Here is a 72,089-nt window from a genome sequence, read left to right on the forward strand (position 1 = left end):
CCATTCTTTTGATAGAGCAGTTTGGAAACACTCTTTTTGTAGAATCTGTAAGTGGATATTTGGATACCTCTAAAGATTTCGTGGGAAACGGGAATATCTTCATATAAAATCTAGACAAAAGCATTCTCAGAAACTTCTTTGTGGTGTGCGTCCTCAACTAACAGAGTTCAACCTTTCTTTAAATAGAGCAGTTTGGAAACTCTCTTTTTGTAGAATCTGTCAGTGGATATTTGGATAGCTCTAACGATTTCGTTGGAAACGGGAATATCTTCATCTAAAATCTACACAGAAGCACTGTCAGAAACTGCTTTGTGATATCTGCATTCAAGTCACAGAGCTGAACATTCCCTTTCATAGCCCAGGTTTGAAACACTCTTTCTGTAGTATCTGGAAGTGGATATTTTGAGCGAATTCAGGCCTACGGTGAAAACAGAAATATCTTCCCATAAAAAAGAGACAGAAAGATTCTCAGAAACTTAATCGGGATGTGTGTACTCAGTTACCAGAGTTGAACCTTTCTGTTGATACAGTAGTTTGGAAACACTCTTTTTGTAGAATCTGCAAGTGGATATTTGGATAACATTGAAGATTTCGTTGGAAACGGGAATATCTTCATATAAAATCTAGACAGAAGCATTCTCAGAAACTTCTTTGTGATATGTTTTCTCTCCTTACAGTGTTCAACCTTTCTTTTGATACAGCAGTTTGGAAACAATCTTTTTGTAGAATCGGCAAGTGGATATTTGGATAACTGTGAAGATTTCGTTGGAAACGGGAATATCTTCATATAAAATCTAGACAGAAGCATTCTCAAAAGCTTGTTTGTGATGAGTGTCCTCAACTAACGGAGCTCAACCATTCTTTTGATACAGCAGTTTGGAAACACTCTTATGGTAGGATCTGCATGTGGATATTTGGATAACTGTGAAAATTTCGTTGGAATCGGGAATATCTTCTTATAAAATCTAGACGGAAGCATTCTCAGAAACTTCTTTGACATGAGTTTCCTCAACTAAAGGAGTTCAACCTTTCTTTTCATACAGCAGTTTGGAAACCCTCTATTAGAAGAATCTGCAAGTGGATATTTGGATAACAGTGAAGATTTCGTTGGAAACGGGAATATCTTCATATAAAATCTAAACAGAAGCATTCTCAGAAACTTCATTGTGATGTGTTTTCTCTACTTACAGAGTTCAACCTTTCTTTTGATACAGCAGTTTGGAAACACTCTTTTTGTAGAATCGGCAAGTGGATATTTGGATAACTGTGAAGAGTTCGTTGGAAACGGGAATATCTTCATATAAAATCTAGACAGAAGCATTCTCAAAAGCTTGTTTGTGATGAGTGTCCTCAACTAACGGAGCTCAACCATTCTTTTGATACAGCAGTTTGGAAACACTCTTTTGGTAGAATCTGCAAGTGGATATTTGGGTAACTGTGAAAATTTCGTTGGAAACAGAAATATCTTCATATAAAATCTAGACGGAAGCATTCTCAGAAACTTCTTTGACATGAGTTCCTCAACTAAAGGAGTTCAACCTTTCTTTTCATACAGCAGTTTGGAAACCCTCTTTTAGAAGAATCTGCATGTGGATATTTGGATAACAGTGAAGTTTTCGTTGGAAACGGGAATATCTTCATATAAAATCTAAACAGAAGCATTCTCAGAAACTTCATTGTGATGTGTGTCCTCCACTAACAGAGTTCAAACTTTCTTTTGACACTGTAGTTTGGAAACACTCTTTTTGTAGAATCTGCAAGTGGATATTTCGATAACTGTGAAGATTTCGTTGGAAATGGGGATATCTTCAAATAAAATCTAGACAGAAGCATTCTCCGAAACTTCTTTGTGATGTGTGTCCTCAACTAACAGAGTTCAACCTTTCTTTTGATACAGAAGTTTGAAAACCCCCTTTTGGTAGAATCTGCAAGTGGATATTTGGATAACTGTGAAGATTTCATTGGAAACGGGAATATCTTCATATAAAATCTAGACAGAAGCATTCTCAGAAGCTTGTGATGAGTGTCCTCAACTAACAGGGTTCAACCATTCTTTTGATACAGCAGTTTGGATACTCTCTTTTTGTAGAATCTGTAAGTGGATATTTGGATAGCTCTAACGATTTCGTTGGAAACGGGAATATCTTCATCTAAAATCTACTTAGAAGCACTGTCAGAAACTGCTTTGTGATATCTGCATTCAAGTCACAGAGCTGAACATTCCCTTTCATAGCCCAGGTTTGAAACACTCTTTCTGTAGTATCTGGAAGTGGATATTTTGAGCGAATTCAGGCCTACGGTGAAAACAGAAATATCTTCCCATAAAAAAGAGACAGAAAGATTCTCAGAAACTTAATGGGGATGTGTGTACTCAGTTACCAGAGTTGAACCTTTCTGTTGATACAGTAGTTTGGAAACACACTTTTTGTAGAATCTGCAAGTGGATATTTGGATAACATTGAAGATTTCGTTGGAAACGGGAATATCTTCATATAAAATCTAGACAGAAGCATTCTCAGAAACTTCTTTGTGATATGTTTTCTCTCCTTACAGTGTTCAACCTTTCTTTTGATACAGCAGTTTGGAAACAATCTTTTTGTAGAATCGGCAAGTGGATATTTGGATAACTGTGAAGAGTTCGTTGGAAACGGGAATATCTTCATATAAAATCTAGACAGAAGCATTCTCAAAAGCTTGTTTGTGATGAGTGTCCTCAACTAACGGAGCTCAACCATTCTTTTGATACAGCAGTTTGGAAACACTCTTTTGGTAGGATCTGCATGTGGATATTTGGATAACTGTGAAAATTTCGTTGGAATCGGGAATATCTTCTTATAAAATCTAGCCGGAAGCATTCTCAGAAACTTCTTTGACTTGAGTTTCCTCAACTAAAGGAGTTCAACCTTTCTTTTCATACAGCAGTTTGGAAACCCTCTATTAGAAGAATATGCAAGTGGATATTTGGATAACAGTGAAGATTTCGTTGGAAACGGGAATATCTTCATATAAAATCTAAACAGAAGCATTCTCAGAAACTTCATTGTGATGTGTTTTCTCTACTTACAGAGTTCAACCTTTCTTTTGATACAGCAGTTTGGAAACACTCTTTTTGTAGAATCGGCAAGTGGATATTTGGATAACTGTGAAGAGTTCGTTGGAAACGGGAATATCTTCATATAAAATCTAGACAGAAGCATTCTCAAAAGCTTGTTTGTGATGAGTGTCCTCAACTAACGGAGCTCAACCATTCTTTTGATACAGCAGTTTGGAAACACTCTTTTGGTAGAATCTGCAAGTGGATATTTGGATAACTGTGAAAATTTCGTTGGAAACGGGAATATCTTCATATAAAATCTAGACGGAAGCATTCTCAGAAACTTCTTTGGCATGAGTTTCCTCAACTAAAGGAGTTCAACCTTTCTTTTCATACAGCAGTTTGGAAACCCTCTTTTAGAAGAATCTGCATGTGGATATTTGGATAACAGTGAAGATTTCGTTGGAAACGGGAATATCTTCATATAAAATCTAAACAGAAGCATTCTCAGAAACTTCATTGTGATGTGTGTCCTCCATTAACAGAGTTCAAACTTTCTTTTGACACTGTAGTTTGGAAACACTCTTTTTGTAGAATCTGCAAGTGGATATTTCGATAACTGTGAAGATTTCATTGGAAATGGGGATATCTTCAAATAAAATCTACACAGAAGCATTCTCCGAAACTTCTTTGTGATGTGTGTCCTCAACTAACAGAGTTCAAACTTTCTTTTGATACAGAAGTTTGAAAACCCCCTTTTGGTAGAATCTGCAAGTGGATATTTGGATAACTGTGAGGATTTCGTTGGAAACGGGAATATCTTCATATAAAATCTAGACAGAAGCATTCTCAGAAGCTTGTGATGAGTGTCCTCAACTAACAGAGTTGAACCATTCTTTTGATACAGCAGTTTGGATACTCTCTTTTTGTAGAATCTGTAAGTGGATATTTGGATACCTCTAAAGATTTCGTTGGAAACGGGAATATCTTCATATAAAATCTAGACGGAAGCATTCTCAGAAACTTCTTTGACATGAGTTTCCTCAACTAAAGGAGTTCAACCTTTCTTTTCATACAGCAGTTTGGAAACCCTCTTTTAGAAGAATCTGCAAGTGGATTTTTGGATAACAGTGAAGATTTCATTGGAAACGGGAATATCTTCATATAAAATCTGAACAGAAGCATTCTCAGAAACTTCATTGTGATGTGTGTCCTCCACTAACAGAGTTCAAACTTTCTTTTGACACTGTAGTTTGGAAACACTCTTTTTGTAGAATCTGCAAGTGGATATTTCGATAACTGTGAAGATTTCGTTGGAAATGGGAATATCTTCAAATAAAATATAGACAGAAGCATTCTCAGAAACATCTTTTTGATGTGTGTCTTCAACTAACCGAGTTCCACCATTCTTTTGATAGAGCAGTTTGGAAACACTCTTTTTGTAGAATCTGTAAGTGGATATTTGGATACCTCTAAAGATTTCGTGGGAAACGGGAATATCTTCATATAAAATCTAGACAAAAGCATTCTCAGAAACTTCTTTGTGGTGTGCGTCCTCAACTAACAGAGTTCAACCTTTCTTTAAATAGAGCAGTTTGGAAACTCTCTTTTTGTAGAATCTGTCAGTGGATATTTGGATAGCTCTAACGATTTCGTTGGAAACGGGAATATCTTCATCTAAAATCTACACAGAAGCACTGTCAGAAACTGCTTTGTGATATCTGCATTCAAGTCACAGAGCTGAACATTCCCTTTCATAGCCCAGGTTTGAAACACTCTTTCTGTAGTATCTGGAAGTGGATATTTTGAGCGAATTCAGGCCTACGGTGAAAACAGAAATATCTTCCCATAAAAAAGAGACAGAAAGATTCTCAGAAACTTAATCGGGATGTGTGTACTCAGTTACCAGAGTTGAACCTTTCTGTTGATACAGTAGTTTGGAAACACTCTTTTTGTAGAATCTGCAAGTGGATATTTGGATAACATTGAAGATTTCGTTGGAAACGGGAATATCTTCATATAAAATCTAGACAGAAGCATTCTCAGAAACTTCTTTGTGATATGTTTTCTCTCCTTACAGTGTTCAACCTTTCTTTTGATACAGCAGTTTGGAAACAATCTTTTTGTAGAATCGGCAAGTGGATATTTGGATAACTGTGAAGAGTTCGTTGGAAACGGGAATATCTTCATATAAAATCTAGACAGAAGCATTCTCAAAAGCTTGTTTGTGATGAGTGTCCTCAACTAACGGAGCTCAACCATTCTTTTGATACAGCAGTTTGGAAACACTCTTATGGTAGGATCTGCATGTGGATATTTGGATAACTGTGAAAATTTCGTTGGAATCGGGAATATCTTCTTATAAAATCTAGACGGAAGCATTCTCAGAAACTTCTTTGACATGAGTTTCCTCAACTAAAGGAGTTCAACCTTTCTTTTCATACAGCAGTTTGGAAACCCTCTATTAGAAGAATCTGCAAGTGGATATTTGGATAACAGTGAAGATTTCGTTGGAAACGGGAATATCTTCATATAAAATCTAAACAGAAGCATTCTCAGAAACTTCATTGTGATGTGTTTTCTCTACTTACAGAGTTCAACCTTTCTTTTGATACAGCAGTTTGGAAACACTCTTTTTGTAGAATCGGCAAGTGGATATTTGGATAACTGTGAAGAGTTCGTTGGAAACGGGAATATCTTCATATAAAATCTAGACAGAAGCATTCTCAAAAGCTTGTTTGTGATGAGTGTCCTCAACTAACGGAGCTCAACCATTCTTTTGATACAGCAGTTTGGAAACACTCTTTTGGTAGAATCTGCAAGTGGATATTTGGGTAACTGTGAAAATTTCGTTGGAAACAGAAATATCTTCATATAAAATCTAGACGGAAGCATTCTCAGAAACTTCTTTGACATGAGTTTCCTCAACTAAAGGAGTTCAACCTTTCTTTTCATACAGCAGTTTGGAAACCCTCTTTTAGGAGAATCTGCATGTGGATATTTGGATAACAGTGAAGTTTTCGTTGGAAACGGGAATATCTTCATATAAAATGTAAACAGAAGCATTCTCAGAAACTTCATTGTGATGTGTGTCCTCCACTAACAGAGTTCAAACTTTCTTTTGACACTGTAGTTTGGAAACACTCTTTTTGTAGAATCTGCAAGTGGATATTTCGATAACTGTGAAGATTTCGTTGGAAATGGGGATATCTTCAAATAAAATCTAGACAGAAGCATTCTCCGAAACTTCTTTGTGATGTGTGTCCTCAACTAACAGAGTTCAACCTTTCTTTTGATACAGAAGTTTGAAAACCCCCTTTTGGTAGAATCTGCAAGTGGATATTTGGATAACTGTGAAGATTTCGTTGGAAACGGGAATATCTTCATATAAAATCTAGACAGAAGCATTCTCAGAAGCTTCTGATGAGTGTCCTCAACTAACAGGGTTCAACCATTCTTTTGATACAGCAGTTTGGATACTCTCTTTTTGTAGAATCTGTAAGTGGATATTTGGATAGCTCTAACGATTTCGTTGGAAACGGGAATATCTTCATCTAAAATCTACACAGAAGCACTGTCAGAAACTGCTTTGTGATATCTGCATTCAAGTCACAGAGCTGAACATTCCCTTTCATAGCCCAGGTTTGAAACACTCTTTCTGTAGTATCTGGAAGTGGATATTTTGAGCGAATTCAGGCCTACGGTGAAAACAGAAATATCTTCCCATAAAAAAGAGACAGAAAGATTCTCAGAAACTTAATCGGGATGTGTGTACTCAGTTACCAGAGTTGAACCTTTCTGTTGATACAGTAGTTTGGAAACACTCTTTTTGTAGAATCTGCAAGTGGATATTTGGATAACATTGAAGATTTCGTTGGAAACGGGAATATCTTCATATAAAATCTAGACAGAAGCATTCTCAGAAACTTCTTTGTGATATGTTTTCTCTCCTTACAGAGTTCAACCTTTCTTTTGATACAGCAGTTTGGAAACAATCTTTTTGTAGAATCGGCAAGTGGATATTTGGATAACTGTGAAGAGTTCGTTGGAAACGGGAATATCTTCATATAAAATCTAGACAGAAGCATTCTCAAAAGCTTGTTTGTGATGAGTGTCCTCAACTAACGGAGCTCAACCATTCTTTTGATACAGCAGTTTGGAAACACTCTTTTGGTAGGATCTGCAAGTGGATATTTGGATAACTGTCAAAATTTCGTTGGAAACAGAAATATCTTCATATAAAATCTAGACGGAAGCATTCTCAGAAACTTCTTTGACATGAGTTTCCTAAACTAAAGGAGTTCAACCTTTCTTTTCATACAGCAGTTTGGAAACCCTCTTTTAGAAGCATCTGCATGTGGATATTTGGATAACAGTGAAGATTTCGTTGGAAACGGGAATATCTTCATATAAAATCTAAACAGAAGCATTCTCAGAAACTTCATTGTGATGTGTGTCCTCCACTAACAGAGTTCAAACTTTCTTTTGACACTGTAGTTTGGAAACACTCTTTTTGTAGAATCTGCAAGTGGATATTTCGATAACTGTGAAGATTTCGTTGGAAATGGGGATATCTTCAAATAAAATCTAGACAGAAGCATTCTCCGAAACTTCTTTGTGATGTGTGTCCTCAACTAACAGAGTTCAACCTTTCTTTTGATACAGAAGTTTGAAAACCCCCTTTTGGTAGAATCTGCAAGTGGATATTTGGATAACTGTGAAGATTTCGTTGGAAACGGGAATATCTTCATATAAAATCTAGACAGAAGCATTCTCAGAAGCTTGTGATGAGTGTCCTCAACTAACAGAGTTGAACCATTCTTTTGATACAGCAGTTTGGATACTCTCTTTTTGTAGAATCTGTAAGTGGATATTTGGATACCTCTAAAGATTTCGTTGGAAACGGGAATATCTTCATATAAAATCTAGACAAAAGCATTCGCAGAAACTTCTTTGTGGTGTGCGTCCTCAACTAACAGAGTTCAACCTTTCTTTAAATAGAGCAGTTTGGAAACTCTCTTTTTGTAGAATCTGTAAGTGGATATTTGGGTAGCTCAAAGGATTTCGTTGGAAACGGGAATATCCTCATCTAAAATCTACACAGAAGCACTGTCAGAAACTGCTTTGTGATATCTGCATTCAAGTCACAGAGCTGAACATTCCCTTTCATAGCCCAGGTTTGAAACACTCTTTCTGTAGTATCTGGAAGTGGACATTTTGAGCGAATTCAGGCCTACGGTGAAAACGGAAATACCTTCCCATAAAAAAGAGACAGAAAGATTCTCAGAAACTTAATCGGGATGTGTGTACTCAGTTACCAGGGTTGAACCTTTCTGTTGATACAGTAGTTTGGAAACACTCTTTTTGTAGAATCTGCAAGTGGATATTTGGATAACTTTGAAGATTTCGTTGGAAACGGGAATATCTTCATATAAAATCTAGACAGAAGCATTCTCAGAAACTTCTTTGTGATGTGTTTTCTCTCCTTACATAGCTCAACCTTTCTTTTGATACAGCAGTTTGGAAACACTCTTTTTGTAGAATCGGCAAGTGGATATTTGGATAACTGTGAAGAGTTCGTTGGAAACGGGAATATCTTCATATAAAATCTAGACAGAAGCATTCTCAGAAGCTTCTTTGTGATGAGTGTCCTCAACTAACAGAGTTCAACCATTCTTTTGATACAGCAGTTTGGATACTCTCTTTTTGTAGAATCTGCAAGTGGATATTTGGATAACTGCGAAAATTTCGTTGGAAACAGAAATATCTTCATATAAAATCTAGACGGAAGCATTCTCAGAAACTTTTTTGACATGAGTTTCCTCAACTAAAGGAGTTCAACCTTTCTTTTCATACAGCAGTTTGGAAACCATCTTTTAGAAGAATCTGCATGTGGATATTTGGATAACAGTGAAGATTTCGTTGGAAACGGGAATATCTTCATATAAAATCTAAACAGAAGCATTCTCAGAAACTTCATTGTGATGTGTGTCCTCCACTAACAGAGTTCAAACTTTCTTTTGACACTGTAGTTTGGAAACACTCTTTTTGTAGAATCTGCAAGTGGATATTTCGATAACTGTGAAGATTTCGTTGGAAATGGGAATATCTTCAAATAAAATCTAGACAGAAGCATTCTCCGAAACTTCTTTGTGATGTGTGTCCTCAACTAACAGAGTTCAACCTTTCTTTTGATACAGAAGTTTGAAAACCCCCTTTTGGTAGAATCTGCAAGTGGATATTTGGATAACTGTGAAGATTTCGTTGGAAACGGGAATATCTTCATATAAAATCTAGACAGAAGCATTCTCAGAAGCTTGTGATGAGTGTCCTCAACTAACAGAGTTCAACCATTCTTTTGATACAGCAGTTTGGATACTCTCTTTTTGTAGAATCTGTAAGTGGATATTTGGATAGCTCTAACGATTTCATTGGAAACGGGAATATCTTCATCTAAAATCTACACAGGAGCACTGTCAGAAACTGCTTTGTGATATCTGCATTCAAGTCACAGAGCTGAACATTCCCTTTCTTAGCCCAGGTTTGAAACACTCTTTCTGTAGTATCTGGAAGTGGATATTTTGAGCGAATTCAGGCCTACGGTGAAAACAGAAATATCTTCCCATAAAAAAGAGACAGAAAGATTCTCAGAAACTTAATCGGGATGTGTGTACTCAGTTACCAGAGTTGAACCTTTCTGTTGATACAGTAGTTTGGAAACACTCTTTTTGTAGAATCTGCAAGTGGATATTTGGATAACTTTGAAGATTTCGTTGGAAACGGGAATATCTTCATATAAAATCTAGACAGAAGCATTCTCAGAAACTTCTTTGTGATATGTTTTCTCTCCTTACAGAGTTCAACCTTTCTTTTGATACAGCAGTTTGGAAACAATCTTTTTGTAGAATCGGCAAGTGGATATTTGGAAAACTGTGAAGAGTTCGTTGGAAACGGGAATATCTTCATATAAAATCTAGACAGAAGCATTCTCAAAAGCTTGTTTGTGATGAGTGTCCTCAACTAACGGAGCTCAACCATTCTTTTGATACAGCAGTTTGGAAACACTCTTTTGGTAGGATCTGCATGTGGATATTTGGATAACTGTGAAAATTTCGTTGGAATCGGGAATATCTTCTTATAAAATCTAGACGGAAGCATTCTCAGAAACTTCTTTGACATGAGTTTCCTCAACAAAAGGAGTTCAACCTTTCTTTTCATACAGCAGTTTGGAAACCCTCTATTAGAAGAATCTGCAAGTGGATATTTGGATAACAGTGAAGATTTCGTTGGAAACGGGAATATCTTCATATAAAATCTAAACAGAAGCATTCTCAGAAACTTCATTGTGATGTGTTTTCTCTACTTACAGAGTTCAACCTTTCTTTTGATACAGCAGTTTGGATACTCTCTTTTTGTAGAATCTGTAAGTGGATATTTGGATAGCTCTAACGATTTCATTGGAAACGGGAATATCTTCATCTAAAATCTACACAGGAGCACTGTCAGAAACTGCTTTGTGATATCTGCATTCAAGTCACAGAGCTGAACATTCCCTTTCTTAGCCCAGGTTTGAAACACTCTTTCTGTAGTATCTGGAAGTGGATATTTTGAGCGAATTCAGGCCTACGGTGAAAACAGAAATATCTTCCCATAAAAAAGAGACAGAAAGATTCTCAGAAACTTAATCGGGATGTGTGTACTCAGTTACCAGAGTTGAACCTTTCTGTTGATACAGTAGTTTGGAAACACTCTTTTTGTAGAATCTGCAAGTGGATATTTGGATAACTTTGAAGATTTCGTTGGAAACGGGAATATCTTCATATAAAATCTAGACAGAAGCATTCTCAGAAACTTCTTTGTGATATGTTTTCTCTCCTTACAGAGTTCAACCTTTCTTTTCATACAGCAGTTTGGAAACAATCTTTTTGTAGAATCGGCAAGTGGATATTTGGAAAACTGTGAAGAGTTCGTTGGAAACGGGAATATCTTCATATAAAATCTAGACAGAAGCATTCTCAAAAGCTTGTTTGTGATGAGTGTCCTCAACTAACGGAGCTCAACCATTCTTTTGATACAGCAGTTTGGAAACACTCTTTTGGTAGGATCTGCATGTGGATATTTGGATAACTGTGAAAATTTCGTTGGAATCGGGAATATCTTCTTATAAAATCTAGACGGAAGCATTCTCAGAAACTTCTTTGACATGAGTTTCCTCAACAAAAGGAGTTCAACCTTTCTTTTCATACAGCAGTTTGGAAACCCTCTATTAGAAGAATCTGCAAGTGGATATTTGGATAACAGTGAAGATTTCATTGGAAACGGGAATATCTTCATATAAAATCTAAACAGAAGCATTCTCAGAAACTTCATTGTGATGTGTTTTCTCTACTTACAGAGTTCAACCTTTCTTTTGATACAGCTGTTTGGAAACCCTCTTTTAGAAGAATCTGCATTTGGATATTTGGATAACAGTGAAGATTTCGTTGGAAACGGGAATATCTTCATGTAAAATCTAAACAGAAGCATTCTCAGAAACTTCATTGTGATGTGTGTCCTCCACTAACAGAGTTCAAACTTTCTTTTGACACTGTAGTTTCGAAACACTCTTTTTGTAGAATCTGCAAGTGGATATTTGGATAACTGTGAAGATTTCGTTGGAAATGGGGATATCTTCAAATAAAATCTAGACAGAAGCATTCTCCGAAACTTCTTTGTGATGTGTGTCCTCAACTAACAGAATTCAACCTTTCTTTTGATACAGAAGTTTGAAAACCTCCTTTTGGTAGAATCTGCAAGTGGATATTTGGATAACTGTGAAGATTTCATTGGAAACGGGAATATCTTCATATAAAATCTAGACAGAAACATTCTCAGAAGCTTGTGATGAGTGTCCTCAACTAACAGACTTGAACCATTCTTTTGATACAGCAGTTTGGATACTCTCTTTTTGTAGAATCTGTAAGTGGATATTTGGATACCTCTAAAGATTTCGTTGGAAACGGGAATATCTTCATATAAAATCTAGACAAAAGCATTCGCAGAAACTTCTTTGTGGTGTGCGTCCTCAACTAACAGAGTTCAACCTTTCTTTAAATAGAGCAGTTTGGAAACTCTCTTTTTGTAGAATCTGTAAGTGGATATTTGGATAGCTCTAACGATTTCGTTGGAAACGGGAATATCTTCATCTAAAATCTACACAGAAGCACTGTCAGAAACTGCTTTGTGATATCTGCATTCAAGTCACAGAGCTGAACATTCCCTTTCATAGCCCAGGTTTGAAACACTCTTTCTGTAGTATCTGGAAGTGGACATTTTGAGCGAATTCAGGCCTACGGTGAAAACAGAAATACCTTCCCATAAAAAAGAGACAGAAAGATTCTCAGAAACTTAATCGGGATGTGTGTACTCAGTTACCAGGGTTGAACTTTCTGTTGATACAGTAGTTTGGAAACACTCTTTTTGTAGAATCTGCAAGTGGATATTTGGATAACTTTGAAGATTTCGTTGGAAACGGGAATATCTTCATATAAAATCTAGACAGAAGCATTCTCAGAAACTTCTTTGTGATGTGTTTTCTCTACTTACAGAGTTCAACCTTTCTTTTGATACAGCAGTTTGGAAACACTCTTTTTGTAGAATCGGCAAGTGGATATTTGGATAACTGTGAAGAGTTCGTTGGAAACGGGAATATCTTCATATAAAATCTAGACAGAAGCATTCTCAGAAGCTTCTTTGTGATGAGTGTCCTCAACTAACGGAGTTCAACCATTCTTTTGATACAGCAGTTTGGATACTCTCTTTTGGTAGAATCTGTAAGTGGATATTTGGATACCTCTAAAGATTTCGTTGGAAACGGGAATATCTTCATATAAAATCTAGACGGAAGCATTCTCAGAAACTTCTTTGACATGAGTTTCCTCAACTAAAGGAGTTCAACCTTTCTTTTCATACAGCAGTTTGGAAACCCTCTTTTAGAAGAATCTGCAAGTGGATATTTGGATAACAGTGAAGATTTCGTTGGAAACGGGAATATCTGCATATAAAATCTAAACAGAAGCATTCTCAGAAACTTCATTGTGATGTGTGTCCTCCACTAACAGAGTTCAAACTTTCTTTTGACACTGTAGTTTGGAAACACTCTTTTTGTAGAATCTGCAAGTGGATATTTCGATAACTGTGAAGATTTCGTTGGAAATGGTAATATCTTCAAATAAAATATAGACAGAAGCATTCTCAGAAACATCTTTTTGATGTGTGTCTTCAACTAGCCGAGTACCACCTTTCTTTTGATAGAGCAGTTTGGAAACACTCTTTTTGTAGAATCTGTAAGTGGATATTTGGATACCTCTAAAGATTTCGTGGGAAACGGGAATATCTTCATATAAAATCTAGACAAAAGCATTCTCAGAAACTTCTTTGTGGTGTGCGTCCTCAACTAACAGAGTTCAACCTTTCTTTAAATAGAGCAGTTTGGAAACTCTCTTTTTGTAGAATCTGTCAGTGGATATTTGGATAACTCTAACGATTTCGTTGGAAACGGGAATATCTTCATCTAAAATCTACACAGAAGCACTGTCAGAAACTGCTTTGTGATATCTGCATTCAAGTCACAGAGCTGAACATTCCCTTTCATAGCCCAGGTTTGAAACACTCTTTCTGTAGTATCTGGAAGTGGATATTTTGAGCGATTTCAGGCCTACGGTGAAAACAGAAATATCTTCCCATAAAAAAGAGACAGAAAGATTCTCAGAAACTTAATCGGGATGTGTGTACTCAGTTACCAGAGTTGAACCTTTCTGTTGATACAGTAGTTGGGAAACACTCTTTTTGTAGAATCTGCAAGTGGATATTTCGATAACTGTGAAGATTTCGTTGGAAATGGGAATATCTTCAAATAAAATCTAGACAGAAGCATTCTCAGAAACATTTTTTTGATGTGTGTATTCAACTAACCGAGTTCCACCTTTCTTTTGATAGAGCAGTCTGGAAACACTCTTTTTGTAGACTCTGTAAGTGGATATTTGGATACCTCTAACAATTTCATTGGAAACGGGAATATCTTCATGTAAAATCTAGACAGAAGCATTCTCCGAAACTTCTATGTGATTTGTGTCCTCAACTAAGAGAGTTCAACCTTTCTTTTGATACAGAAGTTTGAAAACCCCCTTTTGGTAGATTCTGCAAGTGGATATTTGGATAACTGTGAAGATTTCATTAGAAACGGGAATATCTTCATATAAAATCTAGACAGAAGCATTCTCAGAAGCTTGTGATGAGTGTCCTCAACTAACAGAGTTGAAGCATTCTTTTGATACAGCAGTTTGGATACTGTCTTTTTGTAGAATCTGTAAGTGGATATTTGGATACCTCTAAAGATTTTGTTGGAAACGGGAATATCTTCATATAAAATCTAGACAAAAGCATTCGCAGAAACTTCTTTGTGGTGTGCGTCCTCAACTAACAGAGTTCAACCTTTCTTTAAATAGAGCAGTTTGGAAACTCTCTTTTTGTAGAATCTGTAAGTGGATATTTGGATAGCTCTAACGATTTCGTTGGAAACGGGAATATCTTCATCTAAAATCTACACAGAAGCACTGTCAGAAACTGCTTTGTGATATCTGCATTCAAGTCACAGAGCTGAACATTCCCTTTCATAGCCCAGGTTTGAAACACTCTTTCTGTAGTATCTGGAAGTGGACATTTTGAGCGAATTCAGGCCTACGGTGAAAACAGAAATACCTTCCCATAAAAAAGAGACAGAAAGATTCTCAGAAACTTAATCGGGATGTGTGTACTCAGTTACCAGGGTTGAACCTTTCTGTTGATACAGTAGTTTGGAAACACTCTTTTTGTAGAATCTGCAAGTGGATATTTGGATAACTTTGAAGATTTCGTTGGAAACGGGAATATCTTCATATAAAATCTAGACAGAAGCATTCTCAGAAACTTCTTTGTGATGTGTTTTCTCTACTTACAGAGTTCAACCTTTCTTTTGATACAGCAGTTTGGAAACACTCTTTTTGTAGAATCGGCAAGTGGATATTTGGATAACTGTGAAGAGTTCGTTGGAAACGGGAATATCTTCATATAAAATCTAGACAGAAGCATTCTCAGAAGCTTCTTTGTGATGTGTTTTCTCTACTTACAGAGTTCAACCTTTCTTTTGATACAGCAGTTTGGAAACACTCTTTTTGTAGAATCTGCAAGTGGATATTTGGATAACAGTGAAGATTTCATTGGAAACGGGAATATCTTCATATAAAATCTAAACAGAAGCATTCTCAGAAACTTCATTGTGATGTGTTTTCTCTACTTACAGAGTTCAACCTTTCTTTTGATACAGCAGTTTGGAAACACTCTTTTTGTAGAATCGGCAAGTGGATATTTGGATAACTGTGAAGAGTTCGTTGGAAACGGGAATATCTTCATATAAAATCTAGACAGAAGCATTCTCAAAAGCTTGTTTGTGATGAGTGTCCTCAACTAACGGAGCTCAACCATTCTTTTGATACAGCAGTTTGGAAACACTCTTTTGGTAGAATCTGCAAGTGGATATTTGGATAACTGTGAAAATTTCGTTGGAAACAGAAATATCTTCATATAAAATCTAGACGGAAGCATTCTCAGAACCTTCTTTGATATGAGTTTCCTCAACTAAAGGAGTTCAACCTTTCTTTTCATACAGCTGTTTGGAAACCCTCTTTTAGAAGAATCTGCATGTGGATATTTGGATAACAGTGAAGATTTCGTTGGAAACGGGAATATCTTCATGTAAAATCTAAACAGAAGCATTCTCAGAAACTTCATTGTGATGTGTGTCCTCCACTAACAGAGTTCAAACTTTCTTTTGACACTGTAGTTTGGAAACACTCTTTTTGTAGAATCTGCAAGTGGATATTTGGATAACTGTGAAGATTTCGTTGGAAATGGGGATATCTTCAAATAAAATCTAGACAGAAGCATTCTCCGAAACTTCTTTGTGATGTGTGTCCTCAACTAACAGAATTCAACCTTTCTTTTGATACAGAAGTTTGAAAACCTCCTTTTGGTAGAATCTGCAAGTGGATATTTGGATAACTGTGAAGATTTCATTGGAAACGGGAATATCTTCATATAAAATCTAGACAGAAACATTCTCAGAAGCTTGTGATGAGTGTCCTCAACTAACAGACTTGAACCATTCTTTTGATACAGCAGTTTGGATACTCTCTTTTTGTAGAATCTGTAAGTGGATATTTGGATACCTCTAAAGATTTCGTTGGAAACGGGAATATCTTCATATAAAATCTAGACAAAAGCATTCGCAGAAACTTCTTTGTGGTGTGCGTCCTCAACTAACAGAGTTCAACCTTTCTTTAAATAGAGCAGTTTGGAAACTCTCTTTTTGTAGAATCTGTAAGTGGATATTTGGATAGCTCTAACGATTTCGTTGGAAACGGGAATATCTTCATCTAAAATCTACACAGAAGCACTGTCAGAAACTGCTTTGTGATATCTGCATTCAAGTCACAGAGCTGAACATTCCCTTTCATAGCCCAGGTTTGAAACACTCTTTCTGTAGTATCTGGAAGTGGACATTTTGAGCGAATTCAGGCCTACGGTGAAAACAGAAATACCTTCCCATAAAAAAGAGACAGAAAGATTCTCAGAAACTTAATCGGGATGTGTGTACTCAGTTACCAGGGTTGAACTTTCTGTTGATACAGTAGTTTGGAAACACTCTTTTTGTAGAATCTGCAAGTGGATATTTGGATAACTTTGAAGATTTCGTTGGAAACGGGAATATCTTCATATAAAATCTAGACAGAAGCATTCTCAGAAACTTCTTTGTGATGTGTTTTCTCTACTTACAGAGTTCAACCTTTCTTTTGATACAGCAGTTTGGAAACACTCTTTTTGTAGAATCGGCAAGTGGATATTTGGATAACTGTGAAGAGTTCGTTGGAAACGGGAATATCTTCATATAAAATCTAGACAGAAGCATTCTCAGAAGCTTCTTTGTGATGAGTGTCCTCAACTAACGGAGTTCAACCATTCTTTTGATACAGCAGTTTGGATACTCTCTTTTGGTAGAATCTGTAAGTGGATATTTGGATACCTCTAAAGATTTCGTTGGAAACGGGAATATCTTCATATAAAATCTAGACGGAAGCATTCTCAGAAACTTCTTTGACATGAGTTTCCTCAACTAAAGGAGTTCAACCTTTCTTTTCATACAGCAGTTTGGAAACCCTCTTTTAGAAGAATCTGCAAGTGGATATTTGGATAACAGTGAAGATTTCGTTGGAAACGGGAATATCTGCATATAAAATCTAAACAGAAGCATTCTCAGAAACTTCATTGTGATGTGTGTCCTCCACTAACAGAGTTCAAACTTTCTTTTGACACTGTAGTTTGGAAACACTCTTTTTGTAGAATCTGCAAGTGGATATTTCGATAACTGTGAAGATTTCGTTGGAAATGGGAATATCTTCAAATAAAATATAGACAGAAGCATTCTCAGAAACATCTTTTTGATGTGTGTCTTCAACTAGCCGAGTACCACCTTTCTTTTGATAGAGCAGTTTGGAAACACTCTTTTTGTAGAATCTGTAAGTGGATATTTGGATACCTCTAAAGATTTCGTGGGAAACGGGAATATCTTCATATAAAATCTAGACAAAAGCATTCTCAGAAACTTCTTTGTGGTGTGCGTCCTCAACTAACAGAGTTCAACCTTTCTTTAAATAGAGCAGTTTGGAAACTCTCTTTTTGTAGAATCTGTCAGTGGATATTTGGATAACTCTAACGATTTCGTTGGAAACGGGAATATCTTCATCTAAAATCTACACAGAAGCACTGTCAGAAACTGCTTTGTGATATCTGCATTCAAGTCACAGAGCTGAACATTCCCTTTCATAGCCCAGGTTTGAAACACTCTTTCTGTAGTATCTGGAAGTGGATATTTTGAGCGAATTCAGGCCTACGGTGAAAACAGAAATATCTTCCCATAAAAAAGAGACAGAAAGATTCTCAGAAACTTAATCGGGATGTGTGTACTCAGTTACCAGAGTTGAACCTTTCTGTTGATACAGTAGTTTGGAAACACTCTTTTTGTAGAATCTGCAAGTGGATATTTGGATAACTTTGAAGATTTCGTTGGAAACGGGAATATCTTCATATAAAATCTAGACAGAAGCATTCTCAGAAACTTCTTTGTGATGTGTTTTCTCTACTTACAGAGTTCAACCTTTCTTTTGATACAGCAGTTTGGAAACACTCTTTTTGTAGAATCGGCAAGTGGATATTTGGATAACTGTGAAGAGTTCGTTGGAAACGGGAATATCTTCATATAAAATCTAGACAGAAGCATTCTCAGAAGCTTCTTTGTGATGTGTTTTCTCTACTTACAGAGTTCAACCTTTCTTTTGATACAGCAGTTTGGAAACACTCTTTTTGTAGAATCTGCAAGTGGATATTTGGATAACAGTGAAGATTTCATTGGAAACGGGAATATCTTCATATAAAATCTAAACAGAAGCATTCTCAGAAACTTCATTGTGATGTGTTTTCTCTACTTACAGAGTTCAACCTTTCTTTTGATACAGCAGTTTGGAAACACTCTTTTTGTAGAATCGGCAAGTGGATATTTGGATAACTGTGAAGAGTTCGTTGGAAACGGGAATATCTTCATATAAAATCTAGACAGAAGCATTCTCAAAAGCTTGTTTGTGATGAGTGTCCTCAACTAACGGAGCTCAACCATTCTTTTGATACAGCAGTTTGGAAACACTCTTTTGGTAGAATCTGCAAGTGGATATTTGGATAACTGTGAAAATTTCGTTGGAAACAGAAATATCTTCATATAAAATCTAGACGGAAGCATTCTCAGAACCTTCTTTGATATGAGTTTCCTCAACTAAAGGAGTTCAACCTTTCTTTTCATACAGCTGTTTGGAAACCCTCTTTTAGAAGAATCTGCATGTGGATATTTGGATAACAGTGAAGATTTCGTTGGAAACGGGAATATCTTCATGTAAAATCTAAACAGAAGCATTCTCAGAAACTTCATTGTGATGTGTGTCCTCCACTAACAGAGTTCAAACTTTCTTTTGACACTGTAGTTTGGAAACACTCTTTTTGTAGAATCTGCAAGTGGATATTTGGATAACTGTGAAGATTTCGTTGGAAATGGGGATATCTTCAAATAAAATCTAGACAGAAGCATTCTCCGAAACTTCTTTGTGATGTGTGTCCTCAACTAACAGAATTCAACCTTTCTTTTGATACAGAAGTTTGAAAACCTCCTTTTGGTAGAATCTGCAAGTGGATATTTGGATAACTGTGAAGATTTCATTGGAAACGGGAATATCTTCATATAAAATCTAGACAGAAACATTCTCAGAAGCTTGTGATGAGTGTCCTCAACTAACAGACTTGAACCATTCTTTTGATACAGCAGTTTGGATACTCTCTTTTTGTGGAATCTGTAAGTGGATATTTGGATACCTCTAAAGATTTCGTTGGAAACGGGAATATCTTCATATAAAATCTAGACAAAAGCATTCGCAGAAACTTCTTTGTGGTGTGCGTCCTCAACTAACAGAGTTCAACCTTTCTTTAAATAGAGCAGTTTGGAAACTCTCTTTTTGTAGAATCTGAAAGTGGATATTTGGATAGCTCTAACGATTTCGTTGGAAACGGGAATATCTTCATCTAAAATCTACACAGAAGCACTGTCAGAAACTGCTTTGTGATATCTGCATTCAAGTCACAGAGCTGAACATTCCCTTTCATAGCCCAGGTTTGAAACACTCTTTCTGTAGTATCTGGAAGTGGACATTTTGAGCGAATTCAGGCCTACGGTGAAAACAGAAATACCTTCCCATAAAAAAGAGACAGAAAGATTCTCAGAAACTTAATCGGGATGTGTGTACTCAGTTACCAGGGTTGAACTTTCTGTTGATACAGTAGTTTGGAAACACTCTTTTTGTAGAATCTGCAAGTGGATATTTGGATAACTTTGAAGATTTCGTTGGAAACGGGAATATCTTCATATAAAATCTAGACAGAAGCATTCTCAGAAACTTCTTTGTGATGTGTTTTCTCTACTTACAGAGTTCAACCTTTCTTTTGATACAGCAGTTTGGAAACACTCTTTTTGTAGAATCGGCAAGTGGATATTTGGATAACTGTGAAGAGTTCGTTGGAAACGGGAATATCTTCATATAAAATCTAGACAGAAGCATTCTCAGAAGCTTCTTTGTGATGAGTGTCCTCAACTAACGGAGTTCAACCATTCTTTTGATACAGCAGTTTGGATACTCTCTTTTGGTAGAATCTGTAAGTGGATATTTGGATACCTCTAAAGATTTCGTTGGAAACGGGAATATCTTCATATAAAATCTAGACGGAAGCATTCTCAGAAACTTCTTTGACATGAGTTTCCTCAACTAAAGGAGTTCAACCTTTCTTTTCATACAGCAGTTTGGAAACCCTCTTTTAGAAGAATCTGCAAGTGGATATTTGGATAACAGTGAAGATTTCGTTGGAAACGGGAATATCTTCATATAAAATCTAAACAGAAGCATTCTCAGAAACTTCATTGTGATGTGTGTCCTCCACTAACAGAGTTCAAACTTTCTTTTGACACTGTAGTTTGGAAACACTCTTTTTGTAGAATCTGCAAGTGGATATTTCGATAACTGTGAAGATTTCGTTGGAAATGGGAATATCTTCAAATAAAATATAGACAGAAGCATTCTCAGAAACATCTTTTTGATGTGTGTCTTCAACTAGCCGAGTACCACCTTTCTTTTGATAGAGCAGTTTGGAAACACTCTTTTTGTAGAATCTGTAAGTGGATATTTGGATACCTCTAAAGATTTCGTGGGAAACGGGAATATCTTCATATAAAATCTAGACAAAAGCATTCTCAGAAACTTCTTTGTGGTGTGCGTCCTCAACTAACAGAGTTCAACCTTTCTTTAAATAGAGCAGTTTGGAAACTCTCTTTTTGTAGAATCTGTCAGTGGATATTTGGATAACTCTAACGATTTCGTTGGAAACGGGAATATCTTCATCTAAAATCTACACAGAAGCACTGTCAGAAACTGCTTTGTGATATCTGCATTCAAGTCACAGAGCTGAACATTCCCTTTCATAGCCCAGGTTTGAAACACTCTTTCTGTAGTATCTGGAAGTGGATATTTTGAGCGAATTCAGGCCTACGGTGAAAACAGAAATATCTTCCCATAAAAAAGAGACAGAAAGATTCTCAGAAACTTAATCGGGATGTGTGTACTCAGTTACCAGAGTTGAACCTTTCTGTTGATACAGTAGTTGGGAAACACTCTTTTTGTAGAATCTGCAAGTGGATATTTCGATAACTGTGAAGATTTCGTTGGAAATGGGAATATCTTCAAATAAAATCTAGACAGAAGCATTCTCAGAAACATTTTTTTGATGTGTGTATTCAACTAACCGAGTTCCACCTTTCTTTTGATAGAGCAGTCTGGAAACACTCTTTTTGTAGACTCTGTAAGTGGATATTTGGATACCTCTAACAATTTCATTGGAAACGGGAATATCTTCATGTAAAATCTAGACAGAAGCATTCTCCGAAACTTCTATGTGATTTGTGTCCTCAACTAAGAGAGTTCAACCTTTCTTTTGATACAGAAGTTTGAAAACCCCCTTTTGGTAGATTCTGCAAGTGGATATTTGGATAACTGTGAAGATTTCATTAGAAACGGGAATATCTTCATATAAAATCTAGACAGAAGCATTCTCAGAAGCTTGTGATGAGTGTCCTCAACTAACAGAGTTGAAGCATTCTTTTGATACAGCAGTTTGGATACTGTCTTTTTGTAGAATCTGTAAGTGGATATTTGGATACCTCTAAAGATTTTGTTGGAAACGGGAATATCTTCATATAAAATCTAGACAAAAGCATTCGCAGAAACTTCTTTGTGGTGTGCGTCCTCAACTAACAGAGTTCAACCTTTCTTTAAATAGAGCAGTTTGGAAACTCTCTTTTTGTAGAATCTGTAAGTGGATATTTGGATAGCTCTAACGATTTCGTTGGAAACGGGAATATCTTCATCTAAAATCTACACAGAAGCACTGTCAGAAACTGCTTTGTGATATCTGCATTCAAGTCACAGAGCTGAACATTCCCTTTCATAGCCCAGGTTTGAAACACTCTTTCTGTAGTATCTGGAAGTGGACATTTTGAGCGAATTCAGGCCTACGGTGAAAACAGAAATACCTTCCCATAAAAAAGAGACAGAAAGATTCTCAGAAACTTAATCGGGATGTGTGTACTCAGTTACCAGGGTTGAACCTTTCTGTTGATACAGTAGTTTGGAAACACTCTTTTTGTAGAATCTGCAAGTGGATATTTGGATAACTTTGAATATTTCGTTGGAAACGGGAATATCTTCATATAAAATCTAGACAGAAGCATTCTCAGAAACTTCTTTGTGATGTGTTTTCTCTACTTACAGAGTTCAACCTTTCTTTTGATACAGCAGTTTGGAAACACTCTTTTTGTAGAATCGGCAAGTGGATATTTGGATAACTGTGAAGAGTTCGTTGGAAACGGGAATATCTTCATATAAAATCTAGACAGAAGCATTCTCAGAAGCTTCTTTGTGATGTGTTTTCTCTACTTACAGAGTTCAACCTTTCTTTTGATACAGCAGTTTGGAAACACTCTTTTTGTAGAATCGGCAAGTGGATATTTGGATAACTGTGAAGAGTTCGTTGGAAACGGGAATATCTTCATATAAAATCTAGACAGAAGCATTCTCAGAAGCTTCTTTGTGATGAGTGTTCTCAACTAACAGAGTTCAACCATTCTTTTGATACAGCAGTTTGGATACTCTCTTTTGGTAGAATCTGTAAGTGGATATTTGGATACCTCTAAAGATTTCGTTGGAAACGGGAATATCTTCATATAAAATCTAGACGGAAGCATTCTCAGAAACTTCTTTGACATGAGTTTCCTCAACTAAAGGACTTCAACCTTTCTTTTCATACAGCAGTTTGGAAACCCTCTTTTAGAAGAATCTGCAAGTGGATATTTGGATAACAGTGAAGATTTCGTTGGAAACGGGAATATCTTCATATAAAATCTAAACAGAAGCATTCTCAGAAACTTCATTGTGATGTGTGTCCTCCACTAACAGAGTTCAAACTTTCTTTTGACACTGTAGTTTGGAAACACTCTTTTTGTAGAATCTGCAAGTGGATATTTCGATAACTGTGAAGATTTCGTTGGAAATGGGAATATCTTCAAATAAAATATACACAGAAGCATTCTCAGAAACATCTTTTTGATGTGTGTATTCAACTAACCGAGTTCTACCTTTCTTTTGATAGAGCAGTTTGGAAACACTCTTTTTGTAGAATCTGTAAGTGGATATTTGGATACCTCTAACAATTTCATTGGAAACGGGAATATCTTCATGTAAAATCTAGACAGAAGCATTCTCCGAAACTTCTTTGTGATGTGTGTCCTCAACTAAGAGAGTTCAACCTTTCTTTTGATACAGAAGTTTGAAAACCCCCTTTTGGTAGAATCTGCATGTGGATATTTGGATAACTGTGAAGATTTCGTTGGAAACGGGAATATCTTCATATAAAATCTAGACAGAAGCATTCTCAGAAGCTTGTGATGAGTGTCCTCAACTAACAGAGTTCAACCATTCTTTTGATACAGCAGTTTGGATACTCTCTTTTTGTAGAATCTGTAAGTGGATATTTGGATACCTCTAAAGATTTCGTTGGAAACGGGAATATCTTCATATAAAATCTAGACTAAAGCATTCTCAGAAACTTCTTTGTGGTGTGCGTCCTCAACTAACAGAGTTCAACCTTTCTTTAAATAGAGCAGATTGGAAACTCTCTTTTTGTAGAATCTGTAAGTGGATATTTGGATAGCTCTAACGATTTCATTGGAAACGGGAATATCTTCATCTAAAATCTACACAGAAGCACTGTCAGAAACTGCTTTGTGATATCTGCATTCAAGTCACAGAGCTGAACATTCCCTTTCATAGCCCAGGTTTGAAACACTCTTTCTGTAGTATCTGCAAGTGTATATTTTGAGCGAATTCAGGCCTACGGTGAAAACAGAAATATCTTCCCATAAAAAAGAGACAGAAAGATTCTCAGAAACTTAATTGGGATGTGTGTACTCAGTTACCAGAGTTGAACCTTTCTGTTGATACAGTAGTTTGGAAACACTCTTTTTGTAGAATCTGCAAGTGGATATTTGGATAACATTGAAGATTTCGTTGGAAACGGGAATATCTTCATATAAAATCTAGACAGAAGCATTCTCAGCAACTTCTTTGTGGTATGTTTTCTCTCCTTACAGTGTTCAACCTTTCTTTTGATACAGCAGTTTGGAAACAACCTTTTTGTAGAATCGGCAAGTGGATATTTGGATAACTGTGAAGAGTTCGTTGGAAAGGGGAATATCTTCATATAAAATCTAGACAGAAGCATTCTCAAAAGCTTGTTTGTGATGAGTGTCCTCAACTAACGGAGCTGAACCATTCTTTTTATACAGCAGTTTGGAAACACTCTTTTGGTAGGATCTGCATGTGGATATTTGGATAACTGTGAAAATTTCGTTGGAATCGGGAATATCTTCTTATAAAATCTAGACGGAAGCATTCTCAGAAACTTCTTTGACATGAGTTTCCTCAACTAAAGGAGTTCATCCTTTCTTTTCATACAGCAGTTTGGAAACCCTCTATTAGAAGGATCTGTAAGTGGATATTTGGATAACAGTGAAGATTTCGTTGGAAACGGGAATATCTTCATATAAAATCTAAACAGAAGCATTCTCAGAAACTTCATTGTGATGTGTTTTCTCTACTTACAGAGTTCAACCTTTCTTTTGATACAGCAGTTTGGAAACACTCTTTTTGTAGAATCGGCAAGTGGATATTTCGATAACTGTGAAGATTTCGTTGGAAATGGGAATATCTTCAAATAAAATCTAGACAGAAGCATTCTCCGAACCTTCTTTGTGATGTGTGTCCTCAACTAACAGAGTTCAACGTTTCTTTTGATACAGAAGATTGAAAACCCCCTTTTGGTAGAATCTGCAAGTGGATATTTGGATAACTGTGAAGATTTCATTAGAAACGGGAATATCTTCATATAAAATCTAGACAGAAGCATTCTCAGAAGCTTGTGATGAGTGTCCTCAACTAACAGAGTTGAAGCATTCTTTTGATACAGCAGTTTGGATACTCTCTTTTTGTAGAATCTGTAAGTGGATATTTGGATACCTCTAAAGATTTTGTTGGAAACGGGAATATCTTCATATAAAATCTAGACAAAAGCATTCGCAGAAACTTCTTTGTGGTGTGCGTCCTCAACTAACAGAGTTCAACCTTTCTTTAAATAGAGCAGTTTGGAAACTCTCTTTTTGTAGAGTCTGTAAGTGGATATTTGGATAGCTCTAACGATTTCGTTTTAAATGGGAATATCTTCATCTAAAATCTACACAGAAGCACTGTCAGAAACTGCTTTGTGATATCTGCATTCAAGTCACAGAGCTGAACATTCCCTTTCATAGCCCAGGTTTGAAACACTCTTTCTGTAGTATCTGGAAGTGGACATTTTGAGCGAATTCAGGCCTACGGTGAAAACAGAAATACCTTCCCATAAAAAAGAGACAGAAAGATTCTCAGAAACTTAATCGGGATGTGTGTACTCAGTTACCAGGGTTGAACCTTTCTGTTGATACAGTAGTTTGGAAACACTCTTTTTGTAGAATCTGCAAGTGGATATTTGGATAACTTTGAAGATTTCGTTGGAAACGGGAATATCTTCATATAAAATCTAGGCAGAAGCATTCTCAGAAACTTCTTTGTGATGTGTTTTCTCTACTTACAGAGTTCAACCTTTCTTTTGATACAGCAGTTTGGAAACACTCTTTTTGTAGAATCGGCAAGTGGATATTTGGATAACTGTGAAGAGTTCGTTGGAAACGGGAATATCTTCATATAAAATCTAGACAGAAGCATTCTCAGAAGCTTCTTTGTGATGAGTGTCCTCAACTAACAGAGTTCAACCATTCTTTTGATACAGCAGTTTGGATACTCTCTTTTGGTAGAATCTGTAAGTGGATATTTTGATACCTCTAAAGATTTCGTTGGAAACGGGAATATCTTCATATAAAATCTAGACGGAAGCATTCTCAGAAACTTCTTTGACATGAGTTTCCTCAACTAAAGGAGTTCAACCTTTCTTTTCGTACAGCAGTTTGGAAACCCTCTTTTAGAAGAATCTGCAAGTGGATATTTGGATAACAGTGAAGATTTCGTTGGAAACGGGAATATCTTCATATAAAATCTAAACAGAAGCATTCTCAGAAACTTCATTGTGATGTGTGTCCTCCTCTAACAGAGTTCAAACTTTCTTTTGACACTGTAGTTTGGAAACACTCTTTTTGTAGAATCTGCAAGTGGATATTTCGATAACTGTGAAGATTTCGTTGGAAATGGGAATATCTTCAAATAAAATATAGACAGAAGCATTCTCAGAAACATCTTTTTGATGTGTGTATTCAACTAACCGAGTTCTACCTTTCTTTTGATAGAGCAGTTTGGAAACACTCTTTTTGTAGAATCTGTAAGTGGATATTTGGATACCTCTAACAATTTCATTGGAAACGGGAATATCTTCATGTAAAATCTAGACAGAAGCATTCTCCGAAACTTCTTTGTGATGTGTGTCCTCAACTAAGAGAGTTCAACCTTTCTTTTGATACAGAAGTTTGAAAACCCCCTTTTGGTAGAATCTGCAAGTGGATATTTGGATAACTGTGAAGATTTCGTTGGAAACGGGAATATCTTCATATAAAATCTAGACGGAAGCATTCTCAGAAACTTCTTTGACATGAGTTTCCTCAACTAAAGGAGTTCAACCTTTCTTTTCGTACAGCAGTTTGGAAACCCTCTATTAGAAGAATCTGCAAGTGGATATTTGGATAACAGTGAAGATTTCGTTGGAAACGGGAATATCTTCATATAAAATCTAAACAGAAGCATTCTCAGAAACTTCATTGTGATGTGTTTTCTCTACTTACAGAGTTCAACCTTTCTTTTGATACAGCAGTTTGGAAACACTCTTTTTGTAGAATCGGCAAGTGGATATTTGGATAACTGTGAAGAGTTCGTTGGAAACGGGAATATCTTCATATAAAATCTAGACAGAAGCATTCTCAAAAGCTTGTTTGTGATGAGTGTCCTCAACTAACGGAGCTCAAACATTCTTTTGATACAGCAGTTTGGAAACACTCTTTTGGTAGAATCTGCAAGTGGATATTTGGATAACTGTGAAAATTTCGTTGGAAACGGGAATATCTTCATATAAAATCTAGACGGAAGCATTCTCAGAAACTTCTTTGACATGAGTTTCCTCAACTAAAGGAGTTCAACCTTTCTTTTCATACAGCAGTTTGGAAACCCTCTTTTAGAAGAATCTGCATGTGGATATTTGGATAACAGTGAAGATTTCGTTGGAAACGGGAATATCTTCATATAAAATCTAAACAGAAGCATTCTCAGAAACTTCATTGTGATGTGTGTCCTCCACTAACAGAGTTCAAACTTTCTTTTGACACTGTAGTTTGGAAACACTCTTTTTGTAGAATCTGCAAGTGGATATTTCGATAACTGTGAAGATTTCGTTGGAAATGGGAATATCTTCAAATAAAATCTAGACAGAAGCATTCTCCGAAACTTCTTTGTGATGTGTGTCCTCAACTAACAGAGTTCAACCTTTCTTTTGATACAGAAGTTTGAAAACCCCCTTTTGGTAGAATCTGCAAGTGGATATTTGGATAACTGTGAAGATTTCGTTGGAAACGGGAATATCTTCATATAAAATCTAGACAGAAGCATTCTCAGAAGCTTGTGATGAGTGTCCTCAACTAACAGAGTTGAACCATTCTTTTGATACAGCAGTTTGGATACTCTCTTTTTGTAGAATCTGTAAGTGGATATTTGGATACCTCTAAAGATTTCGTTGGAAACGGGAATATCTTCATATAAAATCTAGACGGAAGCATTCTCAGAAACTTCTTTGACATGAGTTTCCTCAACTAAAGGAGTTCAACCTTTCTTTTCATACAGCAGTTTGGAAACCCTCTTTTAGAAGAATCTGCAAGTGGATATTTGGATAACAGTGAAGATTTCATTGGAAACGGGAATATCTTCATATAAAATCTGAACAGAAGCATTCTCAGAAACTTCATTGTGATGTGTGTCCTCCACTAACAGAGTTCAAACTTTCTTTTGACACTGTAGTTTGGAAACACTCTTTTTGTAGAATCTGCAAGTGGATATTTCGATAACTGTGAAGATTTCGTTGGAAATGGGAATATCTTCAAATAAAATATAGACAGAAGCATTCTCAGAAACATCTTTTTGATGTGTGTCTTCAACTAACCGAGTTCCACCATTCTTTTGATAGAGCAGTTTGGAAACACTCTTTTTGTAGAATCTGTAAGTGGATATTTGGATACCTCTAAAGATTTCGTGGGAAACGGGAATATCTTCATATAAAATCTAGACAAAAGCATTCTCAGAAACTTCTTTGTGGTGTGCGTCCTCAACTAACAGAGTTCAACCTTTCTTTAAATAGAGCAGTTTGGAAACTCTCTTTTTCTAGAATCTGTCAGTGGATATTTGGATAGCTCTAACGATTTCGTTGGAAACGGGAATATCTTCATCTAAAATCTACACAGAAGCACTGTCAGAAACTGCTTTGTGATATCTGCATTCAAGTCACAGAGCTGAACATTCCCTTTCATAGCCCAGGTTTGAAACACTCTTTCTGTAGTATCTGGAAGTGGATATTTTGAGCGAATTCAGGCCTACGGTGAAAACAGAAATATCTTCCCATAAAAAAGAGACAGAAAGATTCTCAGAAACTTAATCGGGATGTGTGTACTCAGTTACCAGAGTTGAACCTTTCTGTTGATACAGTAGTTTGGAAACACTCTTTTTGTAGAATCTGCAAGTGGATATTTGGATAACATTGAAGATTTCGTTGGAAACGGGAATATCTTCATATAAAATCTAGACAGAAGCATTCTCAGAAACTTCTTTGTGATATGTTTTCTCTCCTTACAGTGTTCAACCTTTCTTTTGATACAGCAGTTTGGAAACAATCTTTTTGTAGAATCGGCAAGTGGATATTTGGATAACTGTGAAGATTTCGTTGGAAACGGGAATATCTTCATATAAAATCTAGACAGAAGCATTCTCAAAAGCTTGTTTGTGATGAGTGTCCTCAACTAACGGAGCTCAACCATTCTTTTGATACAGCAGTTTGGAAACACTCTTATGGTAGGATCTGCATGTGGATATTTGGATAACTGTGAAAATTTCGTTGGAATCGGGAATATCTTCTTATAAAATCTAGACGGAAGCATTCTCAGAAACTTCTTTGACATGAGTTTCCTCAACTAAAGGAGTTCAACCTTTCTTTTCATACAGCAGTTTGGAAACCCTCTATTAGAAGAATCTGCAAGTGGATATTTGGATAACAGTGAAGATTTCGTTGGAAACGGGAATATCTTCATATAAAATCTAAACAGAAGCATTCTCAGAAACTTCATTGTGATGTGTTTTCTCTACTTACAGAGTTCAACCTTTCTTTTGATACAGCAGTTTGGAAACACTCTTTTTGTAGAATCGGCAAGTGGATATTTGGATAACTGTGAAGAGTTCGTTGGAAACGGGAATATCTTCATATAAAATCTAGACAGAAGCATTCTCAAAAGCTTGTTTGTGATGAGTGTCCTCAACTAACGGAGCTCAACCATTCTTTTGATACAGCAGTTTGGAAACACTCTTTTGGTAGAATCTGCAAGTGGATATTTGGGTAACTGTGAAAATTTCGTTGGAAACAGAAATATCTTCATATAAAATCTAGACGGAAGCATTCTCAGAAACTTCTTTGACATGAGTTTCCTCAACTAAAGGAGTTCAACCTTTCTTTTCATACAGCAGTTTGGAAAACCTCTTTTAGAAGAATCTGCATGTGGATATTTGGATAACAGTGAAGTTTTCGTTGGAAACGGGAATATCTTCATATAAAATCTAAACAGAAGCATTCTCAGAAACTTCATTGTGATGTGTGTCCTCCACTAACAGAGTTCAAACTTTCTTTTGACACTGTAGTTTGGAAACACTCTTTTTGTAGAATCTGCAAGTGGATATTTCGATAACTGTGAAGATTTCGTTGGAAATGGGGATATCTTCAAATAAAATCTAGACAGAAGCATTCTCCGAAACTTCTTTGTGATGTGTGTCCTCAACTAACAGAGTTCAACCTTTCTTTTGATACAGAAGTTTGAAAACCCCCTTTTGGTAGAATCTGCAAGTGGATATTTGGATAACTGTGAAGATTTCGTTGGAAACGGGAATATCTTCATATAAAATCTAGACAGAAGCATTCTCAGAAGCTTGTGATGAGTGTCCTCAACTAACAGGGTTCAACCATTCTTTTGATACAGCAGTTTGGATACTCTCTTTTTGTAGAATCTGTAAGTGGATATTTGGATAGCTCTAACGATTTCGTTGGAAACGGGAATATCTTCATCTAAAATCTACACAGAAGCACTGTCAGAAACTGCTTTGTGATATCTGCATTCAAGTCACAGAGCTGAACATTCCCTTTCATAGCCCAGGTTTGAAACACTCTTTCTGTAGTATCTGGAAGTGGATATTTTGAGCGAATTCAGGCCTACGGTGAAAACAGAAATATCTTCCCATAAAAAAGAGACAGAAAGATTCTCAGAAACTTAATCGGGATGTGTGTACTCAGTTACCAGAGTTGAACCTTTCTGTTGATACAGTAGTTTGGAAACACTCTTTTTGTAGAATCTGCAAGTGGATATTTGGATAACATTGAAGATTTCGTTGGAAACGGGAATATCTTCATATAAAATCTAGACAGAAGCATTCTCAGAAACTTCTTTGTGATATGTTTTCTCTCCTTACAGAGTTCAACCTTTCTTTTGATACAGCAGTTTGGAAACAATCTTTTTGTAGAATCGGCAAGTGGATATTTGGATAACTGTGAAGAGTTCGTTGGAAACGGGAATATCTTCATATAAAATCTAGACAGAAGCATTCTCAAAAGCTTGTTTGTGATGAGTGTCCTCAACTAACGGAGCTCAACCATTCTTTTGATACAGCAGTTTGGAAACACTCTTTTGGTAGGATCTGCAAGTGGATATTTGGATAACTGTCAAAATTTCGTTGGAAACAGAAATATCTTCATATAAAATCTAGACGGAAGCATTCTCAGAAACTTCTTTGACATGAGTTTCCTAAACTAAAGGAGTTCAACCTTTCTTTTCATACAGCAGTTTGGAAACCCTCTTTTAGAAGCATCTGCATGTGGATATTTGGATAACAGTGAAGATTTCGTTGGAAACGGGAATATCTTCATATAAAATCTAAACAGAAGCATTCTCAGAAACTTCATTGTGATGTGTGTCCTCCACTAACAGAGTTCAAACTTTCTTTTGACACTGTAGTTTGGAAACACTCTTTTTGTAGAATCTGCAAGTGGATATTTCGATAACTGTGAAGATTTCGTTGGAAATGGCGATATCTTCAAATAAAATCTAGACAGAAGCATTCTCCGAAACTTCTTTGTGATGTGTGTCCTCAACTAACAGAGTTCAACCTTTCTTTTGATACAGAAGTTTGAAAACCCCCTTTTGGTAGAATCTGCAAGTGGATATTTGGATAACTGTGAAGATTTCGTTGGAAACGGGAATATCTTCATATAAAATCTAGACAGAAGCATTCTCAGAAGCTTGTGATGAGTGTCCTCAACTAACAGAGTTGAACCATTCTTTTGATACAGCAGTTTGGATACTCTCTTTTTGTAGAATCTGTAAGTGGATATTTGGATACCTCTAAAGATTTCGTTGGAAACGGGAATATCTTCATATAAAATCTAGACAAAAGCATTCGCAGAAACTTCTTTGTGGTGTGCGTCCTCAACTAACAGAGTTCAACCTTTCTTTAAATAGAGCAGTTTGGAAACTCTCTTTTTGTAGAATATGTAAGTGGATATTTGGATAGCTCAAAGGATTTCGTTGGAAACGGGAATATCCTCATCTAAAATCTACACAGAAGCACTGTCAGAAACTGCTTTGTGATATCTGCATTCAAGTCACAGAGCTGAACATTCCCTTTCATAGCCCAGGTTTGAAACACTCTTTCTGTAGTATCTGGAAGTGGACATTTTGAGCGAATTCAGGCCTACGGTGAAAACGGAAATACCTTCCCATAAAAAAGAGACAGAAAGATTCTCAGAAACTTAATCGGGATGTGTGTACTCAGTTACCAGGGTTGAACCTTTCTGTTGATACAGTAGTTTGGAAACACTCTTTTTGTAGAATCTGCAAGTGGATATTTGGATAACTTTGAAGATTTCATTGGAAACGGGAATATCTTCATATAAAATCTAGACAGAAGCATTCTCAGAAACTTCTTTGTGATGTGTTTTCTCTCCTTACAGAGCTCAACCTTTCTTTTGATACAGCAGTTTGGAAACACTCTTTTTGTAGAATCGGCAAGTGGATATTTGGATAACTGTGAAGAGTTCGTTGGAAACGGGAATATCTTCATATAAAATCTAGACAGAAGCATTCTCAGAAGCTTCTTTGTGATGAGTGTCCTCAACTAACAGAGTTCAACCATTCTTTTGATACAGCAGTTTGGATACTCTCTTTTTGTAGAATCTGCAAGTGGATATTTGGATAACTGCAAAAATTTCGTTGGAAACAGAAATATCTTCATATAAAATCTAGACGGAAGCATTCTCAGAAACTTTTTTGACATGAGTTTCCTCAACTAAAGGAGTTCAACCTTTCTTTTCATACAGCAGTTTGGAAACCATCTTTTAGAAGAATCTGCATGTGGATATTTGGATAACAGTGAAGATTTCGTTGGAAACGGGAATATCTTCATATAAAATCTAAACAGAAGCATTCTCAGAAACTTCATTGTGATGTGTGTCCTCCACTAACAGAGTTCAAACTTTCTTTTGACACTGTAGTTTGGAAACACTCTTTTTGTAGAATCTGCAAGTGGATATTTCGATAACTGTGAAGATTTCGTTGGAAATGGGAATATCTTCAAATAAAATCTAGACAGAAGCATTCTCCGAAACTTCTTTGTGATGTGTGTCCTCAACTAACAGAGTTCAACCTTTCTTTTGATACAGAAGTTTGAAAACCCCCTTTTGGTAGAATCTGCAAGTGGATATTTGGATAACTGTGAAGATTTCGTTGGAAACGGGAATATCTTCATATAAAATCTAGACAGAAGCATTCTCAGAAGCTTGTGATGAGTGTCCTCAACTAACAGAGTTCAATCATTCTTTTGATACAGCAGTTTGGATACTCTCTTTTTGTAGAATCTGTAAGTGGATATTTGGATAGCTCTAACGATTTCATTGGAAACGGGAATATCTTCATCTAAAATCTACACAGGAGCACTGTCAGAAACTGCTTTGTGATATCTGCATTCAAGTCACAGAGCTGAACATTCCCTTTCTTAGCCCAGGTTTGAAACACTCTTTCTGTAGTATCTGGAAGTGGATATTTTGAGCGAATTCAGGCCTACGGTGAAAACAGAAATATCTTCCCATAAAAAAGAGACAGAAAGATTCTCAGAAACTTAATCGGGATGTGTGTACTCAGTTACCAGAGTTGAACCTTTCTGTTGATACAGTAGTTTGGAAACACTCTTTTTGTAGAATCTGCAAGTGGATATTTGGATAACTTTGAAGATTTCGTTGGAAACGGGAATATCTTCATATAAAATCTAGACAGAAGCATTCTCAGAAACTTCTTTGTGATATGTTTTCTCTCCTTACAGAGTTCAACCTTTCTTTTGATACAGCAGTTTGGAAACAATCTTTTTGTAGAATCGGCAAGTGGATATTTGGAAAACTGTGAAGAGTTCGTTGGAAACGGGAATATCTTCATATAAAATCTAGACAGAAGCATTCTCAAAAGCTTGTTTGTGATGAGTGTCCTCAACTAACGGAGCTCAACCATTCTTTTGATACAGCAGTTTGGAAACACTCTTTTGGTAGGATCTGCATGTGGATATTTGGATAACTGTGAAAATTTCGTTGGAATCGGGAATATCTTCTTATAAAATCTAGACGGAAGCATTCTCAGAAACTTCTTTGACATGAGTTTCCTCAACAAAAGGAGTTCAACCTTTCTTTTCATACAGCAGTTTGGAAACCCTCTATTAGAAGAATCTGCAAGTGGATATTTGGATAACAGTGAAGATTTCGTTGGAAACGGGAATATCTTCATATAAAATCTAAACAGAAGCATTCTCAGAAACTTCATTGTGATGTGTTTTCTCTACTTACAGAGTTCAACCTTTCTTTTGATACAGCAGTTTGGAAACACTCTTTTTGTAGAATCGGCAAGTGGATATTTGGATAACTGTGAAGAGTTCGTTGGAAACGGGAATATCTTCATATAAAATCTAGACAGAAGCATTCTCAAAAGCTTGTTTGTGATGAGTGTCCTCAACTAACGGAGCTCAACAATTCTTTTGATACAGCAGTTTGGAAACACTCTTTTGGTAGAATCTGCAAGTGGATATTTGGATAACTGTGAAAATTTCGTTGGAAACAGAAATATCTTCATATAAAATCTAGACGGAAGCATTCTCAGAACCTTCTTTGATATGAGTTTCCTCAACTAAAGGAGTTCAACCTTTCTTTTCATACAGCTGTTTGGAAACCCTCTTTTAGAAGAATCTGCATGTGGATATTTGGATAACAGTGAAGATTTCGTTGGAAACGGGAATATCTTCATGTAAAATCTAAACAGAAGCATTCTCAGAAACTTCATTGTGATGTGTGTCCTCCACTAACAGAGTTCAAACTTTCTTTTGACACTGTAGTTTGGAAACACTCTTTTTGTAGAATCTGCAAGTGGATATTTGGATAACTGTGAAGATTTCGTTGGAAATGGGGATATCTTCAAATAAAATCTAGACAGAAGCATTCTCCGAAACTTCTTTGTGATGTGTGTCCTCAACTAACAGAATTCAACCTTTCTTTTGATACAGAAGTTTGAAAACCTCCTTTTGGTAGAATCTGCAAGTGGATATTTGGATAACTGTGAAGATTTCATTGGAAACGGGAATATCTTCATATAAAATCTAGACAGAAACATTCTCAGAAGCTTGTGATGAGTGTCCTCAACTAACAGACTTGAACCATTCTTTTGATACAGCAGTTTGGATACTCTCTTTTTGTAGAATCTGTAAGTGGATATTTGGATACCTCTAAAGATTTCGTTGGAAACGGGAATATCTTCATATAAAATCTAGACAAAAGGATTCGCAGAAACTTCTTTGTGGTGTGCGTCCTCAACTAACAGAGTTCAACCTTTCTTTAAATAGAGCAGTTTGGAAACTCTCTTTTTGTAGAATCTGTAAGTGGATATTTGGATAGCTCTAACGATTTCGTTGGAAACGGGAATATCTTCATCTAAAATCTACACAGAAGCACTGTCAGAAACTGCTTTGTGATATCTGCATTCAAGTCACAGAGCTGAACATTCCCTTTCATAGCCCAGGTTTGAAACACTCTTTCTGTAGTATCTGGAAGTGGACATTTTGAGCGAATTCAGGCCTACGGTGAAAACAGAAATACCTTCCCATAAAAAAGAGACAGAAAGATTCTCAGAAACTTAATCGGGATGTGTGTACTCAGTTACCAGGGTTGAACTTTCTGTTGATATAGTAGTTTGGAAACACTCTTTTTGTAGAATCTGCAAGTGGATATTTGGATAACTTTGAAGATTTCGTTGGAAACGGGAATATCTTCATATAAAATCTAGACAGAAGCATTCTCAGAAACTTCTTTGTGATATGTTTTCTCTCCTTACAGAGTTCAACCTTTCTTTTGATACAGCAGTTTGGAAACACTCTTTTTGTAGAATCGGCAAGTGGATATTTGGATAACTGTGAAGAGTTCGTTGGAAACGGGAATATCTTCATATAAAATCTAGACAGAAGCATTCTCAGAAGCTTCTTTGTGATGAGTGTCCTCAACTAACGGAGTTCAACCATTCTTTTGATACAGCAGTTTGGATACTCTCTTTTGGTAGAATCTGTAAGTGGATATTTGGATACCTCTAAAGATTTCGTTGGAAACGGGAATATCTTCATATAAAATCTAGACGGAAGCATTCTCAGAAACTTCTTTGACATGAGTTTCCTCAACTAAAGGAGTTCAACCTTTCTTTTCATACAGCAGTTTGGAAACCCTCTTTTAGAAGAATCTGCAAGTGGATATTTGGATAACAGTGAAGATTTCGTTGGAAACGGGAATATCTTCATATAAAATCTAAACAGAAGCATTCTCAGAAACTTCATTGTGATGTGTGTCCTCCACTAACAGAGTTCAAACTTTCTTTTGACACTGTAGTTTGGAAACACTCTTTTTGTAGAATCTGCAAGTGGATATTTCGATAACTGTGAAGATTTCGTTGGAAATGGGAATATCTTCAAATAAAATCTAGACAGAAGCATTCTCAGAAACATTTTTTTGATGTGTGTATTCAACTAACCGAGTTCCACCTTTCTTTTGATAGAGCAGTCTGGAAACACTCTTTTTGTAGACTCTGTAAGTGGATATTTGGATACCTCTAACAATTTCATTGGAAACGGGAATATCTTCATGTAAAATCTAGACAGAAGCATTCTCCGAAACTTCTATGTGATTTGTGTCCTCAACTAAGAGAGTTCAACCTTTCTTTTGATACAGAAGTTTGAAAACCCCCTTTTGGTAGATTCTGCAAGTGGATATTTGGATAACTGTGAAGACTTCATTAGAAACGGGAATATCTTCATATAAAATCTAGACAGAAGCATTCTCAGAAGCTTGTGATGAGTGTCCTCAACTAACAGAGTTGAAGCATTCTTTTGATACAGCAGTTTGGATACTGTCTTTTTGTAGAATCTGTAAGTGGATATTTGGATACCTCTAAAGATTTTGTTGGAAACGGGAATATCTTCATATAAAATCTAGACAAAAGCATTCGCAGAAACTTCTTTGTGGTGTGCGTCCTCAACTAACAGAGTTCAACCTTTCTTTAAATAGAGCAGTTTGGAAACTCTCTTTTTGTAGAATCTGTAAGTGCATATTTGGATAGCTCTAACGATTTCGTTGGAAACGGGAATATCTTCATCTAAAATCTACACAGAAGCACTGTCAGAAACTGTTTTGTGATATCTGCATTCAAGTCACAGAGCTGAACATTCCCTTTCATAGCCCAGGTTTGAAACACTCTTTCTGTAGTATCTGGAAGTGGACATTTTGAGCGAATTCAGGCCTACGGTGAAAACAGAAATACCTTCTCATAAAAAAGAGACAGAAAGATTCTCAGAAACTTAATCGGGATGTGTGTACTCAGTTACCAGGGTTGAACCTTTCTGTTGATACAGTAGTTTGGAAACACTCTTTTTGTAGAATCTGCAAGTGGATATTTGGATAACTTTGAAGATTTCGTTGGAAACGGGAATATCTTCATATAAAATCTAGACAGAAGCATTCTCAGAAACTTCTTTGTGATGTGTTTTCTCTACTTACAGAGTTCAACCTTTCTTTTGATACAGCAGTTTGGAAACACTCTTTTTGTAGAATCGGCAAGTGGATATTTGGATAACTGTGAAGAGTTCGTTGGAAACGGGAATATCTTCATATAAAATCTAGACAGAAGCATTCTCAGAAGCTTCTTTGTGATGAGTGTCCTCAACTAACAGAGTTCAACCATTCTTTTGATACAGCAGTTTGGATACTCTCTTTTGGTAGAATCTGTAAGTGGATATTTGGATACCTCTATAGATTTCGTTGGAAACGGGAATATCTTCATATAAAATCTAGACGGAAGCATTCTCAGAAACTTCTTTGACATGAGTTTCCTCAACTAAAGGACTTCAACCTTTCTTTTCATACAGCAGTTTGGAAACCCTCTTTTAGAAGAATCTGCAAGTGGATATTTGGATAACAGTGAAGATTTCGTTGGAAACGGGAATATCTTCATATAAAATCTAAACAGAAGCATTCTCAGAAACTTCATTGTGATGTGTGTCCTCCACTAACAGAGTTCAAACTTTCTTTTGACACTGTAGTTTGGAAACACTCTTTTTGTAGAATCTGCAAGTGGATATTTCGATAACTGTGAAGATTTCGTTGGAAATGGGAATATCTTCAAATAAAATATAGACAGAAGCATTCTCAGAAACATCTTTTTGATGTGTGTATTCAACTAACCGAGTTCTACCTTTCTTTTGATAGAGCAGTTTGGAAACACTCTTTTTGTAGAATCTGTAAGTGGATATTTGGATACCTCTAACAATTTCATTGGAAACGGGAATATCTTCATGTAAAATCTAGACAGAAGCATTCTCCGAAACTTCTTTGTGATGTGTGTCCTCAACTAAGAGAGTTCAACCTTTCTTTTGATACAGAAGTTTGAAAACCCCCTTTTGGTAGAATCTGCATGTGGATATTTGGATAACTGTGAAGATTTCGTTGGAAACGGGAATATCTTCATATAAAATCTAGACAGAAGCATTCTCAGAAGCTTGTGATGAGTGTCCTCAACTAACAGAGTTCAACCATTCTTTTGATACAGCAGTTTGGATACTCTCTTTTTGTAGAATCTGTAAGTGGATATTTGGATACCTCTAAAGATTTCGTTGGAAACGGGAATATCTTCATATAAAATCTAGACTAAAGCATTCTCAGAAACTTCTTTGTGGTGTGCGTCCTCAACTAACAGAGTTCAACCTTTCTTTAAATAGAGCAGTTTGGAAACTCTCTTTTTGTAGAATCTGTAAGTGGATATTTGGATAGCTCTAACGATTTCGTTGGAAACGGGAATATCTTCATCTAAAATCTACACAGAAGCACTGTCAGAAACTGCTTTGTGATATCTGCATTCAAGTCACAGAGCTGAACATTCCCTTTCATAGCCCAGGTTTGAAACACTCTTTCTGTAGTATCTGGAAGTGGACATTATGAGCGAATTCAGGCCTACGGTGAAAACAGAAATATCTTCCCATAAAAAAGAGACAGAAAGATTCTCAGAAACTTAATTGGGATGTGTGTACTCAGTTACCAGAGTTGAACCTTTCTGTTGATACAGTAGTTTGGAAACACTCTTTTTGTAGAATCTGCAAGTGGATATTTGGATAACATTGAAGATTTCGTTGGAAACGGGAATATCTTCATATAAAATCTAGACAGAAGCATTCTCAGAAACTTCTTTGTGGTATGTTTTCTCTCCTTACAGAGTTCAACCTTTCTTTTGATACAGCAGTTTGGAAACAATCTTTTTGTAGAATCGGCAAGTGGATATTTGGATAACTGTGAAGAGTTCGTTGGAAAGGGGAATATCTTCATATAAAATCTAGACAGAAGCATTCTCAAAAGCTTGTTTGTGATGAGTGTCCTCAACTAACGGAGCTGAACCATTCTTTTGATACAGCAGTTTGGAAACACTCTTTTGGTAGGATCTGCATGTGGATATTTGGATAACTGTGAAAATTTCGTTGGAATCGGGAATATCTTCTTATAAAATCTAGACGGAAGCATTCTCAGAAACTTATTTGACATGAGTTTCCTCAACTAAAGGAGTTCATCCTTTCTTTTCATACAGCAGTTTGGAAACCCTCTATTAGAAGGATCTGTAAGTGGATATTTGGATAACAGTGAAGATTTCGTTGGAAACGGGAATATCTTCAAATAAAATCTAGACAGAAGCATTCTCCGAACCTTCTTTGTGATGTGTGTCCTCAACTAACAGAGTTCAACGTTTCTTTTGATACAGAAGTTTGAAAACCCCCTTTTGGTAGAATCTGCAAGTGGATATTTGGATAACTGTGAAGATTTCGTTGGAAACGGGAATATCTTCATATAAAATCTAGACAGAAGCATTCTCAGAAGCTTGTGTTGAGTGTCCTCAACTAAGAGAGTTCAACCATTCTTTTGATACAGCAGTTTGGATACTCTCTTTTTGTAGAGTCTGTAAGTGGATATTTGGATAGCTCTAACGATTTCGTTGGAAACGGGAATATCTTCATCTAAAATCTACACAGAAGCACTGTCAGAAACTGCTTTGTGATATCTGCATTCAAGTCACAGAGCTGAACATTCCCTTTCATAGCCCAGGTTTGAAACACTCTTTCTATAGTATCTGGAAGTGGACATTTTGAGCGAATTCAGGCCTACGGTGAAAACAGAAATACCTTCCCATAAAAAAGAGACAGAAAGATTCTCAGAAACTTAATCGGGATGTGTGTACTCATTTACCAGGGTTGAACTTTCTGTTGATACAGTAGTTTGGAAACACTCTTTTTGTAGAATCTGCAAGTGGATATTTGGATAACTTTGAAGATTTCGTTGGAAACGGGAATATCTTCATATAAAATCTAGACAGAAGCATTCTCAGAAACTTCTTTGTGATGTGTTTTCTCTACTTACAGAGTTCAACCTTTCTTTTGATACAGCAGTTTGGAAACACTCTTTTTGTAGAATCGGCAAGTGGATATTTGGATAACTGTGAAGAGTTCGTTGGAAACGGGAATATCTTCATATAAAATCTAGACAGAAGCATTCTCAGAAGCTTCTTTGTGATGAGTGTCCTCAACTAACGGAGTTCAACCATTCTTTTGATACAGCAGTTTGGATACTCTCTTTTGGTAGAATCTGTAAGTGGATATTTGGATACCTCTAAAGATTTCGTTGGAAACGGGAATATCTTCATATAAAATCTAGACGGAAGCATTCTCAGAAACTTCTTTGACATGAGTTTCCTCAACTAAAGGAGTTCAACCTTTCTTTTCATACAGCAGTTTGGAAACCCTCTTTTAGAAGAATCAGCAGGTGGATATTTGGATAACAGTGAAGATTTCGTTGGAAACGGGAATATCTTCATATAAAATCTAAACAGAAGCATTCTCAGAAACTTCATTGTGATGTGTGTCCTCCACTAACAGAGTTCAAACTTTCTTTTGACACTGTAGTTTGGAAACACTCTTTTTGTAGAATCTGCAAGTGGATATTTCGATAACTGTGAAGATTTCGTTGGAAATGGGAATATCTTCAAATAAAATCTAGACAGAAGCATTCTCAGAAACATCTTTTTGATGTGTGTATTCAACTAACCGAGTTCCACCTTTCTTTTGATAGAGCAGTCTGGAAACACTCTTTTTGTAGACTCTGTAAGTGGATATTTGGATACCTCTAACAATTTCATTGGAAACGGGAATATCTTCATGTAAAATCTAGACAGAAGCATTCTCCGAAACTTCTATGTGATTTGTGTCCTCAACTAAGAGAGTTCAACCTTTCTTTTGATACAGAAGTTTGAAAACCCCCTTTTGGTAGATTCTGCAAGTGGATATTTGGATAACTGTGAAGATTTCATTAGAAACGGGAATATCTTCATATAAAATCTAGACAGAAGCATTCTCAGAAGCTTGTGATGAGTGTCCTCAACTAACAGAGTTGAAGCATTCTTTTGATACAGCAGTTTGGATACTCTCTTTTTGTAGAATCTGTAAGTGGATATTTGGATACCTCTAAAGATTTTGTTGGAAACGGGAATATCTTCATATAAAATCTAGACAAAAGCATTCGCAGAAACTTTTGTGGTGTGCGTCCTCAACTAACAGAGTTCAACCTTTCTTTAAATAGAGCAGTTTGGAAACTCTCTTTTTGTAGAATCTGTAAGTGGATATTTGGATAGCTCTAACGATTTCGTTGGAAACGGGAATATCTTCATCTAAAATCTACACAAAAGCACTGTCAGAAACTGCTTTGTGATATCTGCATTCAAGTCACAGAGCTGAACATTCCCTTTCATAGCCCAGGTTTGAAACACTCTTTCTGTAGTATCTGGAAGTGGACATTTTGAGCGAATTCAGGCCTACGGTGAAAACAGAAATACCTTCCCATAAAAAAGAGACAGAAAGATTCTCAGAAACTTAATTGGGATGTGTGTACTCAGTTACCAGAGTTGAACCTTTCTGTTGATACAGTAGTTTGGAAACACTCTTTTTGTAGAATCTGCAAGTGGATATTTGGATAACATTGAAGATTTCGTTGGAAACGGGAATATCTTCATATAAAATCTAGACAGAAGCATTCTCAGCAACTTCTTTGTGGTATGTTTTCTCTCCTTACAGAGTTCAACCTTTCTTTTGATACAGCAGTTTGGTAACAATCTTTTTGTAGAATCGGCAAGTGGATATTTGGATAACTGTGAAGAGTTCGTTGGAAAGGGGAATATCTTCATATAAAATCTAGACAGAAGCATTCTCAAAAGCTTGTTTGTGATGAGTGTCCTCAACTAACGGAGCTGAACCATTCTTTTGATACAGCAGTTTGGAAACACTCTTTTGGTAGGATCTGCATGTGGATATTTGGATAACTGTGAAAATTTCGTTGGAATCGGGAATATCTTCTTATAAAATCTAGACGGAAGCATTCTCAGAAACTTCTTTGACATGAGTTTCCTCAACTAAAGGAGTTCATCCTTTCTTTTCATACAGCAGTTTGGAAACCCTCTATTAGAAGGATCTGTAAGTGGATATTTGGATAACAGTGAAGATTTCGTTGGAAACGGGAATATCTTCATATAAAATCTAAACAGAAGCATTCTCAGAAACTTCATTGTGATGTGTTTTCTCTACTTACAGAGTTCAACCTTTCTTTTGATACAGCAGTTTGGAAACACTCTTTTTGTAGAATCGGCAAGTGGATCTTTGGATAACTGTGAAGAGTTCGTTGGAAACGGGAATATCTTCATATAAAATCTAGACAGAAGCATTCTCAAAAGCTTGTTTGTGATGAGTGTCCTCAACTAACGGAGCTCAACCATTCTTTTGATACAGCAGTTTGGAAACACTCTTTTGGTAGAATCTGCAAGTGGATATTTGGATAACTGAAAATTTCGTTGGAAACAGAAATATCTTCATATAAAATCTAGACGGAAGCATTCTCAGAAACTTCTTTGACATGAGTTTCCTCAACTAAAGGAGTTCAACCTTTCTTTTCATACAGCAGTTTGGAAACCATCTTTTAGAAGAATCTGCATGTGGATATTTGGATAACAGTGAAGATTTCGTTGGAAACGGGAATATCTTCATATAAAATCTAAACAGAAGCATTCTCAGAAACTTCATTGTGATGTGTGTCCTCCACTAACAGAGTTCAAACTTTCTTTTGACACTGTAGTTTGGAAACACTCTTTTTGTAGAATCTGCAAGTGGATATTTCGATAACTGTGAAGATTTCGTTGGAAATGGGAATATCTTCAAATAAAATCTAGACAGAAGCATTCTCCGAACCTTCTTTGTGATGTGTGTCCTCAACTAACAGAGTTCAACGTTTCTTTTGATACAGAAGTTTGAAAACCCCCTTTTGGTAGAATCTGCAAGTGGATATTTGGATAACTGTGAAGATTTCGTTGGAAACGGGAATATCTTCATATAAAATCTAGACAGAAGCATTCTCAGAAGCTTGTGATGAGTGTCCTCAACTAAGAGAGTTCAACCATTCTTTTGATACAGCAGTTTGGATACTCTCTTTTTGTAGAATCTGTAAGTGGATATTTGGATAGCTCTAATGATTTCGTTGGAAACGGGAATATCTTCATCTAAAATCTACACAGAAGCACTGTCAGAAACTGCTTTGTGATATCTGCATTCAAGTCACAGAGCTGAACATTCCCTTTCATAGCCCAGGTTTGAAACACTCTTTCTGTAGTATCTGGAAGTGGATATTTTGAGCGAATTCAGGCCTACGGTGAAAACAGAAATATCTTCCCATAAAAAAGAGACAGAAAGATTCTCAGAAACTTAATCGGGATGTGTGTACTCAGTTACCAGAGTTGAACCTTTCTGTTGATACAGTAGTTTGGAAACACACTTTTTGTAGAATCTGCAAGTGGATATTTGGATAACATTGAAGATTTCGTTGGAAACGGGAATATCTTCATATAAAATCTAGACAGAAGCATTCTCAGAAACTTCTTTGTGATATGTTTTCTCTCCTTACAGAGTTCAAACTTTCTTTTGATACAGCAGTTTGGAAACAATCTTTTTGTAGAATCGGCAAGTGGATATTTGGATAACTGTGAAGAGTTCGTTGGAAACGGGAATATCTTCATATAAAATCTAGACAGAAGCATTCTCAAAAGCTTGTTTGTGATGAGTGTCCTCAACTAACGGAGCTCAACCATTCTTTTGATACAGCAGTTTGGAAACACTCTTTTGGTAGGATCTGCATGTGGATATTTGGATAACTGTGAAAATTTCGTTGGAATCGGGAATATCTTCTTATAAAATCTAGACGGAAGCATTCTCAGAAACTTCTTTGACATGAGTTTCCTCAACTAAAGGAGTTCAACCTTTCTTTTCATACAGCAGTTTGGAAACCCTCTATTAGAAGGATCTGTAAGTGGATATTTGGAAAACAGTGAAGATTTCGTTGGAAACGGGAATATCTTCATATAAAATCTAGACAGAAGCATTCTCAGAAACATCTTTTTGATGTGTGTCTTCAACTAACCGAGTTCCACCTTTCTTTTGATAGAGCAGTTTGGAAACACTCTTTTTGTAGAATCTGTAAGTGGATATTTGGATACCTCTAACAATTTCATTGGAAACGGGAATATCTTCATGTAAAATCTAGACAGAAGCATTCTCCGAAACTTCTCTGTGATGTGTGTCCTCAACTAAGAGAGTTCAACATTTCTTTTGATACAGAAGTTTGAAAACCCCCTTTTGGTAGAATCTGCAAGTGGATATTTGGATAACTGTGAAGATTTCGTTGGAAACGGGAATATCTTCATATAAAATCTAGACAGAAGCATTCTCAGAAGCTTGTGATGAGTGTCCTCAACTAACAGAGTTGAAGCATTCTTTTGATACAGCAGTTTGGATACTCTCTTTTTCTAGAATCTGTAATTGGATATTTGGATACCTCTAAAGATTTCGTTGGAAACGGGAATATCTTCATATAAAATCTAGACAAAAGCATTCGCAGAAACTTCTTTGTGGTGTGCGTCCTCAACTAACAGAGTTCAACCTTTCTTTAAATAGAGCAGTTTGGAAACTCTCTTTTTGTAGAATCTGTAAGTGGATATTTGGATAGCTCTAACGATTTCGTTGGAAACGGGAATATCTTCATCTAAAATCTACACAGAAGCACTGTCAGAAACTGCTTTGTGATATCTGCATTCAAGTCACAGAGCTGAACATTCCCTTTCATAGCCCAGGTTTGAAACACTCTTTCTGTAGTATCTGGAAGTGGACATTTTGAGCGAATTCAGGCCTACGGTGAAAACAGAAATACCTTCCCATAAAAAAGAGACAGAAAGATTCTCAGAAACTTAATCGGGATGTGTGTACTCAGTTACCAGGGTTGAAGCTTTCTGTTGATACAGTAGTTTGGAAACACTCTTTTTGTAGAATCTGCAAGTGGATATTTGGATAACTTTGAAGATTTCGTTGGAAACGGGAATATCTTCATATAAAATCTAGACAGAAGCATTCTCAGAAACTTCTTTATGATGTGTTTTCTCTACTTACACAGTTCAACCTTTCTTTTGATACAGCAGTTTGGAAACACTCTTTTTGTAGAATCGGCAAGTGGATATTTGGATAACTCTGAAGAGTTCGTTGGAAACGGGAATATCTTCATATAAAATCTAGACAGAAGCATTCTCAAAAGCTTGTTTGTGATGAGTGTCCTCAACTAACGGAGCTCAACCATTCTTTTGATACAGCAGTTTGGAAACACTCTTTTGGTAGGATCTGCAAGTGGATATTTGGATAACTGTGAAAATTTCGTTGGAAACAGAAATATCTTCATATAAAATCTAGACGGAAGCATTCTCAGAAACTTCTTTGACATGAGTTTCCTCAACTAAAGGAGTTCAACCTTTCTTTTCATACAGCAGTTTGGAAACCCTCTTTTAGAAGAATCTGCATGTGGATATTTGGATAACAGTGAAGATTTCGTTGGAAAAGGAATATCTTCATATAAAATCTAAACAGAAGCATTCTCAGAAACTTCATTGTGATGTGTGTCCTCCACTAACAGAGTTCAAACTTTCTTTTGACACTGTAGTTTGGAAACACTCTTTTTGTAGAATCTGCAAGTGGATATTTCGATAACTGTGAAGATTTCGTTGGAAATGGGGATATCTTCAAATAAAATCTAGACAGAAGCATTCTCCGAAACTTCTTTGTGATGTGTGTCCTCAACTAACAGAGTTCAACCTTTCTTTTGATACAGAAGTTTGAAAACCCCCTTTTGGTAGAATGTGCAAGTGGATATTTGGATGACTGTGAAGATTTCGTTGGAAACGGGAATATCTTCATATAAAATCTAGACAGAAGCATTCTCAGAAGCTTGTGATGAGTGTCCTCAACTAACAGAGTTCAACCATTCTTTTGATACAGCAGTTTGGATACTCTCTTTTGGTAGAATCTGTAAGTGGATATTTGGATACCTCTAAAGATTTCGTTGGAAACGGGAATATCTTCATATAAAATCTAGACGGAAGCATTCTCAGAAACTTCTTTGACATGAGTTTCCTCAACTAAAGGAGTTCAACCTTTCTTTTCATACAGCAGTTTGGAAACCCTCTTTTAGAAGAATCTGCAAGTGGATATTTGGATAACAGTGAAGATTTCGTTGGAAACGGGAATATCTTCATATAAAATCTAAACAGAATCATTCTCAGAAACTTCATTGTGATGTGTGTCCTCCACTAACAGAGTTCAAACTTTCTTTTGACACTGTAGTTTGGAAACACTCTTTTTGTAGAATCTACAAGTGGATATTTCGATAACTGTGAAGATTTCGTTGGAAATGGGAATATCTTCAAATAAAATATAGACAGAAGCATTCTCAGAAACATCTTTTTGATGTGTGTCTTCAACTAACCGAGTTCCAACTTTCTTTTGATAGAGCAGTTTGGAAACACTCTTTTTGTAGAATCTGTAAGTGGATATTTGGATACCTCTAAAGATTTCGTGGGAAGCGGGAATATCTTCATATAAAATCTAGACAAAAGCATTCTCAGAAACTTCTTTGTGGTGTGCGTCCTCAACTAACAGAGTTCAACCTTTCTTTAAATAGAGCAGTTTGGAAACTCTCTTTTTGTAGAATCTGTCAGTGGATATTTGGATAGCTCTAACGATTTCGTTGGAAACGGGAATATCTTCATCTAAAATCTACACAGAAGCACTGTCAGAAACTGCTTTGTGATGTCTGCATTCAAGTCACAGAGCTGAACATTCCCTTTCATAGCCCAGGTTTGAAACACTCTTTCTGTAGTATCTGCAAGTGGATATTTTGAGCGAATTCAGGCCTACGGTGAAAACAGAAATATCTTCCCATAAAAAAGAGACAGAAAGATTCTCAGAAACTTAATCGGGATGTGTGTACTCAGTTACCAGAGTTGAACCTTTCTGTTGATACAGTAGTTTGGAAACACTCTTTTTGTAGAATCTGCAAGTGGATATTTGGATAACATTGAAGATTTCGTTGGAAACGGGAATATCTTCATATAAAATCTAGACAGAAGCATTCTCAGAAACTTCTTTGTGATATGTTTTCTCTCCTTACAGAGTTCAAACTTTCTTTTGATACAGCAGTTTGGAAACAATCTTTTTGTAGAATCGGCAAGTGGATATTTGGATAACTGTGAAGAGTTCGTTGGAAACGGGAATATCTTCATATAAAATCTAGACAGAAGCATTCTCAAAAGCTTGTTTGTGATGAGTGTCCTCAACTAACGGAGCTCAACCATTCTTTTGATACAGCAGTTTGGAAACACTCTTTTGGTAGGATCTGCATGTGGATATTTGGATAACTGTGAAAATTTCGTTGGAATCGGGAATATCTTCTTATAAAATCTAGACGGAAGCATTCTCAGAAACTTCTTTGACATGAGTTTCCTCAACTAAAGGAGTTCAACCTTTCTTTTCATACAGCAGTTTGGAAACCCTCTATTAGAAGAATCTGTAAGTGGATATTTGGAAAACAGTGAAGATTTCGTTGGAAACGGGAATATCTTCATATAAAATCTAGACAGAAGCATTCTCAGAAACATCTTTTTGATGTGTGTCTTCAACTAACCGAGTTCCACCTTTCTTTTGATAGAGCAGTTTGGAAACACTCTTTTTGTAGAATCTGTAAGTGGATATTTGGATACCTCTAACAATTTCATTGGAAACGGGAATATCTTCATGTAAAATCTAGACAGAAGCATTCTCCGAAACTTCTCTGTGATGTGTGTCCTCAACTAAGAGAGTTCAACATTTCTTTTGATACAGAAGTTTGAAAACCCCCTTTTGGTAGAATCTGCAAGTGGATATTTGGATAACTGTGAAGATTTCGTTGGAAACGGGAATATCTTCATATAAAATCTAGACAGAAGCATTCTCAGAAGCTTGTGATGAGTGTCCTCAACTAACAGAGTTGAAGCATTCTTTTGATACAGCAGTTTGGATACTCTCTTTTTCTAGAATCTGTAATTGGATATTTGGATACCTCTAAAGATTTCGTTGGAAACGGGAATATCTTCATATAAAATCTAGACAAAAGCATTCGCAGAAACTTCTTTGTGGTGTGCGTCCTCAACTAACAGAGTTCAACCTTTCTTTAAATAGAGCAGTTTGGAAACTCTCTTTTTGTAGAATCTGTAAGTGGATATTTGGATAGCTCTAACGATTTCGTTGGAAACGGGAATATCTTCATCTAAAATCTACACAGAAGCACTGTCAGAAACTGCTTTGTGATATCTGCATTCAAGTCACAGAGCTGAACATTCCCTTTCATAGCCCAGGTTTGAAACACTCTTTCTGTAGTATCTGGAAGTGGACATTTTGAGCGAATTCAGGCCTACGGTGAAAACAGAAATACCTTCCCATAAAAAAGAGACAGAAAGATTCTCAGAAACTTAATCGGGATGTGTGTACTCAGTTACCAGGGTTGAAGCTTTCTGTTGATACAGTAGTTTGGAAACACTCTTTTTGTAGAATCTGCAAGTGGATATTTGGATAACTTTGAAGATTTCGTTGGAAACGGGAATATCTTCATATAAAATCTAGACAGAAGCATTCTCAGAAACTTCTTTATGATGTGTTTTCTCTACTTACACAGTTCAACCTTTCTTTTGATACAGCAGTTTGGAAACACTCTTTTTGTAGAATCGGCAAGTGGATATTTGGATAACTCTGAAGAGTTCGTTGGAAACGGGAATATCTTCATATAAAATCTAGACAGAAGCATTCTCAAAAGCTTGTTTGTGATGAGTGTCCTCAACTAACGGAGCTCAACCATTCTTTTGATACAGCAGTTTGGAAACACTCTTTTGGTAGGATCTGCAAGTGGATATTTGGATAACTGTGAAAATTTCGTTGGAAACAGAAATATCTTCATATAAAATCTAGACGGAAGCATTCTCAGAAACTTCTTTGACATGAGTTTCCTCAACTAAAGGAGTTCAACCTTTCTTTTCATACAGCAGTTTGGAAACCCTCTTTTAGAAGAATCTGCATGTGGATATTTGGATAACAGTGAAGATTTCGTTGGAAAAGGAATATCTTCATATAAAATCTAAACAGAAGCATTCTCAGAAACTTCATTGTGATGTGTGTCCTCCACTAACAGAGTTCAAACTTTCTTTTGACACTGTAGTTTGGAAACACTCTTTTTGTAGAATCTGCAAGTGGATATTTCGATAACTGTGAAGATTTCGTTGGAAATGGGGATATCTTCAAATAAAATCTAGACAGAAGCATTCTCCGAAACTTCTTTGTGATGTGTGTCCTCAACTAACAGAGTTCAACCTTTCTTTTGATACAGAAGTTTGAAAACCCCCTTTTGGTAGAATGTGCAAGTGGATATTTGGATGACTGTGAAGATTTCGTTGGAAACGGGAATATCTTCATATAAAATCTAGACAGAAGCATTCTCAGAAGCTTGTGATGAGTGTCCTCAACTAACAGAGTTCAACCATTCTTTTGATACAGCAGTTTGGATACTCTCTTTTGGTAGAATCTGTAAGTGGATATTTGGATACCTCTAAAGATTTCGTTGGAAACGGGAATATCTTCATATAAAATCTAGACGGAAGCATTCTCAGAAACTTCTTTGACATGAGTTTCCTCAACTAAAGGAGTTCAACCTTTCTTTTCATACAGCAGTTTGGAAACCCTCTTTTAGAAGAATCTGCAAGTGGATATTTGGATAACAGTGAAGATTTCGTTGGAAACGGGAATATCTTCATATAAAATCTAAACAGAATCATTCTCAGAAACTTCATTGTGATGTGTGTCCTCCACTAACAGAGTTCAAACTTTCTTTTGACACTGTAGTTTGGAAACACTCTTTTTGTAGAATCTACAAGTGGATATTTCGATAACTGTGAAGATTTCGTTGGAAATGGGAATATCTTCAAATAAAATATAGACAGAAGCATTCTCAGAAACATCTTTTTGATGTGTGTCTTCAACTAACCGAGTTCCAACTTTCTTTTGATAGAGCAGTTTGGAAACACTCTTTTTGTAGAATCTGTAAGTGGATATTTGGATACCTCTAAAGATTTCGTGGGAAGCGGGAATATCTTCATATAAAATCTAGACAAAAGCATTCTCAGAAACTTCTTTGTGGTGTGCGTCCTCAACTAACAGAGTTCAACCTTTCTTTAAATAGAGCAGTTTGGAAACTCTCTTTTTGTAGAATCTGTCAGTGGATATTTGGATAGCTCTAACGATTTCGTTGGAAACGGGAATATCTTCATCTAAAATCTACACAGAAGCACTGTCAGAAACTGCTTTGTGATGTCTGCATTCAAGTCACAGAGCTGAACATTCCCTTTCATAGCCCAGGTTTGAAACACTCTTTCTGTAGTATCTGCAAGTGGATATTTTGAGCGAATTCAGGCCTACGGTGAAAACAGAAATATCTTCCCATAAAAAAGAGACAGAAAGATTCTCAGAAACTTAATCGGGATGTGTGTACTCAGTTACCAGAGTTGAACCTTTCTGTTGATACAGTAGTTTGGAAACACTCTTTTTGTAGAATCTGCAAGTGGATATTTGGATAACATTGAAGATTTCGTTGGAAACGGGAATATCTTCATATAAAATCTAGACAGAAGCATTCTCAGAAACTTCTTTGTGATATGTTTTCTCTCCTTACAGAGTTCAACCTTTCTTTTGATACAGCAGTTTGGAAACACTCTTTTTGTAGAATCGGCAAGTGGATATTTGGATAACTGTGAAGAGTTCGTTGGAAACGGGAATATCTTCATATAAAATCTAGACAGAAGCTTTCTCAAAAGCTTGTTTGTGATGAGTGTCCTCAACTAACGGAGCTCAACCATTCTTTTGATACAGCAGTTTGGAAACACTCTTTTGGTAGGATCTGCAAGTGGATATTTGGATAACTGTGAAATTTTCGTTGGAAACAGAAATATCTTCATATAAAATCTAGACGGAAGCATTCTCAGAAACTTCTTTGACATGAGTTTCCTCAACTAAAGGAGTTCAACCTTTCTTTTCATACAGCAGTTTGGAAACCCTCTTTTAGAAGAATCTGCATGTGGATATTTGGATAACAGTGAAGATTTCGTTGGAAAAGGAATATCTTCATATAAAATCTAAACAGAAGCATTCTCAGAAACTTCATTGTGATGTGTGTCCTCCACTAACAGAGTTCAAACTTTCTTTTGACACTGTAGTTTGGAAACACTCTTTTTGTAGAATCTGCAAGTGGATATTTCGATAACTGTGAAGATTTCGTTGGAAATGGGGATATCTTCAAATAAAATCTAGACAGAAGCATTCTCCGAAACTTCTTTGTGATGTGTGTCCTCAACTAACAGAGTTCAACCTTTCTTTTGATACAGAAGTTTGAAAACCCCCTTTTGGTAGAATGTGCAAGTGGATATTTGGATAACTGTGAAGATTTCGTTGGAAACGGGAATATCTTCATATAAAATCTAGACAGAAGCATTCTCAGAAGGTAGTGATGAGTGTCCTCAACTAACAGAGTTGAACCATTCTTTTGATACAGCAGTTTGGATACTCTCTTTTTGTAGAATCTGTAAGTGGATATTTGGATACCTCTAAAGATTTCGTTGGAAACGGGAATATCTTCAAATAAAATCTAGACAAAAGCATTCGCAGAAACTTCTTTGTGGTGTGCGTCCTCAACTAACAGAGTTCAACCTTTCTTTAAATAGAGCAGTTTGGAAACTCTCTTTTTGTAGAATCTGTAAGTGGATATTTGGATAGCTCAAACGATTTCGTTGGAAACGGGAATATCCTCATCTAAAATCTACACAGAAGCACTGTCAGAAACTGCTTTGTGATATCTGCATTCAAGTCACAGAGCTGAACATTCCCTTTCATAGCCCAGGTTTGAAACACTCTTTCTGTAGTATCTGGAAGTGGACATTTTGAGTGAATTCAGGCCTACGGTGAAAAGAGAAATACCTTCCCATAAAAAAGAGACAGAAAGATTCTCAGAAACTTAATCGGGATGTGTGTACTCAGTTACCAGGGTTGAACCTTTCTGTTGATACAGTAGTTTGGAAACACTCTTTTTGTAGAATCTGCAAGTGGATATTTGGATAACTTTGAAGATTTCGTTGGAAACGGGAATATCTTCATATAAAATCTAGACAGAAGCATTCTCAGAAACTTCTTTGTGATGTGTTTTCTCTCCTTACAGAGTTCAACCTTTCTTTTGATACAGCAGTTTGGAAACACTCTTTTTGTAGAATCGGCAAGTGGATATTTGGATAACTGTGAAGAGTTCGTTGGAAACGGGAATATCTTCATATAAAATCTAGACAGAAGCATTCTCAGAAGCTTCTTTGTGATGAGTGTCCTCAACTAACAGAGTTCAACCATTCTTTTGATACAGCAGTTTGGATACTCTCTTTTGGTAGAATCTGTAAGTGGATATTTGGATACCTCTAAAGATTTCGTTGGAAACGGGAATATCTTCATATAAAATCTAGACGGAAGCATTCTCAGAAACTTCTTTGACATGAGTTTCCTCAACTAAAGGAGTTCAACCTTTCTTTTCATACAGCAGTTTGGAAACCCTCTTTTAGAAGAATCTGCAAGTGGATATTTGGATAACAGTGAAGATTTCGTTGGAAACGGGAATATCTTCATATAAAATCTAAACAGAAGCATTCTCAGAAACTTCATTGTGATGTGTGTCCTCCACTAACAGAGTTCAAACTTTCTTTTGACACTGTAGTTTGGAAACACTCTTTTTGTAGAATCTGCAAGTGGATATTTCGATAACTGTGAAGATTTCGTTGGAAATGGGAATATCTTCAAATAAAATATAGACAGAAGCATTCTCAGAAACATCTTTTGATGTGTGTCTTCAGCTAGCCGAGTACCACCTTTCTTTTGATAGAGCAGTTTGGAAACACTCTTTTTGTAGAATCTGTAAGTGGATATTTGGATACCTCTAAAGATTTCGTGGGAAACGGGAATATCTTCATATAAAATCTAGACAAAAGCATTCTCAGAAACTTCTTTGTGGTGTGCGTCCTCAACTAACAGAGTTCAACCTTTCTTTAAATAGAGCAGTTTGGAAACTCTCTTTTTGTAGAATCTGTCAGTGGATATTTGGATAACTCTCACGATTTCGTTGGAAACGGGAATATCTTCATCTAAAATCTACACAGAAGCACTGTCAGAAACTGCATTGTGATATCTGCATTCAAGTCACAGAGCTGAACATTCCCTTTCATAGCCCAGGTTTGAAACACTCTTTCTGTAGTATCTGCAAGTGGATATTTTGAGCGAATTCAGGCCTACGGTGAAAACAGAAATATCTTCCCATAAAAAAGAGACAGAAAGATTCTCAGAAACTTAATCGGGATGTGTGTACTCAGTTACCAGAGTTGAACCTTTCTGTTGATACAGTAGCTTGGAAACACTCTTTTTGTAGAATCTGCAAGTGGATATTTGGATAACATTGAAGATTTCGTTGGAAACGGGAATATCTTCATATAAAATCTAGACAGAAGCATTCTCAGAAACTTCTTTGTGATATGTTTTCTCTCCTTACAGAGTTCAACCTTTCTTTTGATACAGCAGTTTGGAAACAATCTTTTTGTAGAATCGGCAAGTGGATATTTGGATAACTGTGAAGAGTTCGTTGGAAACGGGAATATCTTCATATAAAATCTAGACAGAAGCATTCTCAAAAGCTTGTTTGTGATGAGTGTCCTCAACTAACGGAGCTCAACCATTCTTTTGATACAGCAGTTTGGAAACACTCTTTTGGTAGGATCTGCAAGTGGATATTTGGATAACTGTGAAAATTTCGTTGGAAACAGAAATATCTTCATATAAAATCTTGACGGAAGCATTCTCAGAAACTTCTTTGACATGAGTTTCCTCAACTAAAGGAGTTCAACCTTTCTTTTCATACAGCAGTTTGGAAACCCTCTTTTAGAAGAATCTGCATGTGGATATTTGGATAACAGTGAAGATTTCGTTGGAAAAGGAATATCTTCATATAAAATCTAAACAGAAGCATTCTCAGAAACTTCATTGTGATGTGTGTCCTCCACTAACAGAGTTCAAACTTTCTTTTGACACTGTAGTTTGGAAACACTCTTTTTGTAGAATCTGCAAGTGGATATTTGGATAACTGTGAAGATTTCGTTGGAAATGGGGATATCTTCAAATAAAATCTAGACAGAAGCATTCTCCGAAACTTCTTTGTGATGTGTGTCCTCAACTAACAGAGTTCAACCTTTGTTTTGATACAGAAGTTTGAAAACCCCCTTTTGGTAGAATGTGCAAGTGGATATTTGGATGACTGTGAAGATTTCGTTGGAAACGGGAATATCTTCATATAAAATCTAGACAGAAGCATTCTCAGAAGCTTGTGATGAGTGTCCTCAACTAACAGAGTTCAACCATTCTTTTGATACAGCAGTTTGGATACTCTCTTTTGGTAGAATCTGTAAGTGGATATTTGGATACCTCTAAAGATTTCGTTGGAAACGGGAATATCTTCATATAAAAGCTAGACGGAAGCATTCTCAGAAACTTCTTTGACATGAGTTTCCTCAACTAAAGGAGTTCAACCTTTCTTTTCATACAGCAGTTTGGAAACCCTCTTTTAGAAGAATCTGCAAGTGGATATTTGGATAACAGTGAAGATTTCGTTGGAAACGGGAATATCTTCATATAAAATCTAAACAGAAGCATTCTCAGAAACTTCATTGTGATGTGTGTCCTCCACTAACAGAGTTCAAACTTTCTTTTGACACTGTAGTTTGGAAACACTCTTTTTGTAGAATCTGCAAGTGGATATTTCGATAACTGTGAAGATTTCGTTGGAAATGGGAATATCTTCAAATAAAATATAGACAGAAGCATTCTCAGAAACATCTTTTTGATGTGTGTCTTCAACTAACCGAGTTCCACCTTTCTTTTGATAGAGCAGTTTGGAAACACTCTTTTTGTAGAATCTGTAAGTGGATATTTGGATACCTCTAAAGATTTCGTGGGAAGCGGGAATATCTTCATATAAAATCTAGACAAAAGCATTCTCAGAAACTTCTTTGTGGTGTGCGTCCTCAACTAACAGAGTTCAACCTTTCTTTAAATAGAGCAGTTTGGAAACTCTCTTTTTGTAGAATCTGTCAGTGAATATTTGGATAGCTCTAACGATTTCGTTGGAAACGGGAATATCTTCAACTAAAATCTACACAGAAGCACTGTCAGAAACTGCTTTGTGATATCTGCATTCAAGTCACAGAGCTGAACATTCCCTTTCATAGCCCAGGTTTGAAACACTCTTTCTGTAGTATCTGCAAGTGGATATTTTGAGCGAATTCAGGCCTACGGTGAAAACAGAAATATCTTCCCATAAAAAAGAGACAGAAAGATTCTCAGAAACTTAATCGGGATGTGTGTACTCAGTTACCAGAGTTGAACCTTTCTGTTGATACAGTAGTTTGGAAACACTCTTTTTGTAGAATCTGCAAGTGGATATTTGGATAACATTGAAGATTTCGTTGGAAACGGGAATATCTTCATATAAAATCTAGACAGAAGCATTCTCAGAAACTTCTTTGTGATATGTTTTCTCTCCTTACAGAGTTCAACCTTTCTTTTGATACAGCAGTTTGGAAACACTCTTTTTGTAGAATCGGCAAGTGGATATTTGGATAACTGTGAAGAGTTCGTTGGAAACGGGAATATCTTCATATAAAATCTAGACAGAAGCATTCTCAAAAGCTTGTTTGTGATGAGTGTCCTCAACTAACGGAGCTCAACCATTCTTTTGATACAGCAGTTTGGAAACACTCTTTTGGTAGGATCTGCAAGTGGATATTTGGATAACTGTGAAATTTTCGTTGGAAACAGAAATATCTTCATATAAAATCTAGACGGAAGCATTCTCAGAAACTTCTTTGACATGAGTTTCCTCAACTAAAGGAGTTCAACCTTTCTTTTCATACAGCAGTTTGGAAACCCTCTTTTAGAAGAATCTGCATGTGGATATTTGGATAACAGTGAAGATTTCGTTGGAAAAGGAATATCTTCATATAAAATCTAAACAGAAGCATTCTCAGAAACTTCATTGTGATGTGTGTCCTCCACTAACAGAGTTCAAACTTTCTTTTGACACTGTAGTTTGGAAACACTCTTTTTGTAGAATCTGCAAGTGGATATTTGGATAACTGTGAAGATTTCGTTGGAAATGGGGATATCTTCAAATAAAATCTAGACAGAAGCATTCTCCGAAACTTCTTTGTGATGTGTGTCCTCAACTAACAGAGTTCAACCTTTGTTTTGATACAGAAGTTTGAAAACCCCCTTTTGGTAGAATGTGCAAGTGGATATTTGGATGACTGTGAAGATTTCGTTGGAAACGGGAATATCTTCATATAAAATCTAGACAGAAGCATTCTCAGAAGCTTGTGATGAGTGTCCTCAACTAACAGAGTTCAACCATTCTTTTGATACAGCAGTTTGGATACTCTCTTTTGGTAGAATCTGTAAGTGGATATTTGGATACCTCTAAAGATTTCGTTGGAAACGGGAATATCTTCATATAAAAGCTAGACGGAAGCATTCTCAGAAACTTCTTTGACATGAGTTTCCTCAACTAAAGGAGTTCAACCTTTCTTTTCATACAGCAGTTTGGAAACCCTCTTTTAGAAGAATCTGCAAGTGGATATTTGGATAACAGTGAAGATTTCGTTGGAAACGGGAATATCTTCATATAAAATCTAAACAGAAGCATTCTCAGAAACTTCATTGTGATGTGTGTCCTCCACTAACAGAGTTCAAACTTTCTTTTGACACTGTAGTTTGGAAACACTCTTTTTGTAGAATCTGCAAGTGGATATTTCGATAACTGTGAAGATTTCGTTGGAAATGGGAATATCTTCAAATAAAATATAGACAGAAGCATTCTCAGAAACATCTTTTTGATGTGTGTCTTCAACTAACCGAGTTCCACCTTTCTTTTGATAGAGCAGTTTGGAAACACTCTTTTTGTAGAATCTGTAAGTGGATATTTGGATACCTCTAAAGATTTCGTGGGAAGCGGGAATATCTTCATATAAAATCTAGACAAAAGCATTCTCAGAAACTTCTTTGTGGTGTGCGTCCTCAACTAACAGAGTTCAACCTTTCTTTAAATAGAGCAGTTTGGAAACTCTCTTTTTGTAGAATCTGTCAGTGAATATTTGGATAGCTCTAACGATTTCGTTGGAAACGGGAATATCTTCAACTAAAATCTACACAGAAGCACTGTCAGAAACTGCTTTGTGATATCTGCATTCAAGTCACAGAGCTGAACATTCCCTTTCATAGCCCAGGTTTGAAACACTCTTTCTGTAGTATCTGCAAGTGGATATTTTGAGCGAATTCAGGCCTACGGTGAAAACAGAAATATCTTCCCATAAAAAAGAGACAGAAAGATTCTCAGAAACTTAATCGGGATGTGTGTACTCAGTTACCAGAGTTGAACCTTTCTGTTGATACAGTAGTTTGGAAACACTCTTTTTGTAGAATCTGCAAGTGGATATTTGGATAACATTGAAGATTTCGTTGGAAACGGGAATATCTTCATATAAAATCTAGACAGAAGCATTCTCAGAAACTTCTTTGTGATATGTTTTCTCTCCTTACAGAGTTCAACCTTTCTTTTGATACAGCAGTTTGGAAACACTCTTTTTGTAGAATCGGCAAGTGGATATTTGGATAACTGTGAAGAGTTCGTTGGAAACGGGAATATCTTCATATAAAATCTAGACAGAAGCATTCTCAAAAGCTTGTTTGTGATGAGTGTCCTCAACTAACGGAGCTCAACCATTCTTTTGATACAGCAGTTTGGAAACACTCTTTTGGTAGGATCTGCAAGTGGATATTTGGATAACTGTGAAATTTTCGTTGGAAACAGAAATATCTTCATATAAAATCTAGACGGAAGCATTCTCAGAAACTTCTTTGACATGAGTTTCCTCAACTAAAGGAGTTCAACCTTTCTTTTCATACAGCAGTTTGGAAACCCTCTTTTAGAAGAATCTGCATGTGGATATTTGGATAACAGTGAAGATTTCGTTGGAAAAGGAATATCTTCATATAAAATCTAAACAGAAGCATTCTCAGAAACTTCATTGTGATGTGTGTCCTCCACTAACAGAGTTCAAACTTTCTTTTGACACTGTAGTTTGGAAACACTCTTTTTGTAGAATCTGCAAGTGGATATTTCGATAACTGTGAAGATTTCGTTGGAAACGGGAATATCTTCATATAAAATCTAAACAGAAGCATTCTCAGAAACTTCAGTGTGATGTGTGTCCTCCACTAACAGAGTTCAAACTTTCTTTTGACACTGTAGTTTGGAAACACTCTTTTTGTAGAATCTGCAAGTGGATATTTCGATAACTGTGAAGATTTCGTTGGAAATGGGAATATCTTCAAATAAAATATAGACAGAAGCATTCTCAGAAACATCTTTTTGATGTGTGTCTTCAACTAGCCGAGTACCACCTTTCTTTTGATAGAGCAGTTTGGAAACACTCTTTTTGTAGAATCTGTAAGTGGATATTTGGATACCTCTAAAGATTTCGTGGGAAACGGGAATATCTTCATATAAAATCTAGACAAAAGCATTCTCAGAAACTTCTTTGTGGTGTGCGTCCTCAACTAACAGAGTTCAACCTTTCTTTAAATAGAGCAGTTTGGAAACTCTCTTTTTGTAGAATCTGTCAGTGGATATTTGGATAACTCTAACGATTTCGTTGGAAACGGGAATATCTTCATCTAAAATCTACACAGAAGCACTGTCAGAAACTGCTTTGTGATATCTGCATTCAAGTCACAGAGCTGAACATTCCCTTTCATAGCCCAGGTTTGAAACACTCTTTCTGTAGTATCTGGAAGTGGATATTTTGAGCGAATTCAGGCCTACGGTGAAAACAGAAATATCTTCCCATAAAAAAGAGACAGAAAGATTCTCAGAAACTTAATCGGGATGTGTGTACTCAGTTACCAGAGTTGAACCTTTCTGTTGATACAGTAGTTTGGAAACACTCTTTTTGTAGAATCTGCAAGTGGATATTTGGATAACATTGAAGATTTCGTTGGAAACGGGAATATCTTCATATAAAATCTAGACAGAAGCATTCTCAGAAACTTCTTTGTGATATGTTTTCTCTCCTTACAGAGTTCAACCTTTCTTTTGATACAGCAGTTTGGAAACACTCTTTTTGTAGAATCGGCAAGTGGATATTTGGATAACTGTGAAGAGTTCGTTGGAAACGGGAATATCTTCATATAAAATCTAGACAGAAGCATTCTCAAAAGCTTGTTTGTGATGAGTGTCCTCAACTAACGGAGCTCAACCATTCTTTTGATACAGCAGTTTGGAAACACTCTTTTGGTAGGATCTGCAAGTGGATATTTGGATAACTGTGAAATTTTCGTTGGAAACAGAAATATCTTCATATAAAATCTAGACGGAAGCATTCTCAGAAACTTCTTTGACATGAGTTTCCTCAACTAAAGGAGTTCAACCTTTCTTTTCATACAGCAGTTTGGAAACCCTCTTTTAGAAGAATCTGCATGTGGATATTTGGATAACAGTGAAGATTTCGTTGGAAAAGGAATATCTTCATATAAAATCTAAACAGAAGCATTCTCAGAAACTTCATTGTGATGTGTGTCCTCCACTAACAGAGTTCAAACTTTCTTTTGACACTGTAGTTTGGAAACACTCTTTTTGTAGAATCTGCAAGTGGATATTTCGATAACTGTGAAGATTTCGTTGGAAACGGGAATATCTTCATATAAAATCTAAACAGAAGCATTCTCAGAAACTTCAGTGTGATGTGTGTCCTCCACTAACAGAGTTCAAACTTTCTTTTGACACTGTAGTTTGGAAACACTCTTTTTGTAGAATCTGCAAGTGGATATTTCGATAACTGTGAAGATTTCGTTGGAAATGGGAATATCTTCAAATAAAATATAGACAGAAGCATTCTCAGAAACATCTTTTTGATGTGTGTCTTCAACTAGCCGAGTACCACCTTTCTTTTGATAGAGCAGTTTGGAAACACTCTTTTTGTAGAATCTGTAAGTGGATATTTGGATACCTCTAAAGATTTCGTGGGAAACGGGAATATCTTCATATAAAATCTAGACAAAAGCATTCTCAGAAACTTCTTTGTGGTGTGCGTCCTCAACTAACAGAGTTCAACCTTTCTTTAAATAGAGCAGTTTGGAAACTCTCTTTTTGTAGAATCTGTCAGTGGATATTTGGATAACTCTAACGATTTCGTTGGAAACGGGAATATCTTCATCTAAAATCTACACAGAAGCACTGTCAGAAACTGCTTTGTGATATCTGCATTCAAGTCACAGAGCTGAACATTCCCTTTCATAGCCCAGGTTTGAAACACTCTTTCTGTAGTATCTGGAAGTGGATATTTTGAGCGAATTCAGGCCTACGGTGAAAACAGAAATATCTTCCCATAAAAAAGAGACAGAAAGATTCTCAGAAACTTAATCGGGATGTGTGTACTCAGTTACCAGAGTTGAACCTTTCTGTTGATACAGTAGCTTGGAAACACTCTTTTTGTAGAATCTGCAAGTGGATATTTGGATAACATAGAAGATTTCGTTGGAAACGGGAATATCTTCATATAAAATCTAGACAGAAGCATTCTCAGAAACTTCTTTGTGATATGTTTTCTCTCCTTACAGAGTTCAACCTTTCTTTTGATACAGCAGTTTGGAAACAATCTTTTTGTAGAATCGGCAAGTGGATATTTGGATAACTGTGAAGAGTTCGTTGGAAACGGGAATATCTTCATATAAAATCTAGACAGAAGCATTCTCAAAAGCTTGTTTGTGATGAGTGTCCTCAACTAACGGAGCTCAACCATTCTTTTGATACAGCAGTTTGGAAACACTCTTTTGGTAGGATCTGCATGTGGATATTTGGATAACTGTGAAAATTTCGTTGGAAACAGAAATATCTTCATATAAAATCTAGACGGAAGCATTCTCAGAAACTTCTTTGACATGAGTTTCCTCAACTAAAGGAGTTCAACCTTTCTTTTCATACAGCAGTTTGGAAACCCTCTTTTAGAAGAATCTGCATGTGGATATTTGGATAACAGTTAAGATTTCGTTGGAAAAGGAATATCTTCATATAAAATCTAAACAGAAGCATTCTCAGAAACTTCATTGTGATGTGTGTCCTCCACTAACAGAGTTCAAACTTTCTTTTGACACTGTAGTTTGGAAACACTCTTTTTGTAGAATCTGCAAGTGGATATTTCGATAACTGTGAAGATTTCGTTGGAAATGGGGATATCTTCAAATAAAATCTAGACAGAAGCATTCTCCGAAACTTCTTTGTGATGTGTGTCCTCAACTAACAGAGTTCAACCTTTGTTTTGATACAGAAGTTTGAAAACCCCCTTTTGGTAGAATGTGCAAGTGGATATTTGGATGACTGTGAAGATTTCGTTGGAAACGGGAATATCTTCATATAAAATCTAGACAGAAGCATTCTCAGAAGCTTGTGATGAGTGTCCTCAACTAACAGAGTTCAACCATTCTTTTGATACAGCAGTTTGGATACTCTCTTTTGGTAGAATCTGTAAGTGGATATTTGGATACCTCTAAAGATTTCGTTGGAAACGGGAATATCTTCATATAAAAGCTAGACGGAAGCATTCTCAGAAACTTCTTTGACATGAGTTTCCTCAACTAAAGGAGTTCAACCTTTCTTTTCATACAGCAGTTTGGAAACCCTCTTTTAGAAGAATCTGCAAGTGGATATTTGGATAACAGTGAAGATTTCGTTGGAAACGGGAATATCTTCATATAAAATCTAAACAGAAGCATTCTCAGAAACTTCATTGTGATGTGTGTCCTCCACTAACAGAGTTCCAACTTTCTTTTGACACTGTAGTTTGGAAACACTCTTTTTGTAGAATCTGCAAGTGGATATTTCGATAACTGTGAAGATTTCGTTGGAAATGGGAATATCTTCAAATAAAATATAGACAGAAGCATTCTCAGAAACATCTTTTTGATGTGTGTCTTCAACTAACCGAGTTCCACCTTTCTTTTGATAGAGCAGTTTGGAAACACTCTTTTTGTAGAATCTGTAAGTGGATATTTGGATACCTCTAAAGATTTCGTGGGAAGCGGGAATATCTTCATATAAAATCTAGACAAAAGCATTCTCAGAAACTTCTTTGTGGTGTGCGTCCTCAACTAACAGAGTTCAACCTTTCTTTAAATAGAGCAGTTTGGAAACTCTCTTTTTGTAGAATCTGTCAGTGAATATTTGGATAGCTCTAACGATTTCGTTGGAAAGGGGAATATCTTCAACTAAAATCTACACAGAAGCACTGTCAGAAACTGCTTTGTGATATCTGCATTCAAGTCACAGAGCTGAACATTCCCTTTCATAGCCCAGGTTTGAAACACTCTTTCTGTAGTATCTGCAAGTGGATATTTTGAGCGAATTCAGGCCTACGGTGAAAACAGAAATATCTTCCCATAAAAAAGAGACAGAAAGATTCTCAGAAACTTAATCGGGATGTGTGTACTCAGTTACCAGAGTTGAACCTTTCTGTTGATACAGTAGTTTGGAAACACTCTTTTTGTAGAATCTGCAAGTGGATATTTGGATAACATTGAAGATTTCGTTGGAAACGGGAATATCTTCATATAAAATCTAGACAGAAGCATTCTCAGAAACTTCTTTGTGATATGTTTTCTCTCCTTACAGAGTTCAACCTTTCTTTTGATACAGCAGTTTGGAAACACTCTTTTTGTAGAATCGGCAAGTGGATATTTGGATAACTGTGAAGAGTTCGTTGGAAACGGGAATATCTTCATATAAAATCTAGACAGAAGCATTCTCAAAAGCTTGTTTGTGATGAGTGTCCTCAACTAACGGAGCTCAACCATTCTTTTGATACAGCAGTTTGGAAACACTCTTTTGGTAGGATCTGCAAGTGGATATTTGGATAACTGTGAAATTTTCGTTGGAAACAGAAATATCTTCATATAAAATCTAGACGGAAGCATTCTCAGAAACTTCTTTGACATGAGTTTCCTCAACTAAAGGAGTTCAACCTTTCTTTTCATACAGCAGTTTGGAAACCCTCTTTTAGAAGAATCTGCATGTGGATATTTGGATAACAGTGAAGATTTCGTTGGAAAAGGAATATCTTCATATAAAATCTAAACAGAAGCATTCTCAGAAACTTCATTGTGATGTGTGTCCTCCACTAACAGAGTTCAAACTTTCTTTTGACACTGTAGTTTGGAAACACTCTTTTTGTAGAATCTGCAAGTGGATATTTCGATAACTGTGAAGATTTCGTTGGAAACGGGAATATCTTCATATAAAATCTAAACAGAAGCATTCTCAGAAACTTCAGTGTGATGTGTGTCCTCCACTAACAGAGTTCAATCTTTCTTTTGACACTGTAGTTTGGAAACACTCTTTTTGTAGAATCTGCAAGTGGATATTTCGATAACTGTGAAGATTTCGTTGGAAATGGGAATATCTTCAAATAAAATATAGACAGAAGCATTCTCAGAAACATCTTTTTGATGTGTGTCTTCAACTAGCCGAGTACCACCTTTCTTTTGATAGAGCAGTTTGGAAACACTCTTTTTGTAGAATCTGTAAGTGGATATTTGGATACCTCTAAAGATTTCGTGGGAAACGGGAATATCTTCATATAAAATCTAGACAAAAGCATTCTCAGAAACTTCTTTGTGGTGTGCGTCCTCAACTAACAGAGTTCAACCTTTCTTTAAATAGAGCAGTTTGGAAACTCTCTTTTTGTAGAATCTGTCAGTGGATATTTGGATAACTCTAACGATTTCGTTGGAAACGGGAATATCTTCATCTAAAATCTACACAGAAGCACTGTCAGAAACTGCTTTGTGATATCTGCATTCAAGTCACAGAGCTGAACATTCCCTTTCATAGCCCAGGTTTGAAACACTCTTTCTGTAGTATCTGGAAGTGGATATTTTGAGCGAATTCAGGCCTACGGTGAAAACAGAAATATCTTCCCATAAAAAAGAGACAGAAAGATTCTCAGAAACTTAATCGGGATGTGTGTACTCAGTTACCAGAGTTGAACCTTTCTGTTGATACAGTAGTTTGGAAACACTCTTTTTGTAGAATCTGCAAGTGGATATTTGGATAACATTGAAGATTTCGTTGGAAACGGGAATATCTTCATATAAAATCTAGACAGAAGCATTCTCAGAAACTTCTTTGTCATATGTTTTCTCTCCTTACAGAGTTCAACCTTTCTTTTGATACAGCAGTTTGGAAACACTCTTTTTGTAGAATCGGCAAGTGGATATTTGGATAACTGTGAAGAGTTCGTTGGAAACGGGAATATCTTCATATAAAATCTAGACAGAAGCATTCTCAAAAGCTTGTTTGTGATGAGTGTCCTCAACTAACGGAGCTCAACCATTCTTTTGATACAGCAGTTTGGAAACACTCTTTTGGTAGGATCTGCAAGTGGATATTTGGATAACTGTGAAATTTTCGTTGGAAACAGAAATATCTTCATATAAAATCTAGACGGAAGCATTCTCAGAAACTTCTTTGACATGAGTTTCCTCAACTAAAGGATTTCAACCTTTCTTTTCATACAGCAGTTTGGAAACCCTCTTTTAGAAGAATCTGCATGTGGATATTTGGATAACAGTGAAGATTTCGTTGGAAAAGGAATATCTTCATATAAAATCTAAACAGAAGCATTCTCAGAAACTTCATTGTGATGTGTGTCCTCCACTAACAGAGTTCAAACTTTCTTTTGACACTGTAGTTTGGAAACACTCTTTTTGTAGAATCTGCAAGTGGATATTTCGATAACTGTGAAGATTTCGTTGGAAACGGGAATATCTTCATATAAAATCTAAACAGAAGCATTCTCAGAAACTTCAGTGTGATGTGTGTCCTCCACTAACAGAGTTCAAACTTTCTTTTGACACTGTAGTTTGGAAACACTCTTTTTGTAGAATCTGCAAGTGGATATTTCGATAACTGTGAAGATTTCGTTGGAAATGGGAATATCTTCAAATAAAATATAGACAGAAGCATTCTCAGAAACATCTTTTTGATGTGTGTCTTCAACTAGCCGAGTACCACCTTTCTTTTGATAGAGCAGTTTGGAAACACTCTTTTTGTAGAATCTGTAAGTGGATATTTGGATACCTCTAAAGATTTCGTGGGAAACGGGAATATCTTCATATAAAATCTAGACAAAAGCATTCTCAGAAACTTCTTTGTGGTGTGCGTCCTCAACTAACAGAGTTCAACCTTTCTTTAAATAGAGCAGTTTGGAAACTCTCTTTTTGTAGAATCTGTCAGTGGATATTTGGATAACTCTAACGATTTCGTTGGAAACGGGAATATCTTCATCTAAAATCTACACAGAAGCACTGTCAGAAACTGCTTTGTGATATCTGCATTCAAGTCACAGAGCTGAACATTCCCTTTCATAGCCCAGGTTTGAAACACTCTTTCTGTAGTATCTGCAAGTGGATATTTTGAGCGAATTCAGGCCTACGGTGAAAACAGAAATATCTTCCCATAAAAAAGAGACAGAAAGATTCTCAGAAACTTAATCGGGATGTGTGTACTCAGTTACCAGAGTTGAACCTTTCTGTTGATACAGTAGCTTGGAAACACTCTTTTTGTAGAATCTGCAAGTGGATATTTGGATAACATAGAAGATTTCGTTGGAAACGGGAATATCTTCATATAAAATCTAGACAGAAGCATTCTCAGAAACTTCTTTGTGATATGTTTTCTCTCCTTACAGAGTTCAACCTTTCTTTTGATACAGCAGTTTGGAAACAATCTTTTTGTAGAATCGGCAAGTGGATATTTGGATAACTGTGAAGAGTTCGTTGGAAACGGGAATATCTTCATATAAAATCTAGACAGAAGCATTCTCAAAAGCTTGTTTGTGATGAGTGTCCTCAACTAACGGAGCTCAACCATTCTTTTGATACAGCAGTTTGGAAACACTCTTTTGGTAGGATCTGCATGTGGATATTTGGATAACTGTGAAAATTTCGTTGGAAACAGAAATATCTTCATATAAAATCTAGACGGAAGCATTCTCAGAAACTTCTTTGACATGAGTTTCCTCAACTAAAGGAGTTCAACCTTTCTTTTCATACAGCAGTTTGGAAACCCTCTTTTAGAAGAATCTGCATGTGGATATTTGGATAACAGTTAAGATTTCGTTGGAAAAGGAATATCTTCATATAAAATCTAAACAGAAGCATTCTCAGAAACTTCATTGTGATGTGTGTCCTCCACTAACAGAGTTCAAACTTTCTTTTGACACTGTAGTTTGGAAACACTCTTTTTGTAGAATCTGCAAGTGGATATTTCGATAACTGTGAAGATTTCGTTGGAAATGGGGATATCTTCAAATAAAATCTAGACAGAAGCATTCTCCGAAACTTCTTTGTGATGTGTGTCCTCAACTAACAGAGTTCAACCTTTCTTTTGATACAGAAGTTTGAAAACCCCCTTTTGGTAGAATGTGCAAGTGGATATTTGGATGACTGTGAAGATTTCGTTGGAAACGGGAATATCTTCAAATAAAATCTAGACAGAAGCATTCTCAGAAACTTGTGATGAGTGTCCTCAACTAACAGAGTTCAACCATTCTTTTGATACAGCAGTTTGGATACTCTCTTTTGGCAGAATCTGTAAGTGGATATTTGGATACCTCTAAAGATTTCGTTGGAAACGGGAATATCTTCACATAAAATCTAGACAAAAGCATTCGCAGAAACTTCTTTGTGGTGTGCGTCCTCAACTAACAGAGTTCAACCTTTCTTTAAATAGAGCAGTTTGGAAACTCTCTTTTTGTAGAATCTGTAAGTGGATATTTGGATAGCTCTAACGATTTCGTTGGAAACGGGAATATCTTCATCTAAAATCTACACAGAAGCACTGTCAGAAACTGCTTTGTGATATCTGCATTCAAGTCACAGAGCTGAACATTCCCTTTCATAGCCCAGGTTTGAAACACTCTTTCTGTAGTATCTGGAAGTGGACATTTTGAGCGAATTCAGGCCTACGGTGAAAACAGAAATACCTTCCCATAAAAAAGAGACAGAAAGATTCTCAGAAACTTAATCGGGATGTGTGTACTCAGTTACCAGGGTTGAAGCTTTCTGTTGATACAGTAGTTTGGAAACACTCTTTTTGTAGAATCTGCAAGTGGATATTTGGATAACTTTGAAGATTTCGTTGGAAACGGGAATATCTTCATATAAAATCTAGACAGAAGCATTCTCAGAAACTTCTTTATGATGTGTTTTCTCTACTTACACAGTTCAACCTTTCTTTTGATACAGCAGTTTGGAAACACTCTTTTTGTAGAATCGGCAAGTGGATATTTGGATAACTCTGAAGAGTTCGTTGGAAACGGGAATATCTTCATATAAAATCTAGACAGAAGCATTCTCAAAAGCTTGTTTGTGATGAGTGTCCTCAACTAACGGAGCTCAACCATTCTTTTGATACAGCAGTTTGGAAACACTCTTTTGGTAGGATCTGCAAGTGGATATTTGGATAACTGTGAAAATTTCGTTGGAAACAGAAATATCTTCATATAAAATCTAGACGGAAGCATTCTCAGAAACTTCTTTGACATGAGTTTCCTCAACTAAAGGAGTTCAACCTTTCTTTTCATACAGCAGTTTGGAAACCCTCTTTTAGAAGAATCTGCATGTGGATATTTGGATAACAGTGAAGATTTCGTTGGAAAAGGAATATCTTCATATAAAATCTAAACAGAAGCATTCTCAGAAACTTCATTGTGATGTGTGTCCTCCACTAACAGAGTTCAAACTTTCTTTTGACACTGTAGTTTGGAAACACTCTTTTTGTAGAATCTGCAAGTGGATATTTTGATAACTGTGAAGATTTCGTTGGAAATGGGGATATCTTCAAATAAAATCTAGACAGAAGTATTCTCCGAAACTTCTTTGTGATGTGTGTCCTCAACTAACAGAGTTCAACCTTTCTTTTGATACAGAAGTTTGAAAACCCCCTTTTGGTAGAATGTGCAAGTGGATATTTGGATGACTGTGAAGATTTCGTTGGAAACGGGAATATCTTCATATAAAATCTAGACAGAAGCATTCTCAGAAGCTTGTGATGAGTGTCCTCAACTAACAGAGTTCAACCATTCTTTTGATACAGCAGTTTGGATACTCTCTTTTGGTAGAATCTGTAAGTGGATATTTTTATACCTCTAAAGATTTCGTTGGAAACGGGAATATCTTCATATAAAATCTAGACGGAAGCATTCTCAGAAACTTCTTTGACATGAGTTTCCTCAACTAAAGGAGTTCAACCTTTCTTTTCATACAGCAGTTTGGAAACCCTCTTTTAGAAGAATCTGCAAGTGGATATTTGGATAACAGTGAAGATTTCGTTGGAAACGGGAATATCTTCATATAAAATCTAAACAGAAGCATTCTCAGAAACTTCATTGTGATGTGTGTCCTCCACTAACAGAGTTCAAACTTTCTTTTGACACTGTAGTTTGGAAACACTCTTTTTGTAGAATCTACAAGTGGATATTTCGATAACTGTGAAGATTTCGTTGGAAATGGGAATATCTTCAAATAAAATATAGACAGAAGCATTCTCAGAAACATCTTTTTGATGTGTGTCTTCAACTAACCGAGTTCCACCTTTCTTTTGATAGAGCAGTTTGGAAACACTCTTTTTGTAGAATCTGTAAGTGGATATTTGGATACCTCTAAAGATTTCGTGGGAAGCGGGAATATCTTCATATAAAATCTAGACAAAAGCATTCTCAGAAACTTCTTTGTGGTGTGCGTCCTCAACTAACAGAGTTCAACCTTTCTATAAATAGAGCAGTTTGGAAACTCTCTTTTTGTAGAATCTGTCAGTGGATATTTGGATAGCTCTAACGATTTCGTTGGAAACGGGAATATCTTCATCTAAAATCTACACAGAAGCACTGTCAGAAACTGCTTTGTGATATCTGCATTCAAGTCACAGAGCTGAACATTCCCTTTCATAGCCCAGGTTTGAAACACTCTTTCTGTAGTATCTGCAAGTGGATATTTTGAGCGAATTCAGGCCTACGGTGAAAACAGAAATATCTTCCCATAAAAAAGAGACAGAAAGATTCTCAGAAACTTAATCGGGATGTGTGTACTCAGTTACCAGAGTTGAACCTTTCTGTTGATACAGTAGCTTGGAAACACTCTTTTTGTAGAATCTGCAAGTGGATATTTGGATAACATTGAAGATTTCGTTGGAAACGGGAATATCTTCATATAAAATCTAGACAGAAGCATTCTCAGAAACTTCTTTGTGATATGTTTTCTCTCCTTACAGAGTTCAACCTTTCTTTTGATACAGCAGTTTGGAAACAATCTTTTTGTAGAATCGGCAAGTGGATATTTGGATAACTGTGAAGAGTTCGTTGGAAACGGGAATATCTTCATATAAAATCTAGACAGAAGCATTCTCAAAAGCTTGTTTGTGATGAGTGTCCTCAACTAACGGAGCTCAACCATTCTTTTGATACAGCAGTTTGGAAACACTCTTTTGGTAGAATCTGCAAGTGGATATTTGGATAACTGCGAAAATTTCGTTGGAAACAGAAATATCTTCATATAAAATCTAGACGGAAGCATTCTCAGAAACTTCTTTGACATGAGTTTCCTCAACTAAAGGAGTTCAACCTTTCTTTTCATACAGCAGTTTGGAAACCATCTTTTAGAAGAATCTGCATGTGGATATTTGGATAACAGTGAAGATTTCGTTGGAAACGGGAATATCTTCATATAAAATCTAAACAGAAGCATTCTCAGAAACTTCATTGTGATGTGTGTCCTCCACTAACAGAGTTCAAACTTTCTTTTGACACTGTAGTTTGGAAACACTCTTTTTGTAGAATCTGCAAGTGGATATTTGGATAACTGTGAAGATTTCGTTGGAAATGGGAATATCTTCAAATAAAATCTAGACAGAAGCATTCTCCGAAACTTCTTTGTGATGTGTGTCCTCAACTAACAGAGTTCAACCTTTCTTTTGATACAGAAGTTTGAAAACCCCCTTTTGGTAGAATCTGCAAGTGGATATTTGGATAACTGTGAAGATTTCGTTGGAAACGGGAATATCTTCATATAAAATCTAGACAGAAGCATTCTCAGAAGCTTGTGATGAGTGTCCTCAACTAACAGAGTTCAACCATTCTTTTGATACAGCAGTTTGGATACTCTCTTTTTGTAGAATCTGTAAGTGGATATTTGGATAGCTCTAACGATTTCTTTGGAAACGGGAATACCTTCATCTAAAATCTACACAGAAGCACTGTCAGAAACTGCTTTGTGATATCTGCATTCAAGTCACAGAGCTGAACATTCCCTTTCATAGCCCAGGTTTGAAACACTCTTTCTGTAGTATCTGGAAGTGGATATTTTGAGCGAATTCAGGCCTACGGTGAAAACAGAAATATCTTCCCATAAAAAAGAGACAGAAAGATTCTCAGAAACTTAATCGGGATGTGTGTACTCAGTTACCAGAGTTGAACCTTTATGTTGATACAGTAGTTTGGAAACACTCTTTTTGTAGAATCTGCAAGTGGATATTTGGATAACATTGAAGATTTCGTTGGAAACGGGAATATCTTCATATAAAATCTAGACAGAAGCATTCTCAGAAACTTCTTTGTGATATGTTTTCTCTCCTTACAGAGTTCAACCTTTCTTTTGATACAGCAGTTTGGAAACACTCTTTTTGTAGAATCGGCAAGTGGATATTTGGATAACTGTGAAGAGTTCGTTGGAAACGGGAATATCTTCATATAAAATCTAGACAGAAGCATTCTCAAAAGCTTGTTTGTGATGAGTGTCCTCAACTAACGGAGCTCAACCATTCTTTTGATACAGCAGTTTGGAAACACTCTTTTGGTAGGATCTGCATGTGGATATTTGGATAACTGTGAATATTTCGTTGGAATCGGGAATATCTTCTTATAAAATCTAGACGGAAGCATTCTCAGAAATTTCTTTGACATGAGTTTCCTCAACTAAAGGAGTTCAACTTTTCTTTTCATACAACAGTTTGGAAACCCTCTATTAGAAGAATCTGCAAGTGGATATTTGGATAACAGTGAAGATTTCATTGGAAACGGGAATATCTTCATATAAAATCTAAACAGAAGCATTCTCAGAAACTTCATTGTGATGTGTTTTCTCTACATACAGAGTTCAACCTTTCTTTTGATACAGCAGTTTGGAAACACTCTTTTTGTAGAATCGGCAAGTGGATATTTGGATAACTGTGAAGAGTTCGT

The sequence above is a fragment of the Gorilla gorilla genome, chromosome 15 (assembly GCF_029281585.2).
Source record: "Gorilla gorilla gorilla isolate KB3781 chromosome 15, NHGRI_mGorGor1-v2.1_pri, whole genome shotgun sequence".
NCBI lineage: Eukaryota > Metazoa > Chordata > Mammalia > Primates > Hominidae > Gorilla > Gorilla gorilla.